General features: G+C 43.3%; 1 protein-coding gene and 1 long non-coding RNA gene across 5 annotated transcripts; one reads left to right on the forward strand and one right to left on the reverse strand.

Moving 5' to 3' along the window:
- Positions 1-4,621: 4,621 nt before the first annotated feature.
- LOC137465418 (urea transporter 2-like) lies at positions 4,622-18,181 on the reverse strand. The gene is made up of 8 exons (XM_068177461.1): positions 18,001-18,181; positions 15,881-16,070; positions 15,332-15,460; positions 12,333-12,525; positions 10,945-11,092; positions 9,320-9,454; positions 7,294-7,343; positions 4,622-5,338 (listed from the first exon to the last, which is right to left on the reverse strand). Exons 1-8 carry the CDS (start codon positions 18,164-18,166, stop codon positions 5,069-5,071), a joined length of 1,281 nt encoding a protein of 426 aa, XP_068033562.1. The 5' UTR covers positions 18,167-18,181; the 3' UTR covers positions 4,622-5,068.
- On the forward strand, positions 15,397-44,415 carry LOC137465419 (uncharacterized). Of its 4 annotated transcripts, XR_010994648.1 has the most exons (6): positions 15,401-15,536; positions 21,226-21,344; positions 27,281-27,382; positions 35,455-35,615; positions 43,225-43,380; positions 44,151-44,415. It is a non-coding gene; the product is annotated as an uncharacterized lncRNA (long non-coding RNA). The 4 variants fall into 4 exon arrangements; XR_010994645.1 differs by lacking the exon at positions 21,226-21,344 and having other exon boundaries at positions 15,397-15,536; XR_010994646.1 differs by lacking the exon at positions 35,455-35,615.
- The last annotated feature ends 27,251 nt before the right edge of the window (positions 44,416-71,666 follow it).

The following is a 71,666-nucleotide window of genomic DNA, read 5'->3' on the forward strand; positions in this document are numbered from 1 at the left end:
CATCTAGAAATGAGCCATCAGACAGTAGAAACAACTAAAAATTAATAGTCAGTGCAATGGATAGAGGAGAGTTGCTCTGGCTGTGGGTGGTTATGGGATTTTGCAAGCAGTGCTGCAGAGTGACATTTTCATGTACATGTACCAACAGGTATAAAAAAAAAAAAAAGAAATGCACATTTTGGGATAGGCAAAAGGAAAAAAAAAAAAAAAAAAGTCGTATCTAATGGATAACTCAGTTTCTGCAAAGGTAAAATGTCCTAAATGTGATTTAATTTGCACAAGTGAACTAAGCTCACTTGGCAACAGCAAGAAACCATTGCTGACTGACAGTTTGTCATCACCTCTGACTTTTTTGTTTTCTCCAAAGACAGAAAGTCTCTACCTGATTTCTGGCTGAGTGGTTCTGCAGAGATTTTTGGAAGACAGAGCAACAGACCTGTCATCACTTGGTTGCAATGAGGGAAGTGTGGAAAAGCAGTGTCAGATACAGGACAGGGTGTGCTGGGGGAAAAAGATTCCATCCTAAGCTGCACAGGTCAAGGATGCCTCTGTCTCTCTGCCTTTGCCTTTTGCAATTCAGTGCACAGCACAGCTTAATTTGCAGAGGGTGGGATGTGCTAAACAGCCCCAACAACTGTGCATTTTGTGTGGTGATGTAGTTGGATGTTTTTCGAAGGGTGTCTGCACATACTTGGTGCTTCAACCCTGCTGTGCTGTGAGAAGATGCACATTTTGGGATTTGTGTCTGCCTCAACTGGCCATGCAAAAAGCTACCCCTGAAGATGGATGTGAGGGTGCAGTTCCATGAGACTTCAAGCTCTTGAATGCACAGAGGTTACTGAGTGAACTCAGGAGCTGCTGAATGAGAAGTCAGAGATATCCAAACTCATTGCCAGGCAAAACCTGGTGGGAGAAACCTTTGCTTCCCGCAGAGCCATGCCATGTCTTATCCCACCACAGGGATGTGTGAATTCCAGCTGTGGCAACAGCTGGAGGAGTTTGTAAAAGACCCCCTGAGAACTGTAAAATCAACTGCAATCAAAGGCTTGTTTCCTGTTTGAGCTACTTCCATCTCCCAAGTTAAATCTGACCTAGAGGAAGAGGGAGTGAGGGAACAGCACTCAGCAATTCCCAGGATTCTCAGCAATTCTCAGGATTCCCCCTCAGAATGGTGATTTTTCTGTAGCCCTGGCAAATGTGCTCTACAGAAAACCTAAATCATTCTGCAGTATTGCAGGGCAATATGTCTGTCATTGCAGACTGGAGATGTCTGGCATGGACAAAGCACAGAACAACTCCCCAGCAGCTGGATATTTTTAGGAATTATCTTATTCTGACAAGTTTTGAAGTTTTGGGTTTTTCATCTTGTAGGAAGGCCCCATGTTGCTTGACTGGCCCTCTGGACCAGAGAGCCCTTCCTGGTATTTTCTGGTGCCTGCTGGGATGCTGGCTGGCTCCCTGTGCCAGCAGCCTAGGTGCTGGGGAGAGATGCATACTCTCCCTGTATCTGATGATTTCAGGCTCCTGAACCAGTGCAGGTCTGGGAAGAAGAGGTGTCACATTGCAGAAGGGCTGAAAAAATTTACAATATTTATTTTAAGTTCACAGCAGTGTTGAATGGAACAGGGAGTAGGGCCCAGTCTCTGCTGTAAAGCAGCTCTGGATGCTTGAGAGTAGAATCCAACAGGGAAACCTCTTCATCAGGCTTTAACCCACTGTGCTTTGTGTGGCCTGTGAGTGCCATGCAGTGCTGCAGCCACTTCTCCTCATCACTGTTTGGAAGAACAGCGCTGGGTTTTCCAGGTCTGCACCTCCCTGGTGTCATCACCTCCTGTTGTAGTCTCCTTCTGTGCTGCTCTTCCCATCAGCTCTTGACCCCTGTGAGGAAGTGATTAGGTCTCAAAGAAGATCAGATGATGGAAACCAGTTTTAGAGTGGAGATCAGGAAAAAAATTCATTATGGAATGGGCTGTCAAACACTGACAGGCTGCCCAAGGCAGTGATGGAGCTCCCATTCCTGGAAGGATTTAAATGCTATGTGGATGTGGCACTTGGGGACATGGGCTAGTGGCAAGTTTAGCAGTGCTGGGGGAATGGTTGGACTTGAGGATCTTAGAGGGCTTCTCCAGTCTAAAGGATTCTGTGCTTCTGTGAATCAGGAGGGAAACTCTGTGCTCCAGCAACGAGGATGCTCCAGTGCTGGTGGCAGCGTGGCTCTGACCTCTGCTACAAATGTCCACTGGGAAAGCAAATCCCTTCCCTCCATGTTCCCTCTGTGCAGCTTTGCTAATTATTCATGAGGAGTCATTAGCAGTAAGTCATCCTGGAGCCACCAATACCCAATCCAAGACATCTAAAGGGCTTGGCCCAGCTTTTTCTGTACGAGTTCTGTGACTGATCTTATCAAAAGAGGCACCTATGTCTACGGGAGAAGAGTTGAGAACCTCCTCTCAAAGTGCAAAGTTGCCTTTTTATTTTTCTTCTAGGGGGTATGGAGCAAATGGATGAGTAAGAAAAATAATATTTGAAGCAATAAATGGAACTGCATAGTGTATATACTATTTTTTACATTGAGTTGCACTTAGAATTGTCTTAATTCACTGGTTCTCTTGCAATTCCTTCACTTTGCTAAGTCTGTTCTGCTTTTTAATTTTTTAAGGCAAATTTTTAGGAGGTTGGATTTTTTTCATGTCCTGTGGCTAGGCCAGGTGTTGGTTTGTACAGGAACATTTATTTAATGCTACTTAAGGAGGAGGCGAGCTGGGTGGAGTGATGGCTCTAACTGGAGAAGAGACTTTATTTTTCTCCTCTAATGGTCATACTTGTTTTACATTAGATCTCTGGGAGCTGTCGCAAAATTATTAGTCCCACTGAAAACTGTACATTTTTTCTCTCTTAATGAAAATTTTTATAGATCTGTCTAGGTATCAGACTGCTGGGCTACCACTGATAGCTTCAGTTAGTGCTTTTATTGTCTGCTGTTCCCTTGCAGGAGACACTTGATTTGTCTTGCCTGTTTTCAAGAATTATTAGTACTGGCTATAGTTACTCAAATCTTTTGATTAGCTAGAGACTTAAAAAAGCTGTTTATACTCTATTTTTTATGGAAGGCTTCAACTCTAGAAATTGCTTTACTAATTGATTTCAGGATGGATTTTCTTGTGGCTGAGGAATTAATGCCTGCAGTGGCACTTACATGACAAATCCTTTCCAATAGCCACATTGTGCCTGGGCTTCACTGTTATTTTTAGGAAAACAAACAATATGTTGGGCATAATTAACTGCAGTTGTGTTTTTTCTTCACATATATGGTACTAGAGTTATTTTGTAGTATTTTTCCAGTAACTTTGCATTTCTACTGTTCAAGTATTTCTCTAATGCTGTGCATGAACTAAATTAAACTGTTCATGAATAAGCTCTCCTAGTTTCTGTGTGCTTCATATTTCATTGTCTGCTGTAGAGAGAAGCTCTTCAGATATTTGTGTGTCACTTCTTGTATTATTCTGCCTCTCTTTGTCTCTCTACAGCAGCAGCAACAGGGGGGATGTCCCTGATCTTGCAGTTTGCAGTGACCATAGGGGACGGTTTTGGTGCTAGCATTAGTTTGCTGATATTATGGCTCAAAGGATGTCTTCGCAAAGAGGGGAGGAAGTAAGACCTAAATTTTACCAGAATTTCTGGAATGGCCTCCCCTGTTTAAAAAAAAAAAAAAAACAAACATCTGAACATAAACAACACCATGCTATTGTCTCCCAGGATGAATTCATTCTTGGATGCTGTTTCTAGGGGACATTTAGAGGGATGGCAGACACTGTTGCTGCTGGATTTTTGGTGATGAAGGCACAAATAATCCCATGAGCACTGCCCAGGGTCACCTTTTTAAGAAGTGCTTTTTGGAGCTGGGATCCCACTGGTTCAAAAATACCAACATGGTTCTGCAAAACAGTCCTACATTGTGAGGCAGAGAGGACAGTGTCTGATCTGAGTGTTTGTGGTTGCACAGTCCCTTGGATTTTAAATCTTCACATCCCTTGGGTCTGTGATTTTGAACTGACCTTGTAAAATAACTCTAGAGTGAGGAAGCCTTTCTGTCAGGCTTTCATCACAGACGTTTTGGGAAGGGTTCCTGAGAAAATCTTCCTTAGGGCAGTTGGAGCTTCCCTGTTGTAAGGACTTTGAGGTGGCATAAAGTGGCAGTGGTAACCTTTGACTTGTTAATTTCTCATGGTCTAATGGAAAGGATCTGCTCCTCTATGAAAGGAAGAGAAAGAACTGCCACCAACAGTAAATGTTTATCCCATTCTTTGCATGAAGTTTTTTTATTTCCCACTGGATGTGCGTAGGGATTCAAACTTGCTATCCTGCAATCAGCAGGAGAGAGAGATCTTCAATTTGCAAGACAAAAAATTATTCAGGGAAAAGAAGAATGTTTGATCACTGCTAGCTTGTCGCTCTTCTAGTCTGATTAAAGCATATATATTCATTGTCTTGGCACTTAATGAGGAGCCAGGAGATGGCACCAAAAGTGCTACAAGATGTGCTCTGTAAGAATCTTTACCTGTGAGTGTTGTAGCTGTTAAGAGGTATTAAATGGGTTAGACATTAATGACACACAAGAAAGGACGAGAACAGTCTGTTTATTTCACTTTCAAATATACATGCTCTTAATTTGAAGTGCAGCTCTTGACTTAGTTCTTACATTATTTATTATTATTAGACACCAATGCCTTCTCAGCATATTTATTTTGTTAAATTACACCTCTGAAATTAAATGCAGCCTCTTGTCAGCTTTAATGTTCTTCTGCCTATTCTTATAATTATTATTGATAAGAGGTGACTTTCAAGTTAACAACCAGTGGATTGATAAGGCAGCTGTTATTAAGTTACCTGAGTGCTTTTTGGAAAGCTTAGCTCAAGGGCAAACCGTGATTTCTCCAGTGTGGAATGCTGAATCCCCAGCCTGCAGACTGCTGGCCAAAGTGGTGTTTGTGGCTGTGCTGTGCTGGGGTGATGTCTGAAAAGCTGCCCCCAGACTGCCCCCAGGCTGCAGAGCTGTGTGTACCTGCAATCAGTGAGCGTGGCGGCTCTTGGGGGTGCACAGTGGGGTGCCCCCGGTGTTAATTTTTGAGCCGTCTGAGGGTTTCTGCTCCTTTCTCTTCTGCTCTTCCCTCCTGCTCTCCGAGGCCCTTCTCCTCATTCTCAGGTAGTAGATCCGGTTGGCTTCTGGGTGGGTGACTTTGCAGAGGGGCATTTTGTAGATGGATGGGTTTTCTGAGGTTATCAGCAGGAAGAGGAGCGCGGAGAGGCAGAAAGGCCAGGTGCACACTGGCAGCCCGAGCTGGCAGGGGGCAGAACAGACAAAAAAAAGTGTCACTTCGGTACCGCTTTTTGGTCTCTGTGCTTTTGTCTGCCCGTGGCTAAACTCTTGTATTTGGGAGTGCCTTGGTTCCCCTGAAGGCACAGTGGCTACCAAATGCCGATTCAGCTGGCCACACAGAGGTCTGCTCTTCAGCTGGAGTGCCTTGGGGCTGCACAAAGCATCTGACACTGCAGACCTCAGTCCTGTCAGAGGCACAGCTTCAATACTGATGCCGGATGGAACCTGTCACCAGCATTGAAGCAACTGAATCAGGCTCCAGAGCTCTGATCACTGCAATGAAAGGCAAGACACCCAGCTCACACGTGGGCACCTGAATTTTCTAACAGAAGAGCCAAATTCTCTCTGCTTTTTAAAATATCATGTATGCAGAGTATGATTCACGCATAGTCCCTCTCCCCAGTGACAATATGACACTAGCATCCCATCCAACCCTCAACCCTCTCTGTTCCCCCACTCTGGGCCTGAATTGAGGTCTTCCAAAAGCAAGACCACAGGGATAAAAAGTGGATGTCTTTTTTCCTGATGCCTCCCAAAAGCAGGTGTGCTTAAAGCAGCCCATATATGTCAGAACCCAGAATGTCCCTTGGACACTCTTGGATGTTCCGGGCCTAGGTCAGAAGCATCTGAGACCCTGGAATGCAGCCACAGACCCCTGTGGCTTTGAACCTGATCCATGGAACAATTTACCAACTTTGCAGGAAGAACAAGAAATCACAAAAGTTTAGATATTGTAGTAGAAGTAGTCACAAAGTGAGAGGAAGAGTTTTTGAGTGCTGGAGTTTTAGGCCTTGTACAGAGGGGTCTGAGTTTTGTACATGGGGGTCAGAAGGTCTAAGATGGAGGGACTTGGGTGCGCCCTGTCCTTTTTCCTTCTTCTTCCTAACCTCCATGTTCTTGGTGATGTTGGCACTCACAGATTGGTTTACAGTAGAAAGTCACTGTTCAATATAGGTGATGGGCATTGGGGAAAAACCATAAACATCTAATACGTAATATATTACATAAAAGAGGGCACCAGCCCCCTGGGAGGGCAGTGTGTGCCTTTGTCTGACTGCTGAACGGACCGCAGCAGCTCAGGGAGAAATCTTTTCGATAACACACAATAAACTACCTTGAGACCGGACGGCTGAAGACTACTGAGTCTTTCTTTGGAGACGCGGGTTGGAGGAGAGACTTTTCCACCTTTCCGGGCCACCCCAACCAGGGGGTGAGTTCCTATACATATGCAGGGACCTACATGGTACTGAGAAGATGCCAGATGAAAATGCTCAGTGCATGAAGCTGCTAGTTCTAATATTCTTTTTCTTTTAAGTTAGTAAATCAATTTAATTAAAATATGGCTTTGCTTTAATCTCTCAGACATTAAAGAAGAAACAGACATTTCTGTCTTCACTCCCTTCTCGATTTGTCCAAATATAATAATATTGTACTTAAGAGAACAGTCTCCCCCTCATTTCAGTTCTCATACCCAGTTCAAACTTCAATAATATCTATGGGTAGGGTTGGAGAAAGGCCTTGAATGAAGAAAATGAAAATTTAGATAATTTGGAATTGCTGAAAGAAATGTTCACCTAAGTATTTAATCTCAAGCCACACACTGTTGCTGTAACTCACAAATATGTGCACAACCCTGTTGTGGGTAACACGCTCCAAAGGTCTTTGAAATCTTATTATCAGATATAAAGTCTGCAGAGGCACAATTCAGCTGACACAGGGTTTGTACAAGACCTGCCACCTGGCTGCAACATTCTCATTTCAATGTTGTCAAAGCTGACATGGAAAATTTTGAGGCATTTCCTTAAAATTATATCTGAATAAATCAATATGCAGTTAAAAAACAAAACAAAACAAAACAAAACAAAACAAAAAACCAAACAAAAAAACTCAGGTAAAACACAAAACCCCACACTTACCACAGAGAGGGCATTAGCAAGAGCTGCTCCGGAGTAGGCACAAAATAATGCTGAGAAGAGAAGACCAAAGAGAGCTCAGGATGAGGAAAATATTGTTTAATTCTCAAAAATATAAATTCAAATATATGAATTGTCCAGCAAAATATCCTCCCAGCTACCTAATGTGAGGACAACTGCTAGAATTCAACAGTAAGTTGAAATGTCCCAAGAGAAAATGCCCTCAAATTGCACCAGGGGAGATTTAGATTGAGTATTAGGGAAAACTTTCTTCACAGAAAGGGTTGTCCAGCCCTGGCACAGCTGCCCAGGGCAGTGGTGGAGTCCCCATCCTTGGAGGAATTAGCAGCTGTGTGGATGTGGAAGTTGGGGACATGGGTCAGTGGTGGCCTTGGCAGTGCTGGGGGCATGGTTGGATTGATGATCTTGGAGGTATTTTCCAACACAAATGATTCTGTGACTACATTTTGTCCTATCTGCTCTGTAGAGATGGATGGTGAGTGAAGAACATAGTTTTGTCAAGAGGATGTGATGGTGGCGTTACTTTTCTCTTTAATTTCTTTTCATTTGGCACGACCTGCTCCACATGCAGTGGGAATTGCAGAAATTCTCCAGCAGGGCTGGACTTGAGAAGTTCTCTGTCCTGTGGCTTCATGCCACAGCCAGTTGCCAAGGGGTCTCTTTGCCCCAGTTTGCCAGGGATGGATGAACAGGAGGCAAGGTCAGGCACCCAAGGGTTAAATCAAAGAAGGAAAAGCTACTGAGAAATCCAGAAACTGTGCTCAGGACACTGAGATAAAGATAATTGGAGCTTGGGCATATCTTCACAGGAATGTCTTAACTGGGAAATTTCTTGAACTGTTCCCACAGTACCTGGTTTTGGCTGCTGTTGGATGTGGGGTCTTTGGGTGGGATTTTAAACTGACCTGCTGCAACAGCTCCCTCCTTGTGACACATTTCCCCCAGTGATACATATAATGATGAAAAGGCTGCTTCTATGAGTCTGTTGAGTTGCTAATTGGTTAAACATGCTCATGGATTAACTTGTGCTCATTCCACAAACAGTGCTTCCACCCTTTCTAGATGTTTCCACGTTATGAGGGTCTAATGCTCTTCTCTCTGTACTTGCACAATCAAGCTCAATGCTGGTGCCACCACAGAAACAGCTCTTGCCACAGTACCTACTTTTGGGACAGACAAAGTGATGGCTGGCTCTAAACCTGTGCTCCTGTCTTAGGTTGGGAATGCAAGATGTGGTTGGGGGTGTGTATTCTATTGACATCTGTTAGAGGTGGGGCTGTTATCTTCTGTTCATTGGGCCACCTGTTAAAACAGATGGGGCAGGTGTTTTTTTTAATCTCTTCCTCAACCAATGCTCCCTCCAGGAGATCTCTTCCTGTTCATGGCCAGTGAGTGTCCCTGCATGGCTGAGAAAATTCCATCGTCCCATTGGGAGATGCTCCACCCGGGGGGAGGAGCCAAGCATTCCTACCTGGATACAATCTGACTTTTGGAGCACCACAGCAGCCTTTTCCCACTGCATTCCCAGAGGAGCAGCTTTCTTCTCCATTGCATTCCCAGAGGAAGACCAGGCCCATCTCCAAAACCACTAGAGCTTCAGAGGAAAACTCCACCCTTCTCCAGGATCCCTGCTCGACCAGAACCACAGCTGGCACTGCAGGAGGGCTGCAGCCACCATGGAATGGGAATGCTGCCACCACCCTGACCCACAGGCTCTCAGGGCCTCTTCTGACTCTGGCAGTGTTGTTTTGTATTACTGCATTTTTATTTTTTCTTTTAATTTTTATTTTTTCATAATAAAGAACTGTTATTCCTATTCCCATATCTTTGCCTGAGAGCCCCTTAATTTCAAAATTATAATAATTTGGAAGGAGGCAGTTTCCATTTTCCATTTCAAGGGAGCTCCTGCCTTCCTTAGAGGACACCTGTCTTTTCAAACCAAGACAGCTCCTCATAAGCTGCCCACCTGCACAAATTTTTGCCTTCCCTTTATGTAAAAGATACTCACCACAGGCAAGTGAGAGCAAATGTGTCTGCCAGGTCAGGGCGTAGAACATTCCCCCGATGGCAATGCAGGCCAGGGCACAGTTGTAGTTGTGCAAGCCAAGGTAGATGCTGTCAAATGGGGATGCAATGCTCAGAGCTGCAGGACAAAGGCAAGGCTGTGAGGTCAGGTGTGAAAGGAACCTGCAGGAGTAATCTGTCATCTCTTCCTCATAACATCAAGATGGATTTGTCTGTTCTCACACATGCACATTCAAAAAAAGGAGGATGTCAAAGGAGGCTCATTGTTTTGGAGCTCTGATAGTGTCCCTGTGGTGGAATTTGGCCCAGTCTCAAAGGTTTATTTCAGACAAAATTTCCTGTGTATTCACTGAGTGTGTTGTATCCACACAGACAGTTGGAGGATCCAGCCATTGTGGGAAAACCTTCTCACCTGGGTATCCTCCTTGCAGACAGCTGTGCTCACACACACTGTTTAAACCTCATATATACCCTAATTTTGAATATCAGAGGCACAACTGCATGTCTTTTGTGGGTGCAAGCAGAGTTTTCAATTTTTTTCCTAGTGACCTTTGTGAGATATGGTCTAGTTACTAGAGGTGGTCACTTCACCTGTGCAGTGGAGATTCTCCACAAAGATGGGAGCTGGGGGGTCTTCCCCAAATCTGACCTCTTAGAAACTTCTGCAGGATTTCTCACAGGCTTCAGGAGTACCAGTGAAAAGGAGAGCTCAGTATGTAGTGCACAAACCACTTTCCTGACATTTGTAATATTAATACATTTCTTTCTATATTGTCCTCATCTGCCTGTTTTATCACCATATTTGTACCCAGAAACTTTCCCCTCACCTTTCCCTTCTAGATTAAATATCACACCTCTACAAGTCCTGCCATATGCTCTTAGCCATACAAATTGTGGACAGTTTTGTTTAAAATATGAACATAAGACAGCTACATCTTGTACAAAGTGCTTCAGAGCACAGAGGACTTGATGGATCACTGCCTTTTTCAAGGAATCAGACTACACTTATTCCGTCATCTGTGTTTATCAACACTGGTCTCTTAAGTGGCATTAATGTTGTCTAACCTCTAGGGTCTGCTTCACCTCTCTCTATGTTGTTTCTCTCTGGCTAGTGGAGAGACAGGATATTTTTAGTGGCATTCATTTTGGTATTTTGACAAATCCACAGCAGGACAGAGCAAACTTCATCCCAGAAAAGTCTGTTTCTCTTCCTTGGCTGATAAGTTCTGAGGCAGACCTTTGCTTGTGGTCATCGTTTAAAGCAATTGTAGCAGCAAGAAATCAGTTCTAAAAGACTTTCTCCAGGTTTCCTTATGATCTCCATGGGATTTATCACATCCAGTAGCTAGAGGGTTAAGTAAGGTGGAACTAACCACCTGGCTGTTACAAATCTAACAAAAAATGTGAAATTTAAAGAAAACCTGCTTCTGCTCTTGCCTGCACTGTGTTGTGTGACCTTTACTAAGAGCTTTCCAATTTGGAGACAGTTTGAAAAATGAGAGTGTTGTCCCAGCTACCGCCAAGCCAATGCAACTTTAAAGTCTGGACAGAATCTGGCTTGGATCAAGATGCCTTGGTTGCAAAAATAACTTGGTCAGTATTTCTCACCTGCAAACATCCCCACGGCTGATCCAATTGCAGCATGTAAACAAATCAGTGGGGAGGAGATGAGCAGAGCCACAAGGAAAATGCCTCCAGTCCAGGGGTTTCCACAACCGTACACTTGTCCAATTCCAACTGGGATGGATTGTAAGAGCTGCAGCAGATGGCAGACAACGGCTTGTTATTTATTGTCTGTCTGTGCCCTGAGGGACACAGCAGATATTTTGTCCAAGCTATTGGCTGTCCAAGCTCCAGGATCTTGTAAAAAGTCTCCCTCCATCTTTCCTACACAATTTCTCCTGGTATTGGAAGGCCTTAGTTATGTCATCCCAAAGCCTTCTTCTTTTCCAGCCCAAATAAACCCAGTTTTCCAAGCCTTTCCAAGCCTTTTCTTATAAAAGATGTGCTCCATCCCTCTGATCACCTTGGTGCCTCCTCTGGGCTGGCTCCAGCAGCTCCACGTCCTTGTGCTGTTGGAGCCAGGGCTGGGGCAGCTCTGCAGGTGGGGTCTCAGCTGAGCCCAGGGCCAGAGGGGCAGAATCCCCCCTGCCCTGCTGCCCACGCTGGGGATCAGCCCAGGGCAGGGGGGTTCAGGCTGGGGCAGGTCCAGCTCTCACCCCCAGCACCCCCAGCTCCTTCTCCCGGGGCTGCTCCCTCTGCTCATCCCCAGCCTGGGTTGATCCCTGGGGCTGCCCTGGCCCAGGTACAGCTCCAGCACTTGGCCTTGTTAAACCTCTTGAGATTCCCCTGGGCCCCTTCTCCAGCCTGTCCAGGTCCCTCTGGATGCCATCCCATCCTCCAGGTGTGCCAGCTGCACCTCTCAGCTTGGTGCCATCTGCAAATCTGCTGAGGTGCCCTGGATCCCTGTGTCTGTGCCATTAATGAAGATATTCAATAACACTGGTGCCCAGATGGACCCCCGAGGGACCACCTGGGACCCTGAGCCATTGACCACAGTGCTCAGGATCTCCTTTGGGAAGGTGACCCTCCAGAGCTAGAGGTAGACAAGAGGGGACTGGGTATAAATGAGTTTCTGTCACTTTGAAACCCTGATTTTTCCTCTGAATTTTCCTGTTGCCACTGACAGTGTTGCTGATGTTTTTTCAACCTGGACAGGAGGAGGTCATATCCAGATGTGTGCTGGATGTACACTCCAGACTAGTTTTGGGACAACCCACATTTGAGGGGAATGAGAGGCTCAGGTTCACTGGTCCCTCAGGCTCCACCAGCCTTTGTGCTGGATCAACCAGGACTGCCCCTGAGGATTCTGTGGCACTGAACCAACCCATGCACTTGTGTAAATTCTGACCCATGTAAAAGTGTCACCTAGAAGTGAACGCCTTCATGCTCACCTTTTCAGTGAAATACCATAAACCTGTTGGTGTGAAGCTTACCAGTGGCACATTGATGTCAGACCAGGTGATATTGGGCACTGCAGCCACGGGTTTGATGAGGGTTGTGGGGAAGAAGGGGTTGTAGTGTCCTGTGGCTGCCAGGTACAGGGTCACTGCAATGTTGAAGGGCAGAGTGAAAACAGGAAGGTCCCATTTGCTGAAGATGGATCCCAAAGCACTGGACAGTACTGGGCTGAGAACAGGAGAAGAAATAGAATGATAACTTGTTCATCACAATTTACAGTGGTGGGACAGCCTGCCTCTTGGGTCACAAAATGACAATTTTGGCAAATAAAGGCCAATACAGTTCCTTGTAGCAACACCAGGTGGTGAATACCTTAATATCTTAATCTGCATCAAACAAAGAGTTGTCAAAAGCTGTTCATCTTTCTGAAAAAAATGTCACATCCATGTATGTATCCAGTACCACATTTGGGCATGGACAAAGACAGGTAATCTGATTTACTATTCAGTTTAAAATTTGAACAAAAAGCTAAAAAGAAAATTTTGGGAATGTCACGTGAAGAACTGGGGAGAACTTTAGATGGTCTACAAAAGCTGCTGTCTTGAGGAGGCAGGAAGGAGTTGGAGTTTACCCAATTTGCTCTTTTATGGCCTTTTTTTGGGTTTTGTTTTGCTTTTTTTTGTTTTTTGTTTTGTTTTGTTCTTTTTGAAGGGTATCAGGAGATGGCTCTGAAAGAGAAATTAAGCAGAAGAAGTGATCAAAGGCAGTGGAAAATCTTCCATTAAGAAAGATAAAAATATTAACTGTGTTGGACACTATTTTTGGGGACTATGAGGCCCAACAGAGTGTGAGACGAAATCACCACTGTAGCAGATCTGGGCAAGGTGTTGGTACCAGACTTCGCTCATACCTTGACTGATGTCATTTTGTGCTGCCCAGGTACCATCTGAAATCACACACAGTTTACTGAAAACTGAGACTTGTTTTTAAATACCTTGATTGAATATTTTTAGCATGCAAAGTATTTGGGGTGAGAGTCAACCTGGAGTCAAAACACAAAAACCACATGAACCTTGAAATACCATGGCCTTTCCCAGAGTTCTTGTCTGTAGAACCTGGGATATAATCTCTGTTTGATCTTCTTTCCTCAGGACATTTCCAGACTCCCTGATTTCCACTTGAAGTGTGTGTCCTACATGAAGGACTTTATGGGAGCATGTTGGCAAGGTAATATCTGATTTTTATGAGCTTCAGACAGCTCAAGGAAGAGAAGAAAGGGCCAGTCCTTTGTGCAAATGGCCAGTGTTTCCTTCCAGCTGAGCTCTTCTGCTACAGGTGAGCTGAATAGCTCTTATGGTCTACTCCAAATAGCAATGAACATTACAGCGTATAAAAAAATCAATTTAAAGACTTTAAGTTTTTCAAGGAACTGGATTTGAGCCCTAGAAGGTCATTAAGCTGGTTATAATAAAAAAAAAACAACTCCATCCAAGTTATTTGACATTTCAATAGCAACATCTTGTGTCCTGCTGTACAGATACTATCAGTGGAGAAAATGCTTTGTTCTCCCTGTGTAATCTCAGATGAAGCCTATTCTTTTTTTGACAAGTTTGGTTCCCAAAGGAGTTTACAGATTTCCTTGCTTGCAGCTGTAGGGAAAAAAAAAAATCAGTACTTCAGTGAAAATGGTGTCCTAATTTCTGTGCTGAAATACAAAGCTTCTGTCACTTACACATCTTGTCAGGAAAAAAGGAAACAGTTAAATAAATGCTGACTTCTAAAGCTGAAAGTCAAAGTATCGGTTAAAAAAATCACTGAAGTGTCTGCTTTTAAAATATTTGAGCTCTACCCTCAAGACTTGTGAACTAAACAATGAAGAAAATTTTGAACAAAAGGCCTCAAGGAATTCTGGCAGATAAGACAAATGAAACATTCTTGCAACATGTCCTGGGTTTTGAGAGATTGTTATAAAATGACCTTTGCTGAGAATGACTAAATAAATGAAATATAAAACAAATCTGATCTTAAAAGCAGTGAAAATCCAATAATGGCTTGCATCTTACTGCTTACAGTGATAAAATGTGACTATTAAATTAATTTCAGTTAAGGCTGTTAAACAGATTTTGCAGTGATGTTCAGATCCATATTTAAAAATGGCAAAATTTAATCCTGGACGGACATGGCCTGTCCTTTGGAGCTACTTGGAGGAATTAATTTTGCTCATGACTGCCTGCACATCTGAGAAGGAGAATGTTGAATTCAGCCCCAGGATGAGCACAGGGTTGATTCAGGGCCTGGATGAGGAAGAAGCATTGTGGTGTTGGGTGCAATGACCTCCAACCCGTGCCTGTCCTGCTGCTGAGGGCCATTTTCAGAGGGCTGGGGCTGGGCTGCTTTGCCTGTGTGCTATAATCAGTGTTTCTGTGACCTCAACTCCTACCCCACGTCCCCCACGAGCTCTGTGTGGTGATGAACACAACCCTCCAGTGCTGGGGTCACTGGTGCAGGGCAGAGGGGGCCTCAATGTGCCTGAGCTGTTTGTAGCCAGACCCATCCTTTGGGAATTGTCCATAGAAGGAGTGATGCCTCAGGTTTTAGCTTTTATATTCAGGTTCTGTGCTGCTTTAGTGTGTACTTCTGAGTTTCATATTAGGGGATAATAAGCTCTCTTCACAGAGCAGGGAGACAAAACAATTCCTTCTCTAGCTGGGGACCAAGGACAAATGACCCAAATCTCAGGCCCAAGAGCACAAACAACAGTGGACTGAAGAGAGAAAAACAAGAAAGATGGGACTTGGAAAATTAACTTCAATATGCAAATGGACCAGAACTTATAATAGCACGGCAGACCCCGTGACCGGCTGTCCATTTTGTGACCATTTTGGTTCATCTTGGGTGTAGCCCTGGCTGGGCTCTTGCGCTGCCCAAGTTGTATCCATGGAGGCCTTTAATAAATCCATACTTTATTCTTTAACTCTGCCTAGTCTGTGTTCTAGGTCAGCCTTCACAAGGCACCAGGAGCAGTGGCACTTACCAGGCCATGGAAATCAGTGCCACGGCGGGCAGAAGCCACCAGTAGTAATCCCCTCTGTCAGAGTAGATGGCCATGAGCAGGCCCACCAGGATCCCGTTGTAGCCGTGAAGCCCAGCTGCAATGGATGACCTGTGATGGAAACAATTGTGAGGCAGAAAGGTTTGCTGAAGGCAGCCCATCACTGGGACCCACAGAAATGCAATTTGTAAGTGTCCTGCCCCTGGTGAAGGGGTGAAAAAACAGAGGGATTACTGATGTACTGCACTAGTGTGTGGAAGTGGAAAATTTGGGGACTGCTGGGTGATGGAGGGGGTTCCTTGCGACGCGAAGGACCTACATGGTTGTGAGGATGGCTGTCAGGGAGAAAGAACTGTGTGTTTTCAGGAAGACAGACAGCCACAGGGACACGCCAACTCTTCTTGGGCCACAACTCTGTCTTCACCAAAGTCTTCTGTCTCTAACAGGGCGCAGTGACCCATAAGTGAGCTCCAACTGATATCACAACCATCAATTTTTATTAAGTGCACAAGGACCCAAGGTGCCACCTACCTGTCCTGGCTGAGGGCCAGCGCAGTTAACGTGGACACCGTGGTTCCAGTGCAGCCCGTGAGCATCCACCAGGGGCTCTGGATGAAAAGCCCCACCAAAATGATCAGCCCACTGAGAGGGTTGTTGACAAACATCACCTGAGAGGTCCCTCGCAAGATCCAGTCCACCAGCTGAACCATTAAGGGCTTGTCTGGAGGAGATCAAGGCAAAACACTGTTGAAAAGGCACCATTTTAGCAAAGCACAATCTCTGCAGCCCCTTTCTGGGCACAGAACAGAGGTGAAATATTAACAGTTCTTTATAACAGGTCTCTGATTGATCGTTGTCTCTGCATATTGTGCATCTGGCACTTGAGAACTAATAATGATGTACTGGGCACTGCTATGAAATTTATGGAGGGACAGACAAGTGATTTATTTATGGTTGTCAGAGAATAGTCAAAAGATTATTTGCATGGTAGATCACTTTAGATTCTGATATAAAATCAATAAGGAGACAGACTCTTTTTGGTGTATAATTCAAATGCAGAGGAGAACTCTGAAAGTATTTTGTAAGTATATAGGGAAATACGAAAAGGAAGTTATTTTGCTGTTTTAGGAAGAAAATCAACAACCCTGAACATTGAGGTATGGTGTATATAGTAGATGGGGGTCAAAGGTTTCTAAAAAGCATTTTGAGAGCTAAAGAACCTAAATTAGAAAGCAGTAATTATAACTTGGACAGTACTCAGGGCAAAGAGGCATTTCCAGAGGACAAAGAGTTATTGCTCTTTGGAGAAGGTTATTGAACCTGGAAAGAGTAAACAGACACCAAGCACAGATACCTCAGGTGAGTGCAGGGGGAAGGTGGGATGAAGGCACTGCAATAACGTTTTGCTGCTTGTTCTCCTATTGCAAATTGACTTGAGTTTTTCTTCTGCTTCTCTTCTGGGAAAACTGCAACCATTTCTGAACTGCTGTGTGTTATTAAGAGATGATGCAAGGGGAATGGATGGGAAAGGGGAGCTGCTTCCATGTAAAAGATGTTCAGATGTTCATACAATGTGTGTATGCAGCTTTTATCTTCTTCAAGATTTGAAATTAATAATCTTAATTTGATTGTTCATTAGATGCAGCTTAAGGTGCCAGGGTATTTTCTGAATATGGGCAATGACTTATTCCTAAGAATTTCTTCCAGGCGGGGTTAAAGAGGCAGAACAAGGAGGAGGAGGAGGAAGGGGCTCCTTAGGGGAAAATAACCAGGCTTGTCTGAACTAATTTTAATTAGCATTTGGTGTTGATCTACACAGGTATCAGCCATACACTTAGTTTCATATACAAGTATTAGCTGTAAAAATTCAAATATAACCAGAGGACAGTGGCCAAAGCTCTCCAGAACCCTGAGTAAGAAAAGCTGTCGACAAAGCATGGACCACTGGAGTAAAGAGAAAGCAGGAGGAGATATTCCCCTGTGTCTGGGTATCACACTGGCCTGGCTGTAAATGGATGACTCCTATTTCTCTCCCATTGCTGGAGGTGTACTGCTAACAGCCCTAGCCTTGACAGAGGACCTGAAGTCTTACACAACCTCTCAAACCCTCATCCCCAGTATTTATGGGTGGCTTGGACTGTCTGCTCGTGCACTGCTCCTGTCTGGACAGTGAACTTCTGAGATCAGTCCTGGCTTCTATTTTATGGCATTGTAATACCGTCTCAGTGCTTATTGCTCCCCCAAGTCTGGGAGCTCAAGAGCCTCTGCCCCTATCAGGAGGCAGTTCCCCATCATCAGCCCACAGATGGATGAGAGACAGTGGCTGATCCAAGACATTTACAAAGGAGACTCAACCCCCAGCCCTGCCATGTGATTCTGGGCACTGCTCTGTGAGTCGTGATGCTAATGACACGTGATGATAATGATGGAGTGTGAAAGACATCTTAGGACTGTGCCGAATTTTGCCTGCTGCCATAGTGATGGCCAGAGGATGCAGTGAGATTGTCTTCCTGAGAGTGAGATAATTAAAAGGCCAGAGTTTGCAACAAGCTTGGACCATGCTGCTTCTGCTCTGCCTCAGGGGGTGAAATACACTTCACTGGAAGTACTGATGGCAATATGGATATCCCCAAACACATCCTTCTGCTTACTTTTCATCCACTCTCCATATTCTTTCATTTCTCCTGTGAGATACCCAAAACTATGGTGGATCCAGTTTCCACTTCTCCACAGTGGGTCCTGGGCTCTTGGCATCTCCTTCTTGTACAGCTCCCTCTCGTTGGGATGTTCAGTCACAACGATCTCACCAAGCTCCATCCTCTTTTGGGTGATGGTAAAGGATAACTGTAAATCACAGAGACAGTATGTTAGAAAGACCTTTTGGGTTGGGCTCTGACAAGCTCCAGAACCCAGTGGTGATATCTTTTATCAAAGATGGGATGTTTATGGAGAAGGGATCTGCCAGATCCATAGCTGGGAGTCGTGTGTGCTGCAGTGCTGTCTCCTCTCAGGAATGAGGACCAGGCAGTGCCCTGCTGCTGTCATGGGGCTGTGGCACAGACACAGAGCTTCAGGGGGAAAGAGAGACGTGGCATGGGTGCCTTGCAGCATCCGACCCTCACTCCAGCTCCCGATGCAGCCTGTGACAAGCTGCTGGTTGGATATGAGACATGACATCTGCCAAAAAACTGAGTAGCACCTGTGTGCTGACCATGCTTGGCTGAGTGCAGCTACTGTGGCAGGTGCTGACAAGGGAGCCTGCTGAAGTTTGTCCAGTGGGGAGCTGGAGGTAAGCAATGCAAATTGCCAGGACAGCAGCACAGAGTAGGGGATGAGAAAATACAAGAGGAGAGGCTGAAGTGTGTGTCCTTTTTGATGATGTGAGTTGGTGCTTTTGTATATCACGAGGAATCTATGATGTTCCTCATTCCACATCTGCCTTTGAAAGACCAGCAGGAACAACCTGGAATCTATGATGTTCCTCATTCCACATCTGCCTTTGAAAGACCAGCAGGAGCAACCTGGGGTCTCATCAAAGCACTGCACAGAAATCAGCATCCACATGTGGGTTTTGACAAGGACAGGAGCACTGCCTCAGGGCTGTGTGCTCCTTAGTCAGCAGGTGAATATTCAGCAGGAGTAGGGGTTTATTAATTTTCCAATTACAGTTGTGGGGCTTTGCTCATTAAAAAGTCTATTACCATATGAACATTAGAGGAAAAAATACACAAATACACTGCATTGCAGCCTGGTGAGCTACACTGCAGGTTACACCCTCAAAACTGCATCCCTGCTGCCTGAGGGGAGCCTGGCATCAGCTGTGGGATTTGCTCTGGTGATTTTGATAGAGTGTGGCTGAGTTTCTTCTAGGTGTTGCCCCAAAGCGGACTGCGCAGTGAAGGGCTTGCCCCCTGTTTTGTGGAATATGGGCACCATCTTCCGGTGGGAGCCAGTTCGTGAGTGGCTCAGAGAGGCTGGCTGTCAGCGTGGCAGCCTGCAGCAGCAGCAGGGAGGGATGCCTGGCTGCAGGAAAGGCTGCTTTGCAGAGCGGAGCACTGACGGGGAGATGGCAAAAATACCTGTGGCTCTGAATGCCCTCAGAAGAAGGTCCTTGGGCAACAAAAGCTGCTTTCCCTGTGCCCCGGGCAGCGCGTTGCGGAGTGCAGCCCTGCGCACGCCTTGCGCCGTGGCTGTTCCCCAGCGCTCTGGCTCTCTCTGCCGGCAGCTCTTCCCCACGGCAGTTTTTGGGGTGACCTTCACCATCGGCGTCAGCCTGGCGAGGGCGGCACCGGCAAGAGAGGCTGTTGTGTGGGACCGTGTTAACGAAACCTGAGCATCGCTCCGTTTGTTTGAGCCTAACGGGGGAGGATCATAGAAGGTATTAAATGGGCGGAAAACCCCAATAAAACCCCACAAAAAAGCAAAGCAAAGCAAAGCAAACCAAACCAAACCAAACAAAAAAAAAAAAAAAAAAAAAAAAAAAGAAAAACAACCTGCGGTTGTGCTAGGAATAGATGCTGCAAACCTTGATAATTGGGATGGGAAGGAACATAAAAGCCCATCCTATTCCACCCTCTGCCATGGGCAGGGACACCTTCCACCATCCCAGGTTGCTCCAAACCCTGTCTAAACTGGCCTTGGGCACTGCTAGGGATCCAGGTGCAGCTACAGCTGCTCTGGGCACCTGGTCCCACAGTCTCACAGCCAAGACTTTTTTCCCCTTACATCTAATCTAAGTCTCCCCTGTTTTAGTTTAAAATCATTCCCCCTTGTCCTCTCCCTGCATGCCTTGTCCCCAGTCCCTCTGCAGCTCTCCTGGAGCCCCTTGAGGCCCTGGCAGGGGCTCTGAGCTCTCCCTGGAGCCTTCTCTTGTGCAGCTGCACAGCCCCAGCTGTGCCAGGCTGGCTCCAGAGCAGAGGGGCTCCAGCCTTTGCCCAGAGGTGTTTCATGGGGCTGTTAACAGGGAGGTTTTGAGGTTCTGCAAAGCTGTGCTCAGTGCAGGAACAAACAAGGAGCAAAAGTAAAGAAGAGGGGGTGGTTTTATTATCTTGCTTTGTTTTCTGATCTGTAATCTCATTCTGTCCAGAAGCTGAGTCCAGTTCCTGGTTTCAGTTTAAGACATCCTTGGTGGATGCCATTTTTGGCTATTCCTTGTGGCTAGCCAGGAAGATTTTGATGTAGGGAACACTGAGCTGGAGTTCCCCTTCTACTCCCATGTGTCCTCTAGTCTGAGGGAATTTGCAGTTATTAGATATTGGGAATTTACATCCATCTGAAGAAGGAAGAGACCAAATCCTATTGGAAAACCAGATATTTGTGCCTGGTTACATCCCATGAGCACTGGGGCTTTGTAAAATGCATAATTTCATTGGGTGTAGCTCCAGGTGCTTTCAGGTGGAACTCAGAGCATCTGAGCCCACAGCTGCCAACAGAAAGTTCCTGCTATTCCCATAGACAGCTCAACCTGGGTGCTCTAATGAGGCACCCAATAATTTTTGGGAGGGACACACGGTCAAGAGCACAAGCAGAGAAGAGATTCCAGAGCAATGCCAGGCCAGCACCTGGCTGTCTCTGAGGTTGCTTTCCCTACAGAGGTTCACAGCCATATTTAGCAATTGATCTGCTAACAGAGATAATTCTCTGGTGAACATTGGAACAGACTGCCCAGGGCAGTGGTGGAATCATCATCCCTGAAAGTGATCAAAAGCTGTGTGAATGTGGCACTTGGGGACATGGGTTAGTGGTGGCCTTGGCAGTGCTGGGTTATTGTTGGATTTGATGATGTTAGAGCGCTTTTCCAACTTAAACAATTCTATGCTTCTGTGATCCTATTCCATTTTGTCTGCTTTGTTTATTTGCTCATGTACTCCCTGAAGTGTTTTCCAAAGGATTTCAAGAGCCGAGGTGGGCTCGGAGAGCTGCTCTGGATCCATGTAAAGGAGACAGGAACATGTCTTACAGTCTGGAGGTTTTAGGGATGCATCAGTAAAGAAAGGTGAGTGGTCTCTTTGCTGTGACCATGAGCTGTGCAGTACAGCTTTTACCAGCAGGGAGAATGAATGCCAAGGGTCTCTCTCTAGGTCATCACAGCACATTAAAAGCTTATGCTCGTTTTAAACCTCACCAGGAAAAATTACTTGGGGGTTTTACAAAGCAGAAACATGACTTCAGAGCTCTTTACAAGGCTGCACAGCTCAATTCCCTCTGAAATGGAGATGTGGGACCTGTGTATTTTTAAAATACTTGTCTTGTTCACATCACTTAACTGTCAGGGGTTAAAGGCCATGTCGTCACATGAGACCCCTTTGCAGTCAATTCCTCTCTGCAGGGAGAAATTAATATCTCCAGAGAGCGATTGGTATCTCTTTTTCCTAACATACCTAGTGAGTTGTGGAAAAGGAAAAAAAAAAAAAAAAATGAGAGTGTTCTGCCTCTCTTTTTCCACTGGCTGCAGAGGGAGCCTGGTGGCTGAGCTTTTGGGGGTCTGTTTGCAGGCAAGAAAGGTTCCAGCCTAAGAGACTTTGCCAAGGTCAACCTTGAAGATTTTGGAAATGGGATCTGTAGTCTCAGGCTAGTACTTTTAAATCACTGAACCATCTGCAACAGGCCTGTAATCTACATCAGGTCAGGCACTGAAGTTCTGGGCCTAAGAAAACCACCCCAAAACTCACCCCTTTATATGATTCCTGCTTGCTTTCTTCTTACAGATTGGAAGGGAACTAAGTCTCATCTTGAATGAAGCACACTCACCCTCTTCAGATGGCAAAGCAATCTGGGACATGGCTGGAGGAGAAGGCTGAAGAATTACCAGATTTGGGGGGAAAGAAGTAGTGGAAAAAAAATTGGGGGTGCTGAAAGTCTCTGCAGTGATGCAGTGGTGAATTGTGGGGCTGAGTTTATGTAAGAACAGCCCAAGGGGCTGGGACAGTTGGATAAGACCCTGGAGAGTTGTGATGGGCACAGTGATCCCTGTAGGATCATTCCACCCTGGAAAAAAAACATTTATTTGCAGGGAACACCTGTCAGTCTACCGATGGGCTGGTGCTCAGTGGTACAGGCTGCATGAATAACAGAGAAATCATTCGAACAATTATCTAATTAAGGCTAATGAGAGCCTGAATCACTTATGGCACACCTAGGGCTGATGAGGAATTCCTTGAGAAAGGGCCTTTTGTTAGCAAACACCAATTCATCAGTGTGGTAATGAGCAGGCCTGCTTGTTAAGAACATTTTCCAGACTGCAGGGTAGTGCCAGGTGGTTGGGACTCACCTCCAGACCTACCTGTGCCTGCTCATCCCCCAGCAGACAGCTGCTGCAGCCTGCTTTTGAGGCACAGGGTGCTGACAGGACAGAGGTGTGTATTTTTAAAGCCTTCCACATCAAGCTCTGGGTTTCTCTTTGGTTTGTGCTGCTAAAGAAAACGTTACCAGCATACCAATATCACAAAGCTTTCAGTGATCTGATGGTCTCATGCAAATTAAAAAAAAAAAACAAAAAAAACCCACCAATTTTTTGGTCAGAACAGTGAGGTGGTGCATGACCAGCGTGATGGGTGATGAGTAACACTTGAGCCAAATGTTCTACACGGCTGCTGTTTGTGTTGGGAGCTTGGCCATGTGTTAAGGTACCTGAAGCCAAGCCTGGATAAATTATCTTTCCACTTCTGTGCTGAAAGCACAGTCATCAGAAATGCATTGACTTCAAGGGACGTGGCCTCACAAGGGCCTTGAAAAGAAACAGTTTGCAAAAGCACATTTCTCTCATAAGAAGCCATAAAAGAATAGAGAAGAAATACCATGTACAGCTAGAGGGGAAAACTTTGGGATGCTGACAGAACGCTTGGCTGAGTCGTAATGACTTTGCCAAGTGAGGCTCTACCAGGGATCAACCTGTGATGTTGAAAGCAAATGAAAAAATCAGGGCCTTTCAGAACAACTGTTAAGGATGCATGCAGCACAGTTTCTGAGAATAGTTTCTGAGACCTATAAAATAAGAAAAAAGAACAAAAAACCGACTAAACAACCAATGAAATAGGAAAAACACCCAAAAGTAAAAAGGTGCTTAGGTGACCTTTTCTTCCTATCACAGTCATTAAATGAAGCCACATCTCACAGCAGTTCTATCTTATCTTTACAAGCACAACTACAACAGTTAGCAGTTGGGGTAGTTTAATGGGGCTAAATATGATTCTTACATCCTTATTTAGATAATTGGCTTTTACAGTGTGGTCTTGGAAACTTTCTGTGTCTTCCTTTCCCAGTCTCTGCATTGTGTAATGCAATACTTTGCTCCAAGGCAAAAGTTTACTACTTCTTCTTTCCCCTTCTGCTGCAGCAGTATTTCCCATTCTGCCAGTGGAGGCACAGAGTTTATTTAATGGATTTTATTGGTGTCTGTGGTAGAAGCTGTGCTGGCACCATTTGTGTTTGGATTGTCTGTACGGCCACAGTTGCACACACACACATGCACATGTGTGTAACTGTGAAGGAGGAGGCTTTGGCTTCCTTACCACAGCTCTCCTGAATGGTGTTGCTAGAAAGGGATTCATGGACTCGTATAAGGGACATTAAAGCTCATCCTGTCCCATCCCCTGTCATGGGCAGGGACACCTTCCAGGCCTAGGACACTTCCAGGGATTGGGCAGCCACAGCTTCTGTGGGCAACCTGTGCCAGGGCCTCATCCCCCTCCCAGGGAAGAATTTATTTTAATACATTATCTAACTCTACTTCTATTCCTCTTGACTCCCTATAACCATTTAAAGGCTTGTCATTATGTTGCCTCTCCATGGATGACATTGAATGATCAGTATCATCTCCAGGGAGATCACTCAGGTGTGTGGGACATCATCGTTGGGATGGGATGGATTGACCTCCAGAAGTGTCTACCTCATCCTTGCAGTGACATGGAGAGACTGAGATGGGACCTATGAGGGTTGGTGTGTGCAGTGTGAATGTCTGTACCTGAGCATCTTGCCTTGACTTCCAGTGAAGGGCTGGTCAATATATGCATCTAGAGCATGATTCATCCTCTCCCATCCTACACAGATGAATCATGTCCCAAATGCTGTCACATTTTCTGTCTATAATGGGAAAGACAGACAGCTCAGATGCACACAGCTGCACCACGTGTGCGCAGGGAGAGGCGTGATGAGTCTCAGCTAAATGACTGTCCTAAGGTTATTCAGGAAATCTGTAGCTCACTGAGATATCAAACAAGTACACCTTCATGTTTGAACCAAGTGCCTCATACATGAAGAATTTTCAAAATGCTGTCTGTTTTTTAATAATAAAAATAGTCAGGTCAGGTAGATATTTTAAGACACAAAAAATCCTGTTTTCCTGCATATGGTTCCAGTTATAAAACCAGAGGGGAAAACAAATAGAGAAAATATGAAATATAAAAACCGTAGCTTCTAAACAGAATGTTTTTCAAAGGTTTCCATGAGGTGTTGGCTGTTCAGCAAAGCAGACTGTAAAACAATTTTACAAGCCACATTTATTCTAAGAGCTCCACTTATTGAAGTACAATTCAAACTCTTGTTCTGCCGGCCAAGTTCCATAAATTAAACACTTGTCCAATAACACATACCTCTCCTCTGTTTCTTTTTGGCTTTTTGTGTTTGTGCGTCTCTCTCACTCTTTTTTTTTTCTTTTTTTTTTTTAATCCTTTGCAAATGGAAACAAAAAGGGTTTGCTTCTTTTAGGAATGGATTTAAGAAGCAGAGCAGTAAAAGTAAAAATAAGGCAAGGAAAAAGAAAACAGGTCAACAGACTAAAATGAGACTTTTGTTCCATTATTTTGCATCCTGCTGACACTGATTTACAGTGAGGGCTAAATGTGTGGTGTGAAGCTGTGTGATGTCAAACATTCAACTAAAGCTGTGCCTCTGGATATTATGAGAAACCAGCCAGGTGACCTGACAGCTAGGAAGGGAGGTTGGATGTGTGTTCTGCCTTCAGAGAGAACCCAATATCCCTCCCTTCCCTAGAGCGTTATGCCCTTAGAGATGTGTCCATCACCAGGATCACCCTTTTCTTACAAGAGAGGGGTCAGGGAATTGTGAGATATCCTGTCTGATCTGGAGCAGGAATGGACCTGCAGATATGTGAAGGAAAAGCCTTGCCAGTAGTGCTCCTGGGCTCACTGTGCCTTCCCTTTCCCACCTTTTCTCCTGCTTCTCTCTGCTGTCCCCACCTTCAGCTCATGGTGCTCTTTCAGTTTGGTCTAGAGCCTCATTTTCAGGCTGTGTCTAAACTTTGCAGATTCTTTCATTGAATCATAAAGATTAGAAAAAAACCCCAAGATCATCAAGTTTAAACTTTGATCAATCCCCACCTTGTCACCTAGATCAGAGTACCACGTCCAGTTTTTCCTTGGGCACCTCCAGAAGTGGGGACTCCAATGTTTAGCAACTCTTTCCATGAAGAATTGCTGTGTCCTCTTGTCCTGTCATATCACTTCTCCATTAGCACAGGAACTGTCCTGCTGGTCACACCTGCCTTGTTGTGTCAGCATCTTCCTGAGTTTCACTTTGATGTTTCCCTGTCTTTCTCCTCCACACTGACCGTGAGCTGCCTGTCTTCATTTTCAGAACCAGTCACTGCTCCATCTCATCAGGAGGGAAAAATTAACTCCCACATCCCATTACACTGCTTCTACTTGTCAGAAGTGTTTCTAAAGACCCTCTCCTGTGGTGCAAAGCTTAGGCATCCTAACACGAGCTCCAATGAAATGAATGCCTTCTTTAATCCAGAGAGTAGCGAGGTGGGAATAATACAGCAAGGAACTGGACAATATCTCTGCTTTCTTATTAATTCACAGTGAAAACTTGGGTAAGTCAGCTACTGAATGTCTCTCACCAATTCAGAGGTGACCTCTTAAATGAGATTAAATCTTTCTAACTCACTATAGTGATTCAGGGTCTTACTCTGTAAGGCTTGAGTGTGACAGACATGGGCAGCCAAATGTGAATCAGTTTGGAGCTGCCAGAGAAATTACTGCACTTTGTTGAGGGCTCCCTTCTGCCAGGCTGAGATACTATAACTGATGTGTGTGAAAGAGAGGACAGGGAAGAAAATGTGCCTTAGGACATTTTAGTGTGGAAGAATTTAGTTTCTAATGAAGGTGATTTTAGGCAGCCTGTTCATGCTGCAGTAAGGTTGGAGGCAGTCTTGTTGTCAGTCTCAAAGGTTAAGGAGTGACCAAAAATGGTAGGAACATTAGCTCCTTCAGAGGGACAGTTATTAAGGGTGATGATTCCTGCTTCAGCTGCCCACCCAGACTACAAGAGCTCAAAGAAAGCTTTGAACAAGGAAGTTTTTCTGATTTTCTCTGTGGCTGCTTAGGTGGTGCCATGTGGTTTTCTCATGCCGGGGAGCACAAAGGGCAAGGAAGGTTTGGAGCATCCATGACTGCATCAGTGCTCTGCAGACAGGTGATCGGTGATCTGCAACACCTGTGCTCCAAGACCAAATAACTGATGTCAACATACACTGAAAAACCTTGTTTATTCTATGCAAAATTACATTGTTGTTAAGCCTTTGAGCTCTTCATCTGGAGTTGGATATCCTGTACAAGCCTTGGGGAGCTGGGAAAACTCCTTCAATTTGGTGTGAAATATATTGCTTTTTTTTCTAGCTTAGCTTAGCAAAGCTTTGCTTGTAAATATTTTAACTGCAAACACAATCACATGGTGTCTGCTGTTCCTGGGCTGATCCAGCTGAATACTGGGCTGTCTTTAGGAATGCATGGTAAACCACAGTGCTAGGTGCTGTTCAGAGTGGATTAAAATGTCAGAGCATGGGCATTATTTGGTTAATCTTGGGACAAAGCACTCAGCATTTTAATATGGAAACAGTAAAGGCATTTCTCCATATAGTTCACATCGCTTGCTCCTTAATAGAAAGTTAATGGGGATTTTCTTTTTCAGATAACAACAATTTATCATGGGTTTCCCTGGTAACTACAACATCGTGAACCTTCCTTGAAAACTCCATTGGGATTCCTGCAATGTTTGTGAGCATAATGAATGGTAAGCGTAAGGCAAACCCATTGAATCACTTTATTTTAAATTCTGGCAGAGACATAATTTCCCACAGTTCATAAACATTTACAAAAAAGGAGTTTACATGAAGAAAAACAGTTGTTTTTATCACTCAGATCAAAGAATGCGTTTATCTGGATGTATGGATGCGTTTTCTGCCAGCTTTTGATAAACTCAGGTGACAATCTTTAAGAGGCTTCACAGTCTAGAGCGGAACCTTTGAAGTCTGCAGCTTTGCTCACCTGAAAACACAGACATCACTTCTGCTCTCTGTTCTGCGTGAGCCTCAAGTTTGCACTTCAAAGATTGTAAACGACAGGACAAATTTCCCAAGCTGCTTCCCGGCTCCAGAGTTACTGGAATCAAATGGTAAAGTGGGGCGTGTTGCAGGATGCTCAGGAGCAGGTTGGACGGGGCTTGGAGCAACCTGGTCTAGCTGAAGGTGCCCCTGTCCACAGCAGGGGTTTGGAACTAAAAACCTTTAAGGCCCCTTCTAAATCAAACTTTTCAAGGATTCTTTAATATGGAGTGTTGTCTCCACACCCCTGTTGCAGCTTATCTGCTCCTGTGCCATGGGATTGGTATTTGTGCACTGGAAAGATGGTCTTATGTCTTTTGGAAACGCAGTGCAAAGGATTCCCCCAATGTTAATGGTCTTTTCATTGGACCTGAGATGGGAGACATGGAGAGAAGTGAGGGCTGCAGATAAAAACTTATGCGATAGAGTCTGGCTGTCATCTCAGGTTTTATTCCTCTGTAGTTAATAAAACATCACTTATATAAGGGAGAGAAGGGCCATATCCATCAGTCTCAGTGGAGCTGCTCTGGATTCTTGTAGCTGTGCATAAAAAAATGTTTCTGGTGCTGTTGGCAAGTGGGGACTTGTTTACTGTGTGATGGAGCAAGGTTTCTCTTGCTCTTCCTTTTGCTGAGGATTTTGAAGGGGTGTACAGAGCAACCCCATTCCTTTACAGAAGTTTCTAACAAAAAAATTGTTAGAAATTTCTAAGAAAAAAAATTAAAATGGCTATAATACATATATTTTTAATTTACATCTTTCAAAATGTTTAATTTTGCTTTAATTTTTTTAGCAGCTAATATAATTTATCTACAATATCACATGTAAATGTGCACTGTGGCTGCAAGGTGAGAGGGGGCATTGATGGCTCATTCTGAGGCTGTCTAGAGTTGTGTCAATTGTTGGCTAGGGCTCAGCCTTACCCACTGACACAGGTGGTGCCGTCTCCTCTTTCCAAACATGTTTCTGGTAAAGAACTGCAACTCAGACCAAAATCTGCCTTCTGTCTTCTGGAGACTGACTGAGCTATGGATTTAGAAACAGTCTGAGGGTTAAGATTTGTGAACTTCAGCACAGAACATCCCAGTTTATTGATTTATTTTCTTTTGTACAGGGGGCTTTTTTTACCAGTTTCTCTTGGCTGTGGTGGCAGCTGGGGCCAGTGGATGCCCAGTCCACATCTAGTGCTGGGAATGGGAATTGGTGCCCATTGTACAGGGGATGAATGAGACTAAAATCTATGAACTCATATATTTTAGGTGAAATGTCCATGTTTGTGAGGAAAGGGAAGACAAACAAAAAAGAGTGTTTTGCCAGACCTCCTGCTGTGTATCATTTGCAAGTGTGAGTGCTGTGAATTCCCCAGACAAGGCTTGGAGATGTGTTCAAATTGAGCTTGGAGATCCAGGTGGAGGTCAAGGTTTGGCTCTTCCAGAGGAGAGGAAAGGAGGGAGTGGGTTATAGGGACAGGTTAGACTCTGTGAAATGGGGAAGTGGAGACAAAGTCATAGCCAATGTCTTCAATTAACACCTAATTCTTCAAGTGGAAAAGAGGTGGAAATTTGGTATTGGTGTCTCTGAGTAAGGTACTCCCAATTTCACCCTGTGTGTGAGAATAACACTGGGTTCACTCTCACAGCTGGGTAGATGAATGAATTTGGGGATCACCTTTGGGCTGAGCAGAGCGCACTGCCTGAGGCTGGGAGCCAGTTGCAGGTGCAGAAGTGATTTGGAAGGACATGGAGGCAGGTGTTAGGAATTTAAAATTTAAATTTATTCGTTGGAGATTTTTTTTTAATTAAAAAAAAGTATCAGAGTTGTAGAGTTGGTTCAGGCGAGATATATTCATGATTTGTACAGTTTGGGCTTTTTATAAAAAGTATTGCTACTTTTTGTTTAGAAATAGGAGCATGTAAGAAGATAGTGTTTAGGTGGGATTATGAATATGAAATGATTTGCTGCAGAATGATAGTTAGGGTTAAATTTTGTTCACCCCATAGAGAAAAGCTGTATGCTGCTCTCAGTAGATTTGGCCACCTTATTCTGAATTTTTTCTTGTTATGTATTCCTGCCCTTAGACCAGGGACAACCTCTGTGGAACTGATGACTACAGAGCTACAGTTACTTTCAAATTTGCAAGTCCTGTGATGGAGAGTATTGATATCTCTCAGAATACTTTAAGCTCTAGCCTTTTGATGTGCTTTATGCCTTTTTCATTCTCTGTATTATTAGTGCAAGTTATTTTTACAGGAATTGAAAGATGCATTGCAGAACCTTACTGCTGAACTTTGGCACAGTGGTGAAGGAAAATACAGAGTTTGCATCAGCTTGTTTTACTCACAGTAAATTTTCACCCTGAGGGATATGCCTTATCTGCAGCCAAGGTTATGTTTAGAGCCGGGCTCTATTGTAATGTTTAAAATGCAACATTTTGTTTCAATGAAGGCTTCCAGTTATGTGGAGGAAACATCTAACTAGTGTGAGTTATTTAAATGCCACACTCTTAGTCTTGTGTGACCCTGAGTGCTTTCTGCACAGCCAGTTCTTGGGTAATATAGGATTTATGAGACCGAAGGAGGCTTAATGAGGCTTACAATATAAATTTCTCAGTTGTACTGAGTCCAGTGCAAAGGTTGGGATTATTTTTGAGGTCATGAAAAGTTGATTTCGAAAGCCAGGGGTTTGGCTGGAGCTTTCCTGATGGAAGGAAAGAGCCAAGGGCTGCTTCCACTTGCTTTGAATCCCTTAGTGTGAATCTATCTGAGGTGAGGTTAGACTCAGGGTGCACCCCAGGCTCCTTGCTGTGGACCAAAATACCTCTCCACAAGGCTGCTCTGGGATTTCCTGTGTTTCCAGGAACAGCTGAAATGCTTTGGTGACATAGTCACTGAAGTAACACACTTTAAATAATTTTGCCCTTAACATTAGATATGTCACCTCTGTGCCATGGTTATGTTTTCCATGGCTACAGCATAAGTCAAGTCCCATGGCTGATTCCCATGCCCCACCATGAGTAAATACTTAGTTTTGCTCTATAAGAGAGTAAAAGGTTAGATCTCTTTCTCTCTTTGGATATAAAAGAATAATTTTAGAGAGAAGGATGCCTTTTATTGCTAAAAAAGCAGTTTCAGGTCACTACACATCCACAAGTAACAGCTGTGTTTAGCAGAGTACTTTGTCAGAAGAAAATAAAAAAAGATCAAATGCAGAAAGGGAAAATAAAAGAGTTACAATCTGCATGTATTAAAGCCTAGTTTAGCTAAATTCAGTGGTAATTTTTCAAAGGAGAAAAGTACTGCAATAAAACATTTATTGTGTTTTTGTGCTTGTTGTCATTCCTTTGAGAAAAATGAAACAGTTTTAAGACTCATTCTATACTAATTTTTTTCTTAGTTTTCCAGTTCAAGCATTAAACAAAAAAAAAGAGTTATTCACACAGTTCTCATTATAGATTTTACTAGAGGAAAATGTCGTAGCTTTCTGGATGGTCTGACCCATTCAAGAAGTCATCATTTGCTTTAAATGGACATTGGCAAGATCCTTAACAAGGACATGAATGATTAAGGTAAACCAGATATTTGGAATTGAAATGAAGAAAAAAAAATCTGAGTATAAAAAACCCTAAAATACATGTGCTAGGAATAACTCATCTACATGACTTGTGCTCAGACCCATTTGGTGGAGAATTGTTGAAGCCTGAGGCAGAAAAAAGGATGTTTGGGCAGCAGAAGCCAACTTGGAGGCTGTAAAGCAATTTGTTTCTATTTCCTTGTATCAATTTGAACAGTCAAATCAGCTTTACAGCTCTGAAATAAACACAGTTGGGAGTTTATGTGAGCTCAGGATGGTGTAACTGTATGGTTTGGGCATGGTAGGGAAAGGAGAAGAGACATTTGCATCCAATTTGCCGACATGTTCCTCAACTGACATATCAACAAGCCAGTTGAGGTAATGGGGTAGATAAGTATTTTAAGCTGTAAAAGTTTAAAAAGCTGAGAATCTGGAAAAGGGAATTAATTTTGAAGTTCAGCAGTCATTCATAGCAGATACACAGGATGGTGTGAGGGGACCTGGGGCATTGCTGTTCCTGCCTTGTTCCTTGACTTGGTGCAAGGGAATTTTGACTCATTGGAGAACAGACATGCATGAGGCAGAAAGCAAGTGATCTGTGGGCTGCATTTAGCCCACCAAAATATCATCCAGCCTGGCAGCTGCCTCTCCCTCACTCCTGTCCCAGGCACAATGAGCTGCTCCACCTCTGCTGGCAGCTGGCTCCTGGCTGCTCTTGTCCTGGGACGCGACTCAATCAGAAAATACTTCTCCTAGTCTTCCAGACAAACATGGAAGAATGTAGTGCTCATTGATTGAGCTGAAAATGAGGGTACCTGAAGGAAACATCATTGTTTTATCAGGCCTGCATTAAGTTCATGCTTTTCCGCAGTAATATGAGTGTCTGAATTCTTTATCCCCGGTGGGGTTTGTTGGATGTGTCCAAAGATCCAACATTTGTGACTCAAAGACATGAAGTCCCTGTTCAAAACCTGCTGAAGTCAGGGGACACATGGATTGCTCTGTTGTCCTCTCTGGATCAGGCTCTGGAACAGGCCACCTCCTGAGCTGAAGCTTTGGGCTTTTCATAAGTTTTAAAAGTGATTAATATGAATTTTGATAATGACTGGTTTTTAGGTCTTGCCTTTGGCTATCCTCAAAGCTGCTTAGAGAATTGCAATCTTTATATGACCATGGATATCTCAGCCATGTCACTGACCTCAAGGGCAGCACAACCTTCAGGGATTTATTACTACAGAGAAACTATTTCTGCTTCTGAAAGTCTCTTAAAATATTTTATGCAGCGTATACCTACTTATCCCTACACTTTCTGAGCATGGTTCTTCCATTGCCTAAGGCCTCAGTCAGCTCTAGAAATAACCCTGCCCTTGCTTTGGAAAAGTGCATGAAGTGCCTTGTTTCGTGTTTTACAGGTGGGGAGCCTAAGAGTAGGATCATTTAAGTCTGACATGTTTGCTTGTGATTATGGAAATATCTGTAATCAAACATTTTAACAGTCAGTGCTATTTTCTAATCTGTGTGTGTGCAGTCTGATGTCTTTTGAAGGCAGCAGGAGGCAGGAAGGCCTCACAACAGGGAAAATTAAGCCAATTATCTCTGAGTAGATGTAAGGAATAAATGCCCCAATTTTAACCTATCACTTCAATACCTCTACGATTCAGCCTTTCCCTCTGCAGTGAAATGGGAATCACGCTGCTGGGAGCTTGGGGCAGGACCTCAGGGCGGGAGGTGAGGGCTTAAAGAGCTTTTCAGCCCTTTGCTTCTGTTCTGACAACCCCTTCCAGCACCACAGGAAGTGTCAGGACGTCACATGGATGGCATGGTGATGATTTGCCAGCCCAAGTGGGCCTTAGCTCTGATCACAGTATCGCAGAATGGTTTGGAATGAAAGGGACCTCGAAGACCATCTCATTCCACCTCCTGCCATGGGCAGGAACACCTTCTACTAGTCCAGGTTACTCCAAGCCCTGTCCAACCTGGCATTGAACACTTCCAAGGATGGGTTGGGCTGGTGGTGTGGGCTGCCACGGCTAAACCCTCTGCTGTGGATGATCCTACTAGGGCAGGGCTGATGAGTGTCAGTCCTTTCCTCCTGCCCTCTCAGACTGGGACCCAAGATCCGCTCCATTGTTATTGACTGCATGTTTTGGCTGCAAGCCCCATCCCTCCTCTGTATGGAGTTTATTTCTGTATCATGGCTGAAGTATCTGATGAAGATTATAGAGGTCAGCACAGATAAGTGTCCCACAACAGCCCTGACATAGAAGTTTATGTGGATTTAAATATCCAAGGAGTCTCATGTGAAAAACTGATTTTCAGGGTATTGCCATTGGTTAAATAGATTTCAGGTCTTTATTACACTATTGAAATACTTGAATCACCACTTGAACTAAATGAAAGCTTACTGTGTGTGCATATAATTGTTTTTCTTGCTACCTATTACTTGATTGGGGTTGAGTAAGGTTAGCAAAAGCATTAAATTAATTTTCTTGTAAAGTTATGCATTATGAAGTAAGAGGTATAAAAGTTGCATTCTACATGGCAAATGTCTTGAGGGTTTGGTTTATAGACTTGTTTATATTTTTATTTTAATGATTATTGCTTTCTTTGTGTCATTTCCACTTTTGAATCTCCATACTCATTACATTTTTATTATCTCTTTTATAAAATAAATGGCAGCAAACCAGACAATTTCGTTCTTGGAATAAATAGATCCAAATATATCTCTCAATAAATTAAATGTTGTGGCTGCAAGAGGGACTTTTCCAAAGTCACTAAGCTGAAGGCAAAGCCAATTAATAGCTGGCCTTTCATTTTTATGGACCAGGGCATGCAGCACATCCATCTGACTTGGCAGATTTGAAATTATCCGAGAGATAGCTGAACTATACTGAAAGATAAGTGAGCAAAATTAGTGCTCATGGAAGGCAACAGATCAACAACCAAAGAAATCAAATCCTTGTGAGCTATGTGCAAACCCTACTGAAGTAATTTTCAACACTTTCTCTTGACTTCAGGGGCTTCTGCGTGAGGGTCTCTGCCTCATAACGTTTTTTGGGGCTAAGCAAATTTTAGTCACTAATTATTACTGTGGGACCTACCCAGTACACATTCCCAAACACGTTGTGAGCCCTGTAGGTGTAGCTTGTTCTTATTGGGAATCTTTCAAAGCACCAAACAGCAGTGTCTCTGTTTCAGAATCACAGAATCACAGGATGGTTTGAATTGGAAGAGACCTCAAAGATCATCTCATTCCCCACCCTGCCATGGTCAGGGACACCTTTCACTATCCCAGGTTGCTCCAAGCCCCATCCAGCCTGGCCCTGAACATGTTCCTGGAGCTGGAGATAGAAAATAGGAGTTTAATTTGTATATCTGCAGTACAAGTGCAATTACTCTTCATAATCTTGTGGATGAGGGGTCTAGAAAAAATGTCTCATGAGGAGCAGCTGAGGGAGCTGGAGGTGTTTAGTCTGGAGAAAAGGAGGCTCAGGGGGGACCTTCTCCCTGTCTACAGCTCCCTGACAGGAGGGTGGAGTGAGGTAAGGGTCATCCTCAGCTGCTATGTCTGAAGGGAAAACATGAGAGGAAATGGCTTTAAGTCCTGCCAGAGGAAGTTCAGATTCATATTAGAAAAAAAATTCACTGCAAGAGTGGTCAGGCATTGGAATAAGTTATCCAAGGAGGTGGTGGAGTCACCATCTCTGGAACTGTTCAAGGGGCATCTGGATTTTAGGGGTGATTGTGGTAGTGGTAGTTGATGGAGGGACTATCTGGTCTTGAATGTCTCTTCCAACCTCTGTGATGATTCTGTGATAAAATTAACTGGTACTTTTTAGTACTATGTGGCCTTTGTTCTCTGTAAAAAAATTTTGTGTGTGTATAGATTTTGTTTTTAATAGCCTTTATTTTCTTAGCATAATTTTGCTGTTCTGAAACATTTGCCTATGCAATTTTTATCCTTTGGATCTAAAGCTAAAATCTACGCTGTATATACACACCAAGTCCTGGGCTACCAAGTCCTCCTCCTGGTTGCCACCCATAAATCCAATTTATAACCCCACAGACAAATCCTTTCTGCATCTAAGAACCAGCTGTGTTTCTCCCTGGGTATTTCCATGTAAAGTCTTTTCTAGAGTTTTGAAGAATTTGATGTTAATCAGTTCCTTCCTATTTTCTCTTGTTCTCCCAGTCTTCTTCCAGGCTCACTGGGAAATTGGAGCCGTGGTGGTGAGAATAATTGCCTTGTTAGGAATAAGTGAACTGAATGAAATCAGCCCAGTGGTGTGAACAATAACATTTTGTAGCAGTCAGGCTCTGGTGTGCTGAGCTCCTGCCTGCTCAGCTGACCAGGTTGGCCTTGTGCTGTGCTCATGTTTTTACATGTTTGTCTGTATCAAACTTTTCCTTTGTTCCATGTTTCTATCCCAAACTCTCTTGGAGCAGAGCCATCTTTTTGGACTGGGAACACGTGGCCTAGTGGAATATATTATTAAGGCTTCCAAGAGGAACAGTAAGTTCTTCTATAAGAATGGAATAGAATAAGAATAGTAAGAATAATGTGAATAATACTGAAGAATACAAGCTTGTTGGAACAGCTAACATAAGTTCTACATCTAAAAATAGAACACCAGCAAGAGAGTTCAAATTAATTTAAACTAAGGTTTTTGTTGATGTTGTTGTTGTTTTTTTTTTGTTTTGTTTTTTTTTGTTTTTTTTGTTTACTGGGATTTGCAAGTGGATGGGGATTTGTATTTTGAAAAACTAGCATTTTACCTTATACATTTTCTAAATAGGAATTTTAGGAAATAACTGTTGAACTGTGCCATGCCCTTACTCCATGACAAACACCCCACCAATGTACAGTAATGATATGGTTGCCAATAATGATATGGTTGTTTTGAACTCTCTTGTTGGAGTTTTGCCTTTGGCAGCAGGGAAGTATTTGGGATCTGATGCCTTGTGTGGTGGACAAAACATTTAATTGCATTTAAGCAATAAGCAAAACTTTTCTTTTTACACAGTCTTATTGCTGTTGGAGAGGGGGAAGAGAAATTGTGATCTAAAAGCCTCTTAAAAGGGATTTGAAGTGATGAAAAACTGTGGGTGTAGAAATGAGAATTTATGGAGCCATTGGCTATTGCTGCCAATCCTAATTATAATGTTCTATCTATGTTATTTGCATGGGGGTAAAATTTTCTATGTTGGTCATGGAGCTGGGTGGATTGTAGAACACTGCATGAATGCAGATCCAATATATAGCCTTTCCAGAGGTACATAGCATCCTGGTTCCTCAAAGAGACTTTTATCTAAATTCAAACCATGCAGGAACAAGGAGAGACTTTAGTTACACAAGTGTGTGTAATCCATTATTTTTTGGGGGGCTTTCTGTTTATGTTTGAATCATGGAGTCACAGCATGGTTTGGATTGGGAGGGACCTTAGAGACCATGCAGTTCCACCCCTGCCTTGGACAGGGACACATTCCACTAGACCAGGTTACTCAGAACCCCATCCAGCCTGACCTTGAACATCTCCAGGAGTGGGGAGTCTACAACCCTTTTTTCCTGTCACTCCAGGCTTTTGTCCCCAGTCCCTCTGTAGCTCTCCTGGAGCCCCTTGAGGCGCTGGCAGGGGCTCTGAGCTCTCCCTGGAGCCTTCTCTTGTGCAGGTGCACAGCCCCAGCTGTGCCAGGCTGGCTCCAGAGCAGAGGGGCTCCAGCCCTGGGAGAATCTTTGTCACCCTCGTCTGGACTCGCTCCAACAGGCCCATGACCTTTTGTGTACTTTGTTACTGCAAGGCAGGATGTGACATCTTGATCAGAAACGGTAATGAGGGCACCAGGCATCCTGTTATCACCTCTAGTTCACGTTCCCTCCTGTGTCAGGAGGCTTTGGAATAACAGGGACTCCAAGGCATGGACACTGGTCACTGCCACCAAAGGTAGCCCTGCAAGAGACGTGTCGAAAGGGCTGTGCACTCTCTGGTGATGGCTGTAACCAGCAAGGGCTGGGGTTGGAGTGTGGAGGCTAGGACGATGACAAGAGCATGCCAAATTTCATTTTCACTCAGCTTGCTCACTGGATATCCAGTAAAATATTCCCAGGCCATTTCTGTCTGTTTCTTTTAAGCAATGTTCTTTCCCAGCAAATACATGCTTCCTATGGCTGCCACTTTATATATTGAATTAGTAAAGCTTATTAAGTCCCCCATTATTTTGTTGCATGATGGAGAATACAGGTGTTTTTCCACATAAAATGTTCACATGACACAGCAGGAGTAGCACTTTAAGCCTTAATGGCATGCACTTGGTTATCTAATTTTTGCACATTAATCCTCTCAAGATGTCTGTTAACACAAACCTTGCTAATTAATGTTGCTTTAGTGTCTGCAAATGAATGATTCAGTTTTTTAAAGGAAATTGGAAGACCACAGAGCACTGTATTATGAATCATAATATCAGTGACATTTAAAGGCATGTAAAATAACTTAGCTGGTATGTGATATAGAATTATACCACAATCTAACCTCATCAACAAAAAGGTCATTATCCCTGATACACCCATTTTTGTTTATGTTTAGACAATTACTGCTGTAGCAAGACTTGGGCAAATGTCTTTATTTTAATGTATTTTTGTAAGGAAAAAAGAAGGGATTCTCACCCAAAACAAATGTCTAAAAAGACATGGAGGTCCAAATAAGTTACTCTAGACTTCCCTTTTTAGTAAATAGAGATATACAGGCACCTACAGAAGGTAAATAATCTAATCAAAGCCTAAGAGAATTCACATCTAACCCTTATGCAAACAACAATGTTGAAACAAGCTCAAGTTCAAAACTATTTATACCAAAAAAGTGAATACTTAAGGGACTTTAGGCATTCCTTTTACCTTCTTATTTGGAATGGAAAATAGCAGACATCCTGTTGTCTCTGTTTTGGCATATCTGAGGCCAGCAAATGTGTCAAACTTGCACTGTGGTCCTGAAATTTAAGCCTTTATTTCCATTCCAAAGGGATCTGGAATTTTAAAGTTACACGGACAATTTTCTGGATATTTGACTTGCAAAGCAATTTCTAGTCTTGAGTTGATTTACTGCTTGCAATAAAGCTGTTCATCAGAAAATGTGAACCTAATTAACAAGTATCCAACCTACATCTTTCTATCATCTACTGACAGTAAATGTACACAAAAAAAATGGGAAACCTTGTACCAAAATTGTGAGGAGATATTCAAATATAATCACCATTTCCACACAAAATCTTAAAAACTATCTGTGGATTTGGTGGAGCAGAACTTGGTAGAAACCGTGGACAGAAAATGATGCACATTATCACTATTTTTACTTAAAAACTTTGAACGTAAGACTCCCATAGACGAGCTTAACCACAGACATACAACTTAAATCCTCCTAAACCTCATGGCTTATTTATTGCATAGTAATGTTTTTAACAGAAGGACTGATTAGGTGTTGGAGCAAACTACCAGGGAAGGCAGTAGATCCCTCTTCTCTTGAAGTCTTTATCTCAAAACTGGAAGTCAACAGTGCTGCACTCAATACAGCAGCTACAGGATGAAGTTTACTGTCAGTATTACATGGGCTGACTGCTCAAATGCCCTCTCTGGCCTGAGCATTTATGAATCTCAGTATTTCTAAAGTAACTACAGATCCTTGAATAAAAGGTGCAGTTGGAAGTACAAGGTATTTTATGGAAGAGGTCCATCTGCCTCATGCGGAGGTAAGGAAAACCTCACGTGGCTGCATGGTGAGCTCAGGTACAGCCACATCTCATTAAACTTATTACAAGTTTCTGCCACGTGGGTGCCCAGACATAAATAAGCCGGCCAGCTTTACTAAAATACATATTTTTCTCACTCTGACTGTCATGCAAGGGGCCGCAACTGCCCTTGTCTCAAGGACAATTTTAACAGCAAGACCTTTCTCCTCCAGGGACTGCTCTCACTTTTTCATTTAGAAGAGGAGAAAGGAAACCCAATCCTAAACATATGATGATTTTATTATGTGAAACCCAATAGGAAATGAAGTAAGAATATCAGGCTACTTTCAGTTTCCTAGCAAGAGATTTTGTTTTAAGTTGGAAGAGGGGCAGCTGTGTTGGATGCTCGCTTCCCTTTGCCTAAACATCAGGACCTCTTTAATTGTTGGGGGTCATTGTGTGAGTCGTGTGGTGCAAAGACAGAGCAGGCTTGTTGGGAGCTCCTGAGTTTTGATCCAGGCTCTACTGGTTTGGAGAGGAAGATTCAGCTGAAGAAGCAGAGCATAAAGGACCACAGCAGCTCCTGGCTGTGTCTTGGTGTGCACACAGGGATGCCTGAGTGTATACGTGTGTGTGTGTGTGTGTGTGTGTATGTGTGTGTGTGTGTGTACGTGTGTGTGCCTGTGAACGCCATAAGCAAGCCAGCCAAATTCCATCTTCATGGACAGTTCAATGGAAAGTTAGCTCGAAAATGCAGTATATCATATTTCATGAATTTAATAGGGTTTTCATGATTTTACAAAGTGCTTCAACCAGACACTCATGGCTGGAGGCTGCACAGCAGGAGACCTAAAACACTGCATCTGTGTTTTTCAACTCTTGCCAGAATCCATTGAATTTGATCCGGAATGACTATGCATCTTTGGAATGTACATTCACTTTTCTCTTGCCTTATCCAAATAAAAGAGGGACATGGGGGGGTTGAGGGGGAGGGAGAAAAGAGTCCTGTGAGAATTCCATATGGAAACACTAAACTAGCATTATAAAGGATTTCCTATAAACAAAATTACGGTCACAAATTTTGGACTCAGACCACATTTGAAACAAAGGGCCCTTTGTCTCCCTCTTTTAATATATTTTTTTATCTATGTTAACACACACGTTTTTATTTTTTTATGGCAATAGATAAACAGATGTACATGTATACATTCATGCAAAAATGAATGTATACATTAGTTTGAGGTCCAGTTGCAATCTCTCTTAATTTTTTTTTCGATTGCAGAACTCCTAACAAGAGCAAACTTTAATCGTTCTGCGCACTAAATCCCTTGAAAATAAATATCCAGGGCAACTTCAAAAGCCCTTAATTAGAAGCACATGTGTGGCGTTACAAATTTCTGGCTGAGGCGGCTGAGTTGTAATTTAACGTTATGATCTGCCATAAATATTATCCATAATGAGCAGACTTCATGTTACACTTCTGTACGTCAGATAACTGCAATATTTTTTGTCTGCTTTTGTTCAATCACTGAACCTTAAGTGAAGTTTAAAATTAGATGGAAAGGAAGAAAGAAAGAACGAGTTTTCCCACCGGGAAGCTGAATATTTCTGTCCTCCTAGCTGCAAAGAGAGCTATTGATTTTATTCTGTTTTCTTTGTTACAGTTTAAAAATGTGGTTAACAGATAATAACTTGGAAATGATGGGGGAAGGGGAAGGATAAAGTTTTGAAGTTGGTGAGATGATTGTTGTTGTTTTGCATAACTTTCTGATAGAAGCTTCCTGGAATATCTTCTGCATTCCCCACTACCAAAGCAAACCCCAAACCCCCATAAGCTCATTTCTACATGAAAATCTAAACCATTTCTGCCCCTGTGTTGTACCTGAACCAAGTCTATCACTCTTCAGAAACTTGATGGCTGAGGATAAAATTTTCTGTGTTAATTTTAGGTGGTTTATGGATTGGTTTTGCAGCCTTGGCACAGACTGAGCACGGTTATATGTATATGTATGTGTGTGTGTAAGGAGGAGGTATTGAACCAGACAGTGAATTTACAGTGGAAATGTGCAGCTGTGGGGATTATGCACTGGTTGCTTAAATGTGTGTGAAGAAATGCAGAGATAGCGTGGGCCTGCAGAACAAGTCCACAGCCTCATGACTTGTATAGAGAGGCAGTTTGGTTTGGCCTTTGGACCAAACACATGGGGTGTGGGGTTTTTGCCTTGAAGAGTGCCCCAGGACTCTGTACCTATTTAAAAGGACAAGCCTTATCTGGAGTTTCTGACTTCAGGTATCTGAAAGTTGCCTTGGCAGGCTGTTCCTGTGGCCACAGCCATATCTTATTGTTCAACCTGGAGAAGAGAAGGCTCCAGGGTGAACTTTCTGCAGCATTCAAGTACCTAAAGGAACTACAGGAGTGCTGGAAATGGACTTTGGACAAGGGCCTGGATGAGGGGGAATGGCTTCACCCTGAAAAAAGGCTGGGTTAGATGGGATATTGGGAAGATTTCTTGGCTGTGAAGATGGTGAGGCTCTGGCACAGGGTGCCCACAGAAGCTGTGACTGCCCCATCCCTGGAAGTGTTCAAGGCCAGCTGGATGGGTTTGGATCACCCTGGGGTAGTGGAAGGTGTCCCTGCCTATGGCAGGAGGTAGAACTGGACCAGCTTTAAGGTGCATTCCAACCCAAACCATTCTATGATGATTCTGTTATTCTTATAGCCTGAGTGCAGGGCATGGGAGTGCTGCTCTCTCCTGGGACATCTCTCCTAGACAGAAGACATTGCATGTCCTCAGCCTATGCTTCCTCCAGCAGAATGAGCATATCCTTCCTCTTTTCCTACTCATGCCGGCCTTTTTGTTGGAACTGCTTTTCTGCTTAATCTTAAAAAAAAAAAAAATACTGCAAGAGTGAGTAAAAATCTCTGTCCAAGTGCCCACGGTGGGGACGTGTCTCTATAGACTGCAGCATGTTGACATAAAGTGTGGCTCCTACAGCTACTTGCTCAAGGAGCAATTCAGAGCAGGGAAGTGGTGAGCAGAGATAAACAGTTCCAAGCTGCAGGCACCATGGGCCCAGACATAAAGGAAATGTCTGGAAGCAGCACTCTCTGTGGGCATGGTAACAAGTGGTCGGATGGCTGTGTGATGTTGGTACCTGTCTGTTTGGTTTTGGCCAGACTCTGGCTGCTGACACTGCTGCTGGGGAGAGACTGGGGTGTCTTGGATTATAACTTCTCCCAGGAGATGTCAGCCTCTCATAGGAACAATACCAATTTTTTGTGGCAGCAGGAGGAGCTGCAAATCCAGTTCTCCAGGGTATCCTCCCTCGAGTGGATATGCACCCTGGACTCTCTCTCTCTCAGCTTTGTCTCTCAATCCCAAAATGCCTGTATGCAATTTCTGCTTCTGCTGTGGCAGAGCCTTGAGCTGGATCACATCCTATCAGTTCTCATAGCTCATATCAGATACAGCAAGCTGCAAGCCAAATTCGTTCCCTGTGCTACCTCTCCTCAGACCAGCTGAGTTCACAGGGATGGATTTGTACACCTCCTTTCCTCTTTAGGTAGTGCAGAGCAGAAGCGAGGCTGTAAACCTTCCAGGTGACAGGTTATCTCCAGAAAGGTTTGCCAAATTGCTTTATAAACTTCAGATATGTAGGGGAGAAGATAAAAACTTCTCCCCTACATATCTGAAGTTTATAAAGCAATTTGGCAAACCTTCAGAACATTACCTTCAGTAATGTTGCCCTTCAGAACCCCATGATGGATGTGTTGCTCAATCTCTGACTGTGTTGGATGTATCTGACCAAATCTTTCATTATAATAGAGGAAACAAAGCTCCTCTAATCTCCCGCTCCCCTTCCACTTCCATCTTGAGTTTCCGGAACCACAAGTGCCAGGATGTAGAAAGTCTGTCGTCAAGGTCTTTTTACCAGAGATGGTGGAAAAGCCCATTTCTCTGTGACTTCCAGCATCAGTCTGTAGTCTGGGACAGTTCAGATAATGCTTGGAGACCTGCAGAGCTGTGAGTGTGTTTCTGAAAACAATCAGCACTCAGAGTCATCCCCAGTAATGCTTTTAGAGGCACTTCCAGTAGTTTGGACTACTTACCAAACCCAATTTAAACCAAATACATCACTGGAGAACTCAAGTTTCCCAGTCCTTGTTTCAAAATGATATTTAACACTTAACATTTTGCTTCCAACCAGGGATCAAGAAATTATTTAGATGCATGAATCATTTCAGGGTTTCAGAGCAACCCCCTGAATTCACCCACTGCCACCACCACCTCTGCCTGACCATGGAGCAAGAGGTGACTTCCCCAGCATGGACTGGAGCAATGTAACTCTGCTGGAAGAGGAAATCTCTCCATTGTCACCTTACTTGCCATCAATTATTTGGGTGTGTGCCATTCCAGGTAAGATGGGGATGATCTGACTCACTCCTTCAAACACAAACATAGGAAAACTGTGAAAGATGCTAAGAGATACTTGAAGTGAAAAAGTACTTGGTAATCAAGGTCAAACACTAGCAGTAAATTTGATCCAAATAAGAGCTCAGATTTCATGTGGCTACACATTCTTTCATCTTCATTTCTTCACCTCTCTGTAGTTTACACTGATTCCCTCCTACAGGCTTTGGGACACCCTTCAAACCAAGCGGTCCGGTAATGATGCTGACGATAATTCTTCCTTTTGGCTGGCTTGCATCCTGCTCTTCTTAACTAAAGCACAGCTCTCTGTCACAGCCCAAAGAATTAATATCCAGCTAAACGTGGCAGAGTCCAGCTTGTCCTGGTCTCACAGAGGTCAGTCGTGCCCCTCACACTGCTAAACCAGCGTGGTGAGAGGGGCGTGGGTCACCTTAGTGCGTGTGCGGGGCAGATGGAAGGCAGCTGCTGCCCCGGCCGCTCTTTTTTCAGGACGTCGATAGATGGAGCTGAAGGAACAAAGCAGAGCGTGCGAGGGAAGGCATACATGGGTGTGTTTGCTTTTTTTTTAGTATGCCAGGAAGGGATTGCACTTGTGAAATGAAAGAAGTGTAGCTGTGCGGTGGAGGGAGGGCGTGAGGGACGCAAGGCTGCTGCAGAGGATGGTGGAGGAGAGATGGAAAAGGAATGGAGGGCATAGAAACCTACATCTGGGACAAAATACCTTTTTTCTTGTCTACAGGCCTCTCCAGAGTATATTGTGTATCTGATTCAACTTCTACACATACAGCATCAAAATAGACTTTATTTTTCCTGGTAAATCTTGCACAGAATGAATTCTAGCATATGATTTTGCATATCTAGCTTAGATAAGACAATCAAGACAGTCACTCAAGTGCTTTGTGTGTTACAGATGTCCAGCTTGAGATGATCTAGAACTCAGTTAAGGCAGGTCAGGTGCACCTAAACCGTCTCTTTGCCTAAATAAATCACCTTGTGGAAAAATCCTCAGTAGTCAGTGTAAATAAGGATTCTCATGTCATGGTTTGCTTAGTCTGCTAATCAAAACATGTAGCTCTGAGCACTTACCATTTAGTGCAGCTTATGAAAATCAAGCATCATTATTGCTGTCTGATACATTATCACCAGCAGCCATATAATGGGAAAAATGTTCCTGGGTTGAAATGAGTGCAATTTATGATTCTAAATTGTTATGTATAAAGAAAGAAGAGTGCAGCTGGATATTCATTAGACACATTCAATTTAATGTATTGAAAACAGTAAAGAATATGTTTTAATTAATAAGCCAAGTGCACATGGCAATGGAATCTGTAAAGAGAGCCCACAGAGCTCTGCAGCTCTTACTGGGAAGTGAAATGGCAAAGCTGCTCCTTTCTCTAGAGTGAAGTGACCTCTGTTCACCTGCAGACCACACTTCACCTGCTTTGGTTGTCTCTGCTTTATTGCCACACTTAGAGGATTTTGCCTCTCAGGCCCATCAGTGGTACAAAAGGCATCAGATGTTTTTATGCACCTCACTGTTTAGACTTCCAATTTGCAAATCTATTTCAGGAAGAAGGTAGCTAGCATATTTTTAAAATGTGGGCCTTTGGTAAAATTGCTTTCAGAAAGGGCACTTAAGAAGGGTTAAAAAGACACTAAAAACATTGCAAGTGCTGCCTCTGTCCTGCAGTGTTGGAAGGAATGAATAGGAAAAAACAGGACATCAACAACTGTGAGGTTCATGTCCCTAAATGACCTTCAAAATCAAAACTGCATCTGACATTTCCCCTGGGAGTCTGAAAATGTACTGAAGATATCAACCAAATAATCTATTTCTTGTGAGGTCTTCTTAAGAAGACCCAAAAATAGAAAAACAGTAGCATGAACAATTATTAAAGTTACTCTTTGGAATGGAACTTTCATTCTAGCTCAAAAATCTTGTTGAAGAAATTTTTGGCACCTGACATTTACCAGGTTTGTTAGAAGCCAGGAAGTGAATCACCTTGGAAAATCTGAACAAAATTTTCTTGGCTGCCATCATGAAAAGGCAGATGAAATGTATTTCCAAAAAATAACACATTTTTAATGTGATTGCTAATTCATACCAACTAGCTCAAATAAGCCAATATTTGCAGTTTGTAATTTAAATAGAATCTTTTTTACTCTTATTGAGTAGATTATTTGTTATTTGATAGAGAGGGAGGGGGATGGGCTACAGTGTTATACTATTTATATTCATCCCTAGGCATGGCCTTTCCTAAAAAAAGTCCACAAGTCAGATGTGACCATTACCAGTCACAGACTGGATCTCTCAATGCCAGGGCCCACTGAGCAGGGCCATATGCATCCCTCAAGGACTGACTGTAAAGGGTGAAACCATTTCTCCTGAAAGTCTGTGGGTTACACCCTCATGCAGTCCATGCTGAAGGGAATAACCTCGATGCTCATGCCCTGCTTTACCTTTTAGAGACTAAACCATGTCAAGAGAAGCTCAACATGACCCATCAATGTGCACTTTAGCCCTGAACCCCCCTGCCCTGGGCTGATCCCCAGCGTGGGCAGCAGAGCAGGGGGGATTCTGCCCCTCTGGCCCTGGGCTCAGCTGAGACCCCACCTGCAGAGCTGCCCCAGCCCTGGCTCCAACAGCACAAGGACGTGGAGCTGCTGGAGCCAGCCCAGAGGAGGCCACGGAGCTGCTGCCAGGGCTGGAGCCCCTCTGCTCTGGAGCCAGCCTGGCAGAGCTGGGGCTGTGCAGCTGCACAAGAGAAGGCTCCAGGGAGAGCTCAGAGCCCCTGCCAGGGCCTCAAGGGGCTCCAGGAGAGCTGCAGAGGGACTGGGGACAAGGCATGCAGGGACAGCACACAGGCAGTGGCTGCCACTGCCAGAGGGCAGGCACAGATGGGATATTGGGAACCAGGAATTGCTGGCTGGGAGGGTGGACAGGCCCTGGCACAGGGTGCCCAGAGCAGCTGTGGCTGCCCCTGCATCCCTGGGAGTGTCCAAGGCCAGGTTGGACAGGGCTTGGAGCAACCTGGAATAGTAGAAGATGTCCCAGTCCGAACCATTCTGTGATTCTAAAGAGAGAGAGTCCCAAGCAGAAGCTCTGCTACTACAGGCAATGTGTGCCCACATCTCTCATCTCTGAGTAGTAACTGTAGTGAGAAGTGGTGGCTTTTTAGTTATGGCATAGCTCTTTTCCCACCCCATTTCACCTATATCTTGCAATGAACTAAATATGTTTTAAGTTGGAGGTGTAGTTGCTCTTTACGACATCCTGAAAGTGAACCTTGAGATTGTCAGAACTACAGGGTGGACTGAAAGCCTTGCTATAGCCTTGCTACATGGAGGAAACAAAGCACCTCTAATCTTCTCCTCCTCTCTCACTTCCATCTCGAGTTTCTGGAACCATGAGTGCCAGGACATGGAGAGTCTGTTGTCAAGGTCTTCCTACCAGAGATGATGGAAATGCCCATTTCTGATGTGTTCATAGTGCTGCAAACATGTGACCAGGATCCTCCACTTGGTGTGTGTCTGCCAGGGTGTGCTCTAGTGAAGGGATATGGTTTGTTGTGCTTCCCTGAATGGTTGAGAAACCACTTTGAAAGGCAGCTGGGAAGATACTGCCTTCCCTGCAAATTAAATGAGTCTCTGGCCTGAATGAAAGGCTCTGGCATAGCAGAGAGGTGAACAGCATACTCAGATGAGAGAATTCCATGGACAGGAAGACACACCCACACACACTCAGGGAGCCTGAACTCACCAGAGAAACGTGGGATGATCTTGTCCTCTTGCAGAGTTGATCCTGTCTGGTTCAGCCTGCAGTGTGTTGGAAACTGTGTATGGCTCCTGGTCACGTCTTCCTAAACCAAAGAGATATAGGAGTCTGAAATGCTGGGGAGCCATGGAACAAGAGTGACAACAGGACAATAACATCACAGAATGGTTTGGGTTGGATGGACCTTAAAGACCATCCAGTTCCAAACCTCCCTGCCATGGGCAGGGACACCTTCTGCTAGCCCAGGTTGCTCCAAGCCCTGTCCAACCTGGCCTTGGACACTCCCAGGGATGGAGAAACCATAGTTTTTTGGGGAAAAATATGTGCCAGGGCCTGCCCACCCTCCCAGCCAGCAATTCCTGGTTCCCAGTATCCCACCTGTGCCTGCCCTCTGGCAGTGGCAGCCACTGCCTGTGTGCTGTCCCTGCATGCCTTGTCCCCAGTCCCTCTGCAGCTCTCCTGGAGCCCCTTGAGGCCCTGGCAGGGGCTCTGAGCTCTCCCTGGAGCCTTCTCTTGTGCAGCTGCACAGCCCCAGCTCTGCCAGGCTGGCTCCAGAGCAGAGGGGCTCCAGCCCTGGCAGCAGCTCCGTGGCCTCCTCTGGGCTGGCTCCAGCAGCTCCACGTCCTTGTGCTGTTGGAGCCAGGGCTGGGGCAGCTCTGCAGGTGGGGTCTCAGCTGAGCCCAGGGCCAGAGGGGCAGAATCCCCCCTGCCCTGCTGCCCACGCTGGGGATCAGCCCAGGGCAGGGGGGTTCAGGCTGGGGCAGGTCCAGCTCTCACCCACAGCACCCCCAGCTCCTTCTCCCGGGGCTGCTCCCTCTGCTCATCCCCAGCCTGGGTTGATCCCTGGGGCTGCCCTGGCCCAGGTGCAGCTCCAGCACTTGGCCTTGTTAAACCTCTTGAGATTCCCCTGGGCCCCTTCTCCAGCCTGTCCAGGTCCCTCTGGATGCCATCCCATCCTCCAGGTGTGCCAGCTGCACCTCTCAGCTTGGTGCCATCTGCAAATCTGCTGAGGTGCCCTGGATCCCTGTGTCTGTGCCATTAATGAAGATATTCAATAATATCTTATCCCCCTGAGGGACCACCTGGGACCCTGAGCCATTGACCACAACCCTCTGGATCCAACCATCCTACCAGTTCCTAGTCAATCTAATAGATCAACCATTAAGTCCAACTCAATTTAGAGAGAAAGATGTTGTGGGGGATGGTGTCAAAAGCTTTATGGGAGATCAGTAAATAAAATGTGAATGCATTTGTAGGGCAACACACCTACAGCTTGGCTAGATGCAAAAAGCTTTCAGAAGCACCAAGAGCCCAGGGGTCCCAGTTGCTGGGACCGCTGTGATGGTCTGGCAGCACCATCCCCAGGTGGTGAACAGAAAGTAGTTCCTTTCTGCTGTGCTTTAAAAAGATCTCTCAGAGTCAACACAAAGACAAACACCTTAGTGTTTTTCTTTGTGTACAACACACTCAGCCTGCACTCAGAGGAGCTGTGGATTGTTGGCCCAAATGCTCACCACTCATATTTCAGCACAATGAAACAGACATATGCTTGTGTTAGGACTTTGTTTGCATAAATGGTCCAGAAGAGTCACCTTTTAAAGACATCTAAAAATCTTTAAAAGGCTGTTTTTTCCCCTTTTGCTGTCAAAAGCTGATGACTTTTGGAAACTACAGTTTTAATGGAAGAAGTGTCATCTTTGCTAATATCTTCAACTAAAGATGTAAGTGGGAACAAGCTGTTCCATGAGCAGTGGAATTAACAAAACCATGTTTCTTGTGGATGTGTGTCTCAGGTTTGAACTTTCTGGCTAAATTAGGGTGCCAGTTTGAGATTCTCCCATAGCTGTGATATGAATAATGTCTCTGCCCAACATAGATTCTCCACATTTTGATAAAGGGTAACTGGAGCCTCTCTTATTCTGTCTGGTGCAACTAATCAAGTTCCTGTCTTCCCCCAGGCAGTAAATTTTCATGAAACAAGTATAATTCTAACAAATTTTGTTGAAACAGGTTCAAAAGTTGGCAGGGGGACATGAAGAGATGAGATGATACACACATAAATTGGATCATGTAAGTCCTTGTTTTCTTTGGAAAGCAGGGTAGAAACATTCTCCACAGGCAGCTTTTGATGCAGAAAATGGCTATTTATGGAAATCTTTACAGTGTTTTCTATCTTAGAAAGGAATAAGATAGAAAGGGATGCAACTTGGCTTCTCTCCTCTGTATTATTTATGACATATAGGAGAAGCAGTGTACAGAGGTAACCTACAAGGGTTTTTCAGCAATCTTCCTCCCTCTTACAAGTTTTCTAAATCCTTATTGTGCATCCTTTGGACAAACAGAACCTCAACAATAGGCTTGCACATTTTCAATTCTAGTATTTCACTGCTTGTCCTTGCTGACACTTTCAGTGAATAATCTTTGAGCTGTTTCATAAAGACCATGTGAATCAATTCAAGTCCCAGTATTTAAATTTAAAGCCAGGTTTTCTGAAGACCAAAGGTTAAGCACTGGTGTTATATAAACACTCAACAAAAGTTCCCCTTTCAGATACTTTACTTTTTCTTATCTTGCATTTTAGTAGACTGTCTGTTGTCAGACAGTACTTTAGACTAGACATAATAAAAATAGAAAATAAGACATTTTTAAAAATCCATCAGTTTTATATCTTTATATAAGAAAGAAACATCAGTGATGCGAGGTCGTTTTCTCACTCACATGTCCTCCTTCTTACCAGAAGGGATGGTGAAAAAATTTGCATGCCCAATCCCTGGAAGTGTCCAAGACCAGGCTGGATGGGGCTTGGAGCAACCTCAGCAAGTGGAAAGTGTCCCTGCCCATGACAGGGGGTGGGATGGGGAGATATTTAAGGTCCTTTCCATCCCAAAACATTCTGTGATTCTATAATAAAGCTTTGAATGAAGCCACCTCAAGACAATGTCCACTCAAAGCCTAATTAGATTTATTTTTCTCTTCTTGCTTTTCTTCACTAATTCAAGACTAAGAAGTGATAAAAACATCAGTATTTTAATTTTAAGCAGGCTACTCTTCCTAGGAGCTGGACCTCAAAGCTTTATGTGTCTTGGGTGGACTGCAAAGCTCAAACTCACTCCTTATAATTTCTGCTCTCTTGATTTACAGAGAGGGTTTTTTTTTCACCAGTTCTTGTTGTGGCCAGTACCAGTGACAAGGGGAAATTTATAGAGCTGAAATCAAAGGGGCACAAGGCAGTGCTAACAGCACTCCATCACTTCCTTTTTCAAGGGAGGGACATAGATGCAGACGTAAAGATCACTCATCACGATAGGAATATTTATCTCTTGGAAAGCCTTTGTGTTACAACTGCAGGGCAGTGAAATGAGCACTGGGCTTTTTACATGATTCACAGTTTTTCATTATCCAGTTTGAACATTGCTGGTTCAATCAGCACAGTTTTATTTTGATGGACACAGTGGTGCACAAGACTGTTCCTCAGGCTTCCTCACCCGTATTTTCTTGTGCTGTCTGTGCACTCAACCTTTCATTAACTTCCTATTTTATTTCTTTTCACACATTGCCTGTTTTTGTGGTTCATGATGGATTTTACAGAACAATTCTGTGGGGCAGCTCATGACAGCAGGGAGAGCTGTAGGTACCCACAGCTCGGGTGCTTCACTGTATGGCCTCAATGGCTTCAGGCTCTGAATCTAAAATCAGAGGATCAGTTTCATCTATCCCTAAGCTCCTCTAAATCTGGGTGAGTGTTTGTCTCAGGCCACTCATTTCAGGAGAGTGACAAAGGCAGGGCAGGAGAGTTGGAACACGAGTTGGGGTGGAAAAGTTCTGGGAAACATGGGAGATGCAGGCAGGAACTACAATGTGGATTGTCACTGAAATGTTCAAAGGTGCACAATCTGCAGGGCCATATCAGCTTTTACTTCCTGACTCTCATTTTCCTCCTGTCCTCCTGCAGCAATAACCTGAACTGGGGAACTGCCTCTTTAGCCTGTGCAGGGAGCTGGCCCAGGCTGCACCAGCTGGCCATGGCTGTTTCCTCTCCCCTCTGCTCTGGCTGCTGAAGACCTGGCAACAGCTCCATGGAGTGATGGGAGCCTGACAGAGGGGATGTGAATAGCTTGCTCTTGATTGACAGCCCCTACATGGAGTAGTCTGTCAGATTAATTATGTGTACTTCAGAAATCCCTGGAGATCCCATCACCATTTCACAGGGTGCTGTAGAAACACATCATGAAGTTCCAGACCCCTTTCCCTGAAATGGCAATCTGTCTCTAAAAGGCAGCAGGTGGAATTAGCTTGTGGATGGCAGTAAGGAAACAAAAAAGGCTTTTGAAGGGTTTGGGAAATATACAGACACCACAACGTTGTGTTTCCCTTTGGCAAATGGCATCATTAGAGTTTCTTCAGTGTCCTGTGAAAAGTGGTGATCTCCAGTAGCTGACCACCAGCCTGGGTCTTGTTCCCTGTCTGTGTGGGTTTGTTCCAGTCAAAAGGTATCAGAGAGCATCATGTTGGATGAAGACCCTGAAATTTGGGTTCCAGTGCCTTAACCTGCAGATGTTCACTCTATTGATATAGAAATAAGGCTAAGATTTTAAAATTATTATTATTATTATTATTATTATTATTATTATTATTATTATTATTACTTCCCAAGCAGCTGTCAAAGTGAATTCGAGATAAGGAACTTCTAAGTAGTGCTTACATGAGGAATTACTCATGGAAAATTCCTCCTCTGAACTTTTCCAATTTCATTAACAAAGGAATGTTTATAAAGCAAAGCCCTGTGATAGACACTGACATTTCTAAGTTTGAAATTGCTCTTGTAGAAGTTGAAAAGAAGTTCATGCATCAGTTTGAGAGCAGGTACTATATCTAGATGGAACAAGGACCTACTTGGGACAATCAAGAGAGAGAAATATTCCTAGTCAGACAACAGGGCAATAACTGAGATTATGAGTGAAAGCATCTGAGTCTGGTGAAAGCAGTTCCTTTATCAGACTATCTTCTAAAGTCACCATTACTTAACAAGAATGAATATTTATGTTTATATTGAGAAAATATTGGCAATCTCTAAAAGAGAGACGAATGATAAAGTGATAGAGTCATGGAATGATTTGGGCTGGTAGGGATCTTAAAAGGGGAAGGGGTCTTTATAGATCATCCAGTGCCAAGCCCTCTGCCATGGGCAGGGACACCTTTACTATCCCAAGGTGCTCCTAGCCCTGTCCAACTTGGCCGTGGGCACTTCCAGGAATTCAGGGGTAGCCACAGTTGCTCTGGGAAATCTGTGCCAGGGCCTGCCCACCCTCACAGGGAAGAATTTATTCCTAACATCATAAAATCAATCTAATCCTGTCCCCTGACAATGTTTCCTCTTGTCATTTCCCCTTCTACCACCACCCCATGCACTTTCCAAAGCCCTTCTCCATCTCCCTCTCTCATGTGGTTTATGGACTGCCAGTGCAATTGATGGATCTTCTCATCCATCAACACTCCCAAGTCCTTCATCTCCAAGATTTCCTCAATCCATTCTCTGTCCAGCCTGAGTTTGTGTTTTGGATTGCCCCAAACCAGGTGCAGAACCTTGCACATGGCTTTGTTGAACTTCATCAGGTTCACACAAGTCCAGCTCTCATGGCTGCTGAGCACTCTGAAAGTCATATTGCTTGTAACTATTCAAGGTCTGCCTTGAGGCAGAGCTTTGTTACACAGAGACCAGATTCCTGATAGACTTTCCTGCCTATAATTGCATCCTCATTAAAGCTAGGCTAACATAATCTTTGTTTTCTTTTGTCTTCTTTCTTTTTCTATTTCAGCCAATGCCAAAAACCCCTGCTCTCCCTGTATCCCTCTAAATTATCTTGTTGTAAAAGCCAGCTAGCCTTAAGGGCATTCCCATGTCATTCATGGGCTCGTGATCTCTAAGGAGTAGGTTGAAGGTATTTTTTTATAAAAGTACCACATGCTACTCCTGGAACTGATCAGTGATTTGAGCTTTCATATCAGCTGTCACTGAAGGATGATGAGAACATTCTGAAAACACAAGGACTCCGTGCCCATTTTGCTAATGGATCATGGAGAGTGAAGGGCTCACTGAGGCCACGTGTCGATGGTGTCAAACACAGAAGTACCACTTTTCAGCCTGGAATTTCCAGCTATTCCTGGTCTCTACTATTTACCAGCTTTTAAAACTCACCTTGCCAAAGCATATTCAAATTTACAAGAAGTGAAGAACTGGATTACCTCATTTATTATAAAGAAACTCTTTCTTCCCTTTGGGGGTGGGCAGGCCCTGGCACAGGGTGCCCAGAGCAGCTGTGGCTGCCCCTGGATCCCTGCAAGTGTACAAGGCCGGGCTGGATGGGGCTTGGAGCAACCTGGGATAGTGGAAGGTGTCTCTGACCATGAAATATTATGAAATAGTATGAGATTTAAGTTCTCTTCCAAACTGTTCTGTCATTCTATGATTTTATAACTATGGGCCATTTTGGTTGAGATTTGGTGTGGAACACACAATAACTCTGATTTCTAGTAGGAATGTGGTAGCAGTCATGAGAGTAAGAATGTTTGGCAAAGTTTTTGTTCTTCATACTTGTAGAAAAAGGCAGGTAAGGATCTCCTAGCATGAAAAGCAGCTAAATAGCCTTCAGGGAAAGAAAATTTCTCAATGTCACCTTCCTAAGAGAAACTTTTGAGACCCCAAATATAGCTTACCCTGATGCTAATGCTATGCAGAAAGGAAGCTTGGGCTATGTCACCAAGGTACTCAGCAGTTATGAGGTGTATATTTTAGAAGATCATGCGAGGAATTAAGCAGGAAGATGCCATTTAATTATACATTTATGCGCTTGCTTTTTTTTTTTTTCTTTTTTAGAGCAGACTCTTTGCTGAGCATTTACTTCTTTGAGTTAATGACAATAATTACATGAAAATCCATTTGGGCTTCTCAAGATGCTGAATTTGCAAACTGGCAATACAAATACTTTAATACTCATTTAAATACACTGTAATTGCACTTGATTCTAAGTAGTGGTGTTTTAAAAGCTGTGCCATTTGTAAATATTAGATGTGCCCTTCCCCCTCTCATTTTAACATCAATCCTTAGTGTAGCTGGTTGATGTTAGTCTTGATAAATTATGCTGCTGAAAGAGCTGACCATAAAGAATAACATTTTCCATTAAAAATTAATATATTCTCATGCCACAGGTCCTTGTGTAAGTGCAATACAATGGTATGTATTGTCTGTCTGTCAGCACATCCATGTCTGATTTGTGGTTCACCTAGCTCCTACAAAGTCCTGAGAAAATTACAGTTTTGATACTTGTCATTCATTAGTAATATTTATATTACTAATGTATTACAATATTTGCACACTGACAAGTGACACCTGAAGTCTGGTTAGCTGTCAGCTAGGCTCACAACATGAAAGAAAAAAAAAAGACTTTTCTGTCTTATTGAATGAAAGGACAACATTTTTGCTGCCTTTCCCTCAGCACTCTGGTTTCCAATGGGATTTCAAATGGCTCCCTGCTTGTTTGGTTTAGGATGGGTGTAACTTTCTGCAGCCCTGGGGAAAACTGGAGCAGTAGAAACAGAGTCCTCGACCACAATTCCCTACACCTCAGGTCTTGATTCACATCTCTCTGCTCAGGAACTCACTGGGTGTCATGCCAAAAGTTGTTTGAGTTCCTCCCCTCACCTTCCTTTTGCCACAGTGGACATCCTAGGACCTAATATCTTGTGTGCATAGGAAGATGTCCTCCCTTCCAGACTGAATGCAGCCTTGGACATTTTAATGTGGGTGAGGGTAACATTTTAAAGTTATCCTTTTTTTTTTTTTTTGGCAATATTTTTATTTCCTTTATATTGCTTTTCTGTGTACCTAATTATTGTAAATGTGGACAACTGTTTCCTACCATGTTTTCAAGGAACAATTTTTTGCTTATGTACACATTGTCTGTGTACATATTTTGTGCCAACTGTTTAGAAAATGCCTTTTCTTTCTCCTTTGCATTTCAACCTGTTCAGAAAAGTCTAACTGAATGATGCCTCACCTGAAGAAGGGCTTTCGCTCAAGCCCTAATTTTGCAAAACTTACTTAATATTAATGAGGTTTTCTCTCAGAAGGCTACTGAAGCAAGGTTCTAAGAAGTCTTTGCTAATTTATTTGATTATTCCCTGTTTTGATTTTTCGAGTTTTGTGTTGGATGACAATAATGCAAAAGCCCAAGAGAATGTGATGCAAAACACTTCATTTTCCAGGAAAAAGGTTCTTCATTATTTCTGTGAGGCTGTTCCCAAACAGAGTGAAGACAGCTGCTGAGAAATTAAACATTTTGCAACTTTCCTTCTGTAGAAAGAGAAAAGTGAGAGCTACCCATGAGGTCAGGCAAATAAAAGAGAGCTTTGTAACTAGATCATCTAAAGACAAAGTTGATTTTCAGAGAGCCCAACGATCCTACATTTTCCATTCTATTATATTAATAGATATGGGAGTAAAATATTTTCTGTCTTTCTCTTTCCCCATTTTTTCTTCCTTTCTCCTTTCCCTTTTCCTTTCCCACTCAGGATTTGTTTCTTAAGGATCACTAGCCCCTCCAGTGGGATAGTGTCCTGGACTTTCATTTTGACTATATATTTAATATGAGAGCAAACCAAAGTTAGCAGTCAGCCTTGCACACCTGCAGCTGAAGATCCATCAGATATTTTGTTGACAGAAAGTGCATTCTCTCTATGAGTAAAATCCCCCAAAATTTCTTGTTGTGTGAAGCAGCTGAAACCACTCTGGTTCTAAAATTCTGTTTAATCTAAAGAAATCTGTTTAGCAATTAAAGTAAGCAAAAATGTGTGTTGTACGGAAAATTTTGCCCAACAATCTTCAACCCTTGCACATATCTGAGTTTTTATTGAAGTTCATCTGCCGTAACTCAGAGATCTCTAAAGGAGATCTGAAGACGTCACCCAATAACTGAAGAATTATCCTAGGTGGGAGAAGTATCAAAATTGCATGTTTCAAAAAATATTCTTAAATTCTGTTTTGCATAACTGCATAATCTTTGTGTATCTATTGTAAATACAAAAATACACCCTCGTTTAACAGTTATTGCAGTTTTGCACAGAAGCTCATTCCTTTGTGGAGGCTTATGCATATGCATCAGACACCCAGAAGACTGTCCAAATATTCCTATGCCCCACATTTCCCTTTCTTTCTTCTAATAAGAGAGTTTTCTGAAAGACATATTTAATATTTTCATATTTCGTATTTTAGCAAAATGAAGCACACTGATGTGACATGGTGATACCCCACATATTGGGAAGAATGAAAGGATCTGCTTTTGAGTGAGAACTCTTTTGGTAAACTCACATGCTTGAATGATTAAACCCAAGGATTAAAATATCTTTTACGATGTGTAATTCTTTTCCCTTTCTCTCAATAACTAACACAGGAAGGGAGGACAGAGGAAGAGAGAGAAATAAGCTTATATTCTTAACTTTCCTAACCCATATTCCCTTCCAGAACTGTAAGATGTGATAAAGATAGGTAAGCAGATTAATTTAGCAGACTTCCAGACTTCTGATGCAAGAGAGGGAGGCAGAAACATTTTATCATTTCTGACATATGGAGCATGTAGTTCTGACTGCAACATGGAATGGATGATCAAAGTCATGTTTTCAATAGAACCCAGGAACGTTTTTAGCCTTAAAGTCATTAGTAAATTTCAGTTCAAGAGCTGAACCCTAAAACCTTAATTTGGACAAAGCAGTCCTACTTGGGAGCATAGCAACTCACTCACAGGTCAAAATTTAATATAATTCTTGAACCAGGCAGCTCAATGTCTTGGAGAAAATGACTAAAAAATACTTGGAAAGTACCTTCAAGGTATGAGGATGAAATTGAGAGCTAAGCACAGGGAAAATAAGAACTAAGGCTTTCAAAGAAAATTGAAGCTTTGGAGAGCCTTCAACTATTTTGATTTATATTTAAACATTTTAGAGATTGGAGCTTTGATTAGCTGAGACCCTCTCCAGTTCCCCTTCAGCTCTGATTTATGGGCAGGCTGAACCTCAGTAAAATGAAAGCTAAATGAGGTGTTCTTTAAAATTACCTTTGAACACTTAAAGAAGGTAAGGAAGAGGGCAACTTGGTTGGTGCTGACATGAAGGGGAATGGGATATGAGGGTGAGTGTTTTTAGGAGCTGAAGTATTTTGAATACTGGAGAGGGGGAAGGAGCAGAAAGAACAGGATGTCAGGGTGTTTCTAATTGCTACATGTGATAGCTGTTATATATACATCACTTTTGACTGGGAGACGCATGAAACTAGACTTGTTAGCACAAACAAGGCTGTTTGTGCATATGTAATACAGAATTTGGTGGGGTTTTTGGGTGGTTTATTTTTTGTTAGTAAGAATTTTTTTTCTCAGTTTACTGAAGAAATGGCTTTCTCATTTTGGTGTCTACAATGAATTGTCTCAGCCTGTCCAAGGTTATTTCTGATCGAAATTTTGTAGGCTCCCAGGAAGCAGCTAGACACCTCCAGGTGAAACTGTGCAGGGGTGGTTCATGGGGAATGACCCCAGTGGCTCAGCATAGCATCACAGAATGGTTTGGGTTGGAAGGGAACTTAAGGATAATCTTGTTCCAAAGTCTCTGTCATGGGCAGGGACAACTTCCACTATCCCAGGGTGATCCAAGCCCTGTCCAGCCTGGCCTTGGACACTTCCAGGGATCCAGGGGCAGCCACAGCTGCTCTGGGCACCCTGTGCCAGGGCCTGCCCACCCTCACAGCCAGCAATTCCTTCCCAGAATCCCATCTGTCCCTGCCCCCTGGCAGTGGAAGCCATTGCCTGTGTGCTGTCCCTCCCCACCCTTGTCCCCAGTCCCTCTGCAGCTCTCCTGGAGCTCCTTAAGATATCCTTTACTTCAGGCTGAACAAGCCCAATTCTCTCAACCTGTCTTCCTAAGAGAGGTGCCCCAGCCCTCTGATAATTTTTGTGGCAATCATCCTGGACTAGCATCCTTTAATAATATGGTGGATAGAAAAATTTCTATTTTTCTATTTTTGTACATGACTATGGTCTTCTCAGTTGTCCCCAGTTTTTGCTTTTCACATTGTCCTTCTAGCTAATAGAGAAAAAAAAAAAAAACAACTAATCAACACCAACATTGTCAGAAGCTAGCCAGAAATGGCTAAAAATGCCCCTTAAGGCAGTATCCAGGTCTAAAATATTCTCAGCACTGCTCTCCTCACAGCTGCTGGCATAGGAATTGTCTCTGCTCAAGGATGTGCACTGTGTGACAGTGGCACACAAGGGGTCAGAGTCCCACCCCACCAAGCTGCTGCTGTTGTCTCATCAATGTAAGAAAAATATCAGGTGCAGAGGAAATTGCACACGACAATTGTTTGAAAACACGTCTCTTAAATGAAGTAAGGAACGTGTCATAAGCAGATGATCCCTGTGAGAGTGGTAGCTGCCAAAATTGTGAGTTAGGTCATGATGTTTTCAGAAGATTTTAATATTTTGCAGCTGGAATGTGCATATAACAACATATTCCCACCCCACATTCTTGCTGAGTTTGAAGGCATAGATACAAATGATTACTGACTGGCTCAAAAACTTCCTTGCAGATACCATGGATTTGTTTCTTGACAGCCTTTATCACAGCAAGACGAACTGTTGAGGTATCATGAGTGCAAAAGATTGAGTCTGACTGTGGGGGAATGTTTAAGTTTTCCTAGTTAGTTAAAACAGCCGTAGGGCATCTTGGATTGGGTTCAGCTTCATAGCTTGGACACAGATCTCAGTTATCCTCTATTCTTGGCACTGGTCTTTGCTTGCCTGACAGCCTAGTGATGGGAATCCAGAATCTTCGACTGCATAAATCTGTTCCTACATAGGTGTCACCTCATTCTGCAGTGGCGTGCTCAGCATTCAAGCATTTCCCTTGGTCGTTTCTCACTGACAACTGTTCCTTCCCAGCGGGGAGCAGATGAGCCATGGCAAGCCATTATCACTCCTCTGAGACGACGACATCAGTCCTGAAGATAACTGTGGTCTTGTGCAGCCAGTGGCTTGGATTTTTCCCGCTTGCCAGAGTATTGTCCCAGCAAGGCAGTCTCACCCTTATCAGCACAAATAGCTGACATGCATCCCCTGGGACATGTTCATGGGTGAGTAGAGGCCTTCTTGTGATATCTCTTCCATTCCTTGTAGGGTTTTTGTTCCAGACACTTGCAACAATTTTGATGCCACTGATGTGGCTGTTCGCAGCCAGTTTGAGTGAACCACTGTGGGCTGAGCTGCATAGCTACTATTTTTGTAACTACTGGCATCAAGCTTCTGGAATTAGCCAGATCCCACAGTTTTTCATCTTTATTCTTGAGACATTTGGCTTCCCCTGTCTCCCTAATCACTTTCTCATGTGTTAAGTCAGGGTTGAGCCTTTCTGACGCAAAACACTCTTTCATGCACAAGTCATTAAGTCACACAGAGTTTCATCATGCTTCCAGACAGAGAAATGGCAGCTTCTTAGGAGAATTGCATTGGGACTGGAACCACAGTGCAGAAGTTCTCCCTCTCCACAACCCCTGGGAGACAGCAAGGGCCCTAAGAAGGTCACCAGAGCTTCTTGCCTGCCTGAATAAGACCATGGCTGAACCAAAGAAGGGGTTGGAGTAGAAGAAAAAGATCTGTGCAGGCATGCATTATCCATCCACAACAGACGAGGCTGCTCATCCTGCTGTCTCTGAATGGCAGGTGCCACTGGTGCTTCCTTTGGAAACACCTCAGTGTTGGGGATATCTTGTGGCCAGTCCCAAATGGGGTGCTGCCAGTTCCAGGGAGAACACTGAAAGTGGTGATGGGGCTGCCTGCAAATGGCAATACACAGACACCCTCATGATGATGTTCCCTGTCTGCCACCCACTACCATGCACGGAGACTAAACAGACATCTCACCTCCCCCCAAAACTGGATTGCTTATTTCTTTCCAAAGTCAGAATAGGTAATAAAAGTATTACAAAGACAGGATGGACACCATCATTCTGTGGCTGGAGAGTATGAACTGGGATGTATTTTATGGCTTAACTTGTCGTGCCATAAGCACTCCTGCAGGAATGGTTCTGAAGCAGCTCAGGGGTTTTAAGAAGGAGAAAGTTGTGCATTTCTTTGTCCCTTAGGTCCACAACTAACCTTGTCTATCTGCACTCATTCTCACTTAGCTAACACCTATTCAGCAAAGAATTTGGCAATGTCTAAAACCATTCCTGTTCAGCGATGCACAGAGGCAAGTGTTCCATATAAGATACATACTGAAATCCTTCTCCCAGGAGTCTCCTTGCCAACCTGACCTCTGCACGCAAATTCTAGCCAAATCTGAGCTGATTGCAGGGGGCTTTGGCCAACAGACATTGCTCAAAGTGGTATCACAATCTGAATGTGTATAACACTGTAATTTGAATATAGGAGCTGAACCTAATCTTTAATGCAGGTGCAAAATCACCATTCTTCTTCAATTATGGAAGCCACCTTTACTGGATCTTTACTAGTCAGGATTTCTGACTAGTTTTATGCAGGAAAAAAACAGAGTGATTTCTAAGGATTTATATTGCATTCACACTGAGTTAGCATAATGGAGGCTGTTAAACTGAAAAAAAAAAAAAAAAAAAAAAAAAAAGAGATACCTCATATCTGATATATACTGTCTGAAGCCGTAATGTCTGAATGTGTGGAACAAGGCTGCTATTGCAGCTTCTCACTGCCTGGGTAGTAAAGGACAAAGTGAGTACATGAAATGGACGCATGGAGGCACAAAATCTGAATGCTTACAGTTTTGCAAAGGTACAAACGTTTAGTCAGTGCAAATTACTGTGGGAGCACCAAGCCTAAAATAACTGAAAATTGATTCCCACATACTTTTGAAATATTCTGGTGAACTGACAGTTATTTTTGAATAGATCCATGCCTGCTGAAGACCAAGGAAGTCTTGCCATTGATTTCAGCATGAGCAGAATGTTGCTGAGTAATTCTAAAAGACCACCCTCCTCTCAAATTCAAATTGTCCAAATGAAGTCAGCACATTTCACGTCTTTCTTTTCCCTGTTGATCCCTGTCCTGAAAGACATAATCTCCCGTGATGTTCTGCTTGAAAACAGAAAGACTCCAGTGGTAAAAAGAAGGTGAAATCCTATTTTAAGACTCCAGGATGTCAAAGATTAAGTGCACACTCAATGTCAGCTATTTACATATCAGGCTTTTCCTATGATAGCTACAATCACATTCAGACTACACCTCCCTATCAAGAGGGAACTGCAAATTTAAGATTTTCCAACAAGTAGTTCATAGACAGCAATCACATGCAGACCTATTACTTCTCTTCTGATAAATATTGTTACTATATTCTATACAGTATACATAGTATGTATTTGTACTGTGTATATATGTATTATATAGCTATGTTCTGATATATAGGCTTACTCTTCAGCCCTGAGTCAGGGGAATAAGCAATGCAATCCTCCACCAGTGACCATCTCATCTTCATGCAGCATCCACAAAATGCCCCCAAAATCACAGTTTGAGCACTAGCCACATCTCTCTGGTGTGGTTTAAAGTTGTGTAACAAGACAAACCTCCGATGTGATGGCCTGGGTCATGATGTCATTGTTACATGGCAATTATAACAATGAAATAGCAACAGCTAAATGTTATCCAGTGGCTGCACCAAGAATAGGTTGACTGAAATGTAATGACTATGCATCATCATTAGAGAGCTGCTGAGTCTCAGAGAATCTCTTCTAATGAACAATTGGATAATCACCAGCAAATGACGACTTTTGCAATTGAATCTAAAAGATGAACTCATTGATACCATTGGATTATTAGGAGCTTATGTATTGATGTTCAATCATTTTAATAGATGTGTTGTCCTTATTGTAGAATATGATAGTAAAAGTGCTGTGAATAGTAATTTCCTAATAATAACCCTAATGATGCTAATAATACCATAATCTTATTTAATCTAATTTAAATACACAGATAAAAAGGACCTACTTAGAACCACTCATCTTTTGTTGGTGGAAATACTCTCAATATAAAAATTATATTTCTTTCCAACTACTTTGGCACACAGAAATCAAAGCCACTCACCACTTACAAATCAGGCAGGAGTCCCAAATCTGTAAAATCTTTAGGAAAGCACTAATGTGTTCTATTTAATAGGGATGAATTTAAGCATCTGCTTACAGACTTTGCTGAACTGAGCTTTCTCAGGCTTTTGGGCAGGGACTCAGTTCTGAATGAGAATAATTTTGCCTCCTTGTTGTGATGTCTATTATTACCTGAGTCAATTTAATTTGTAATGAAAGCTCAGCTCAGAAGAAGAGAGTGTAGATGAAGGCACATGGCAAAGACACAGCTGAAATCAACTGTCTGGCACACCAAACTCTCAGCATGTAGTAAATTGTCTTGACTCCACATGTACTTTTAATAAGCCATATCAGAAAGAAATCCTCTGAGAGCATGTCACCCATGCATGGACTTGCCTCAACAGTGTTTAAAACAAATTCCATCATCAAGTATTTTCATTTGGGTCCACCCTGAAGTTGCAATACTTTTGCTACATGTATAAGCACTGAAAATTTGACAGAGTTAATCCTGCATTGGAATAATTAAAAGCGACTCCTTTTTTGCTGCAAGCCCTATTTCTTCTGTGTGTTATATGGAGGGTTTTGTATTTCAGTCATATCTTCCTTTGCGCAAACAAAGTCAGGATTTCTGTGTTTTGCAGAGCTGACATGTCTCTGGGAATAAGGGCTGGATTCTCTCGTGGCTAACACTTCACTCTGAGAGAGAACTTCTGGTTGCAAAATTTTTATTGGTGGCAACGAGTGAGACAGGAGAAAAAAAATCTGAATTCTGGAATATTTGTGAGGCTGACAGCCAGGCTAAAAATACCTTTACTGCTCAGCAACACAGATGAGTGGTCAAATAAACAAGGTAGTTGTCATTTTCTCTGAAAAGGTCCCTTTTCAGAATAAAAAAGTAAGTTCAAGTCAAGCAAGTTTTACGGGGTGGGGGGGGCGGGTAAAATGCCACGTTTGCTGAAAAATTTACTGTTGCTGGCAGTGGTGTCTTGCAGGCGACACCACAAGTGGACTCAGTGGTTATGATTGTGTGTGGATAAAAATGGGGCTGGGTGATTACAGGAAGAGAAGTGAGGAATGGGGCTGAGATCCTGAAGTAACTCAGGCACAAAGCCCCCACTTTTCTTTCCTACCTGAGCTCCTAATGGTTCACCAAGAGGCAGGTTGGAGAGTGTTAATTCCAGAAATATCTGGAACTGGGAGAGCGTGTGCATTGTCAGTATTCAGGCTGGGGGTGTTTAGTAGGCAGGGTGAGATCTGGCTGTGTCCTTTTACATTGAAGGAGATGAAATTCTAAGTATTTCCAGCTGGAAACCTTTTACAGTGGGAAAAGAAGGAGAAACACTACCCTTTCCCCATAAAGAAACCCTTTTCAACCAAGTAATTTTGGAAATAGGCGGGTGTATTATAAATCCTTGCAATGCTACTTCTCTGGACAAGAGCACAGAATATGCAATTTTCTCACAGAAAGTCAACAGCTTTTTGTTGCTCTCAGTTTTTCAACCCTGGTGTGTGCCTGCCCACCAGCCTCAGCATCAAAGGAGGAACATGCCCATGTGCAGGAGAGGGCTGCAGTGCAGGCACCAGGTTAGATGATCATGCTCAGGTAAACCCTGTTCAGCCCTCCTTAAAGGTAGCCCCCAAAGTCACTGTGGGCAACTCCAAACTGGCATTGACTTGTGCTGCCTGTTTGTGGTGTCCCCAAGAGGATGAACAGAGTGTAGGGGTGCCTTGGGCCATGCCTGGAGTGTATGGAGTGTGGTGGTGACGGGACTTGTCAGTGCAGAGTCCCCCTGTCAGCATCTCCCTCCCAGGAGGGTTTAAACATTGTACTGCTCAGTTTATCCCTGGGAGCACTGGGATTCTGGTATTCCCAAGTGTCTTTGCTCCTGCAGGGTGTAGTGGAGAGGAATATGCTCCTCTGGGATGCCCTTGCTGCAGAGTGATCCCAGGGAGACAGACCAACAGAGTGTTAAAAATAAAATTAAAGGAAGACTGCAAATGACAGAAAAGTTGAAGACAGGACTTTCAGAGAGCACAGTTTGTCAGGAAGACAGCTGCTTTTTATAGCATGCCTGGCATGGCTGATGGCAGAGACATTTGACATTTCTCTCTGATTGAGTGGCAGGCAGGGAGAAAGCAGCCAGAGATACTGTAAGCAAATTACTTGGGAAGCGGAATTAGGAAGGGGCAGCATTTGGGGAAAGTGGTGCAGCTTTGGCTGGACCCCTTGGCAGATTCACAGTGCTTGAAGGGCAGGATTCAAACTCCTTTGACATCATTCTTCCATCCCTTCATGGAAGGAAAAAAACAAGAAACTCAATGCTCCAGGAAAATGAGTTTCCTTCCACAAGGGTCTGCTTTCCTCAGGCTGTCAGGGCTGCCTGTGTCCAGCTCTCCTTCCACAATGAGGCAGAGCAGGGTTTGGTCCTTAGTGGGGACAGATGCAGGGACAAGGGTGAAAGGACCCCAAGGTGGCAGTAGTGATTTCTCGGGTCCCCACCTGTTCCACTGAAAAAAGGTTTTTCTGCTGTTGTAGAGAAAATTGGATGATATATGAGAGGAATTACAATTAAGGCTGTCATTCTTTCTCCTTGGCTTAGGAGAACACAGCCCTGGCTCAAGAGTTTGAGCAACTGGAAATTTGTTGAAATAGAAACAGGACTTAGGGTCTTATTTTCTCCATTTCAGGATGTGGGTACCAGCAGGGACCTTCCTCCCAATTCCCGAGGTGCCTTTGGAATTGCAGAAGGCTGGCTATTATTCTTATCACTAGAAGGGACTCACCCCCTGCAGGACAGCTTTTATCTGTGACACTGGATGAACCCCCTTTGATTGCTACCCCTGAGCTGTTCATACATCACACTAGATCCCTGCCAAGAACCTAGAACAGGATAAAACACAATGTTGTTTTTCTTTAGGTGTTTGGATACTTTCACTGTGTTTCCCACCCAGCTCTGATCTGTGACTCATAAGAAATAATGTCAGTCACTGTGAACTGGGTACCCCCACAGAAAACTGGGAGTATGTCTCTTATCAGCTACTACTTATCACATGGACCTACTGAAATATTTGTTCCAGACTTCCTTGAGCTCCATAATTTAATTTACTATATTTATGAGGTCTTCCTTATCTCCAAATACATTTTCCTCTTATTTATTGTTCAGGAGATGCTTGGCAGAAGAAGTTAAGTACCTCAGTAATTTACAGTCATCATTAATTTCATGACTGCCAATTTATTACTGTTTACACCTTCTGTACAAGCAGGCAAAGTATTCGATACAGTAAATTAATTTATCCCCAAACATTTGTCAGGCTGTCTTTGTTAGCGTGAGTCTTTCTCTGTCAGTGCAAGGATGAACTATGGGACGGGAGAGGACAGGGTGAGCACGTGTGAGACAATTATCTAGGATCAAAGACATGAGGGATTCCATCAGGCAAACATTTTTTAACCTGTGTATGCCTGAAGATCTTTGTCTGGAACATAAAGATAGAGAATGCAAATTGCACAGAATGCTGGCTTTGGAAAATAGAGGTCTTTGAGAAAATAAATATTATTTGCTTGAGTGTTTTCTTTTAAATGGGAAAAAATAAATAGTACTATTTATTTTTGTTGTTTTGAACTGAAACATTTTGAACTGTAGACCAGACCCAACATGGCTGAGGAGCAATTTTATTTCGAACTCTGCTTTCTAAGGTGCTATGGCATTTCATGCAAGCTGTGATTTGAATATTCATCATCTCCCATAGGCAAAACTTCTCCCACCAGGTTTGTGGCATAGCTGCTTTTTATTTTTCTCATCCATCCCAAATTCAAAGTGTTGAAAAAGTCCTACTGCAGGCCAGCTGTCTGGAGGCTTATGTGTAATTGTACTCCTGCTTCCAGCAGAGAGAAATCTGTGTAGCACTAGGAAAGATGTGTTGATGTTGAGTTTATACCTTGTCACAGGCTTAGTATGCATCTATTGGAAAATGCATCTACTTTCCTTATGCTTTTCTTTCCTTCTGAGAAGTGGGAAAAATAACTCTGAGCAGAAATTTCTTCCTGAATAATTTTTGGGGGTGGGGCCACAGAGGAAGGATTTCAGTTTTATTATGATTTTCCATGTTACATATAATTTTAAATTAATTCAGCCCCCAAAATATTTTGAATATTGTACCTCAGAGAGATTGGAGTTGACTGCTAAACCTTCTGTAATATATCATGATTTCTCTTATTGAAGAGAAGTTAACACTTGGGAAATTTCAGACAGTGAAGTGTTAAAGGAGGCTTAGTCTTGCTGGTGAGTCCAGTTTTCAGGTGAGAATGGGATGGCAGGCAGCAAAATACACCCCTGAGACCTCCATGACAATCTTCCTTTAGTAAAAAATATTTGTGTTTTAGTAGTGCTTCTAGTATAAAATAAATTTTTAAAATGCTTTATGTGGGAAAGAAGCTAGTGTTAATTAAAAAATATTTTTCATTAAAGCATCAATTTTCTAATAATAGAATTGTTAAAGTTGGAAAAGCCCTCTAAGATCACTGTTAGCTCAGCACCACCACCTTGTTTACTACTTACCCTTGTCCCCAAGTGCCACATCCAGACAGCTCTTAAATCCCGTCAAGGATGGGCACAGACCCAGGCAGTCTCTGCCAGGGCTGGGCAGCCCTTTCTGTGATGAATTTCCCCATAATATTTAATATTATTTTACCTTCATGCAGCTGGAGACCATTTCCCTCCTCCTGTCCCTGTTCCATGGGAGCAGAGCCTGGCTATCCCCTCCTGTCAGGAGCTGTGCAGAGCCACAAGGACCCTCCTGAGCCTCCTCTTCTCCAGGCTGAGCCCCTTTCCAGCTCCCTCAGCTTCTCCCGGGGCTCCAGACCCTTCCCCAGCTCTGTTCCCTTCCCTGGACATCCCAGTGCAAAGATACTTGCAGAGGAAATGCATCCATAAAACACCTGCCATTACTTCTTACCATTTTCAGTGTTTTTTGCCTTTTGAATCCTGCAAGGATTTTGGTTTTCATTTGTGCATCTAATTTCCTACTAATGTCTTACTTTGATAAATAGTAATACTACAGCTATTAATAATAATGCTCCTTTGTCTGAGATGTACCTGAGAGCAGACTTTATCCACAACAGGCAGGCCATGAATAGACATTTTAGTTGTTCTCCCTCCTGGGTCCCCCAGAAAGGGTGAGAGTGCCCTGTATGTGCAACATGAAGGAAGCCAGATGGGTGATAATGAGGCACAGGTTCCCAGGACAATAGATAGCTTCAGGAACATTGCAAAGCCCTCAAAGCCTTTCCTGAGATCCTCCAGTTTCTAACAAAAATTATTGGCTTGCTGCAGGAATTACTGGGTGAAAACCCATACTCACCATGATGTTGATGTAGGGACAGATGCTCCCAAGGGTTCTTTACAACTAAAGAATCCAAAATCCACTTAATACAGCTGTGCTTAGCCCAATGTTTACTCATAATAAAACATCATTAGAGAGACCTAGCCTTGCATTAGTGTTGGCTTTGTTCTGATGAAATCTGGCTGTACAAAGAGTATTCGGAGAGCCGCTCTGGCAGAAACACCCACCCTTGAGTGCTGCCAAAACGTGCTCTGCTTTACAGGCAAGGTCCTGCCCATGCCTGGGGAGCACTGAGGTGATGAATAAATTCACGACTTGCTGGAGAAACAGCTTATACTTTTTCTTTTTGCTCCACTGTGCAGAAAAGCCAGCTGGAGGCTGCAGCCAGTTAGGAAATCTGGGGTCATTCCTTGTTCTGGGCAGCATGTTGGCCGTGGAGATGCATGGATACTCCAGTGCAGGTAGCAGGGTAGCAGGGTTAGTTCAAGACAGCAGAAATCCACTACTCCCCACCTCAGCTGTTCTGGTCTTGCTAGCCTTCACTGTTTTTGCTACCTCTCTCAAAGCTTTTGTTGTTTTAGTGGTTTTTTTTTTTTCCCCCCATCATTCAAGGAAAAGAAAGTATAAAGAAAACTTCTTAGCTGGGTTGCAAAAACCTGTCTCATTATGGTCTTTTATGTTGGAAGAGGTCTTTTTATATTTGTGGTAACTATTTTTGTAGTTTAGCTTTGGCCTGTTAAAAATAATTAATATTCTAAATGTAGAAACGCTCACATAGGACATGACTCACCTTTGGTGGGAATTAATGAAACTCAGTGATTTAGACAGGTCATCTGAGAAAAAAAAAAGGGCGGAGCCTGAATGAAGTGCCCACATACATCCTTTAAAGATTATTTCAACTGGAATGGGTCAAAATAAATATTGCAAATTGCACATCTTAGACTCCAACAAAAGTATGCACCTCCCTGCAGGACAGAAAACAGAAGCTGTTTAGCAGCATCAATAACTAAACATGGGGAAGGAGGAAGGCAGAGAATGTTTGTGGCAGATTTCAGCAGGTGGGATGGTTTCTTGCATGCCAGACTGTGGGAAGAGCATGCTGCTCTGAGATCTGTGTCCAAGTAGTAAGAAGAGAATCACTGAGGCTGGAAAAGGTTTCCAAAATCTTCAAGACCAGCCTTTGACTGATCTCGCCCCTTGTCAACCAGACCAGAGCACTGAGTGCAACATCCAGTCAGTTCTTGGACACCTCCAGGGGTGGTGACTCCACCATCTCCCTGGGCATTCCCTTCCAATGCCTGACAGCCCTTTCAAAGAAGAAATTCTGCCTTATGTCCAACCTGAGCCACCCCTCGTGTAGCTCGAGGCCGTTTCCCTCAGTCCTTAATTGCCTGTGAGAAGAGGCTGGCTGTATCTTTATCCCAGAGCACACATGGGGAAGGATTAAAACCTGAGTATTGATTGCATAAAGGAGAAAAATGGAACACTTGTTTTACAGAGGAGTGAAAGTTTTTACAGTTGCATAACCCATGATGAAAAATTGAAGCAATTTTAAAGAGATTTTGGAATACTTTTAAGTGTGTCTTAATTACTGTGTGTTCTGCTTTGCATTTTTTACATTTTATTTGGAAAATTTTTGGAGGTGCTGAGGAGCAGCAGCATCAAAGCAATCCTCAAAGCATTGCTTTGAGCTTGAGTTGAGAGATCTCAACATTGGGAGAACACCAGGGCAAAGTGTGGCTGAACTGGGAGCATTTCCAGGCAAGGGCTTTTGGGCACGTTCACTAACAGATACCTGCAACATATCACAGAGTGACCATCCTCAGCTCACTGCCATCCTGAATCAACTACAAGTGTGGCCAAGGTGGCCAAGATCACAGGGATGTAGTAATAAATACTGCTCACTTTACTTGAGGAGATTGTCCAAAGTAAGAAGAGCGCTAGAACTAGCATGTGGTTCAGCCACTGTCATCGCAAGGAACTCATCAAGTTAACCTCTTAAAGATAGTGCTGGTATTTCTTGGGTTGTCTCCATTTTGCCCCTAGACTGTTCTCAGTAAACCTCTCTGCATGTCTCACATCAACTGTTGTTTTCCTGTCCACAAGACATGGTGAGATAATGTGTTAGGGATAATATCACCCAACATCCTCCAGCCGGTATCATCACCGTTAAATCTTACATGGCTAATGCTAGATATTTTATGTAATGGAGAACTTCCCTTCACCTCTGCCCACGGATGATATTTCTTCCTTCCATGAAGAGTGATGGCAAACATTTCTGACAATAATTAATTTTCCATTAATTATTTTCTATTTCTGTACGGTGTGTCCTTTTTATTCTAGCTCCCTTACAAATTTGGCATTGAGACCCCTTCACCCTTTCCATCGATTCAAGTACAAGGTTCCATTCTTCATTAGGGCTATTTTAAAATCTGCAAAGAACTGTTTTCCAGATGTGGATATGCACAGACAGTAATTGCACTTCATGATCACTTCCAGCTGCCCTAAATGCCTGCCAACAAATTCCCATAAGGAGTGCATGTTTTGTGCTGCAAATCAGGGAGAACATTGTAAAATGATAATGTGTTGCACACTGCAGTACCTACAAGAGTTATGGACTTTATAACTGAACTAATTGGAATTAGGCTTTACTGTAAAGGTCAAGAAAGTTGCAAAGAAATGTAATCTTAGTAAATTAATCTGTTGGGTTGTTTTTGAGTATTGAGCACCTGTTTGCTTGAGAATTTTTTTTAATTTTTTTTTTTTTGGTGAATTATATAATTGAATATTCTGTGTATAAGCTTGCACAACATGGATAAGGCTATCTTGTATTTTGAATTGGATATGTAATCAGATACCACATATTCTTGTACCAAATAAAACATTTTCCTCTTGGAACTGTTGTGGTGTGACCAGAACTTATAGCTATGGATCACATGTTCTGCTGGTGTTAATAGCCTCACTTTCATTGATACCAGTAGAGATATGCACACACTGCTAGAACTGAATTCAGTTCTGTATTTTTGTTATTTCAACAATTTAATTTTTAAATAGGTGTTTATATAGTTCCGTAGCAGTTTTCTCCTTTTTTACTTGCACAATCTTATGATTCTTGGCTGAGACATGGTTTAGATGAAAGAAGATCAGCAGAAGACATCACTTGTAACCTCAGAGTGAATAATAACATCCTAACCAGCAGAGCAAGTGCTTTAGCAGTCTTAAAAAAAGAAGTCTAGCGGAAGGTGTTCCTGCCCATGGCAGGTTGGAATGAGATGATCTTTAAGGTCCCTTCCAACCCAAACCATTCTGGGTTTCTATTAAAGCAAATATTCATTCTTGAGCCAGTGATCTTCAATTTTTTCTACCTTACTTTTTAAGATTTTTTTTTTTATCAGTGAAGATGTGGATTGCAATTTTGCAAAGTTCTGACTGCAGGTTTTCTTCCCCTTGGTCAGCTTTTCTCTTGCCATCCCCTTAAGTGTAGTTCCCACACATCCTAGAGATCATGTTTTGATAACCACTGCATATCTCATGAGTGTTTATCTCATAACTGCTTTCTACAAATACACTAAAGCCTTACTAGAGGTGTGTTTCAGCTGCAGTTCGTTTCTGGGAAGTAACTCACTGACAATTTTCTGTGGTCAGGATTCCAGGGCTCAGGCCTCCCAGTAACAAGGAACATTATGGCTCAAGGTGCTTTCAGCATGAGGTAGATGTGATATTTGTGTAGGTAGTTCCTGTGATTGCTCTTGATGAATACATATCTGAATAGTTTGCTAGCTGAATGAAATGCCTTAGTAAAAAATATATATAGCTTAAGTGTCAGAACTACAATTAAGAGAAAGGTAGGTGAAAATTACACTTCTAAACCCCTATTTCACCCACCCCCCCGCCACCCAAAAAAAAAAAAAAGAAAAGAAAAAAAAAAGAAGTGGTAAACTTTGTAAACATGGTGAGCATATGGCAAACCCTGTCCCTGCAGGAATTACTGGGTG

The sequence above is a fragment of the Anomalospiza imberbis genome, chromosome Z, assembly GCF_031753505.1.
Source record: "Anomalospiza imberbis isolate Cuckoo-Finch-1a 21T00152 chromosome Z, ASM3175350v1, whole genome shotgun sequence".
Lineage (NCBI taxonomy): Eukaryota > Metazoa > Chordata > Aves > Passeriformes > Viduidae > Anomalospiza > Anomalospiza imberbis.

What these genes read in the sequence shown, in the direction of transcription:
- LOC137465418 (XM_068177461.1), bottom strand. Translation starts at nt 18,166, where the DNA reads ATGGAGCTTGGTGAGATCGTTGTGACTGAACATCCCAACGAGAGGGAG. An exon ending in CTGACATCAATGTGCCACTG is followed by an intron (nt 11,093 to 12,332) that starts GTAAGCTTCACA and finishes CATCTGCTGCAG; the next exon opens with CTCTTACAATCCATCCCAGT. An exon ending in AGCCGTGGGGATGTTTGCAG is followed by an intron (nt 9,455 to 10,944) that starts GTGAGAAATACT and finishes TTTGTCCTGCAG; the next exon opens with CTCTGAGCATTGCATCCCCA.